The following is a 72,089-nucleotide window of genomic DNA, read 5'->3' as shown; positions in this document are numbered from 1 at the left end:
GAGACAAGCGTTCTCAAGGTGAGGACTTCTATTTGGATAGTATGTATCCAACATGTTTGTCTTCAAAATATCTCTACTTTCTGGTTCTTTCTCCGCCAAATACTCTATCTCTTGTACAGATTTCAAAACTCAATTTCGTGTTGCAGCAAGACCTAGACTCACCCAAATGATGGTTCTAGATTTGGCATAGAGACTTGCTGATGACAATCGATCAGAACATTCATATGCTCCAATTTCTCGATGCGACAACATCTTCAGACTGTAACTGTATAATTTTTTGTTAAGACTCTTTTCATGTGAAATGTCCTCCCACATTTCCTTCAGTTCTGTCTTTTCTGTTTTTTGTGATGTAAGACGTCACATATCGAGCCACAGCAATAGAGTTGTCAGCAACGAATTGAATATCCATGTTAGCATTCCACATGGACAAAATCACTGGGTTGTAGTCGTTGATGTACTTGGACTCTTCGTTTCTTTTTAAATTGTATGTATTATTTTGGTGACTTCCTCGTCACAGTATGTCGTAGAGAAGACATCAAATGATTTACTCTTCCTTTAGAAATCACTGGTCGTGGAAAGCTGAAACGACATTTTGTGTGGAACTTGTCCTTGTTTCTGAATTTTCAACGACAGTACTTTCCACAACGATGGGATTGAAAGCGTAAAACTTGTTGCCTTAAACTGTTTTCTTCTGTAGTTTTCGGAACAGCACATGTTGAATACTCTTCAATGAAGCTCATCACTGTCTCATCCGAATCTGTTCCAAATTTGGGTGCATCTTTAATCCACAACAAACTTTGTATGTGAGGAGCACCTCTCGCTTGATACTCCTTTCTCCAAAAGAAATCCAAAACCTCTCCAAGGGTTGGTAATAAAAGACATCATAGCTTCAAATCTATGATTGAAATATCTGCATACATTCACTGGATCCAAAGAACACAGTTCTCCAGGTGTTTTGAATTCTATATTTTGTATATTTGCATTTGCCTCGCGTAGAAATTCAAGTAAGTTGTCCCATGCATCCTCGGCACAGCTAAGAGTGAGGAACCATGTAGGAGTTCCTAAGTTTCTTAGCATACATTTCAATTCCCCATGACGACGGTACCAATACTCATTTGTACCACGCTGACATGCCATGAGATTGATTAAATGAGATTCCAAAATATTATCTTGCAGATTCACTTTCTCCATAAAGTCCCTCGCCGAAACATTTTGCAGATGTGCTCCACTTTTCAATATATGGTTTACTGCATAAGAAAGCCCAGACAAGTCACTTTCATACAGTAAATGAAACAAATAGGGAATGCATTGACGAAACCTTGGATCTTCAGCATATAATCTTACAGTTCGATATTCAGATGCAGGAATTTGAAGTAGTCGATCGTCATATCGTCCACCTCGACCTGTTGGAAATAGCTGTGGAAAACAACGAGCTTCCAAACTTTCTTCCCATACACTAATGGGACTTCCTTTTGCTGCTTTCATTTAAAACAATTCAATTGCATTCCCCATTACTTCTTTGGAATGCAAAGGATGAACAGTATAATGTTCATATATTTCTTCACTTCTCGACACATCAACTTTTTCAATTTGGCCGCCTGAACAATCACTGTCTTCATCTGCAGCTGTTTCCTCTGCTGCAACACATACATCTTTGTAATACTCATTGTTTTTGACTAAATACAACGTTGCCTTTTTGACTTTCCTAACATCCACTAAATCTTGCCAGATTTTCTTACTCTTAGTCGGAACCCCATTAACTAGAATAACTAAAGGTTCCTCTTCTACTTTTTCTATACCAATTGTATTAATATTTTTTTTGAAATCTAGAGGCAAATAAACAACTCTTCCCTTTAATCCTCTCTGCAAATCTGTAGGAGGCAATTTCCCTATCTTAGGCTCCATGCGAACAATTGCCTGAAAAGGATGGACACATTGAATCAAAATAGACTCATATGTATTTAAATCCATCAATTCACGGGGAATGTCTACCAACTCCAGATTATTATGAACAGCTCTGGCAGGCATTCTGTTTTGATTTAATTTATCATAACAATATTTAAAATACGCTGATCACAACTCAAATCAAAACAATTCTCCACCCACAAATAAGTTGCAAAATCCTTCCACTCATAATTATTCATCTTTTCACTTTTTACGTATAAATCAACTAATCTAGTTTGATGTTTATAATGACTTCGTTGACAACACACACAAGTAAAATTCGGCCTTTCACTTGATTTCACCTTAAACCTGGTAATTTCCTTCTCAAACTTTTCTGTACTTGAAATCTGTACATTCTCTTCCACATTACCTTGAATTACCGTGTCAATTTCTACACTGTCCTCTTTTTCACCAAAATAACAAATCTCAATTTCTTCACAAATCTTCTTCACATCTAATTCAGTTCCATGCAAAAGAGCACTGTTTAATTGTTTAAGCTTAAGTGCTGGACTTATTGCATAATACAACATTTTCACTAATTTCCACATTTTGGTATGATGCACTGCTAACATCCTAAAATGATGAAAAACATTCTGACAAACTTTTCTAGAAAGACAAGCCAGTGAATGCCCTTGCAAACCTGTGTTTTCTCTCACTCTGCAAGGATCTAAGTCTTGCAACAACTTCACTTTCTGCTTTAGACTTTTCTTACTATATGTACGTAAGAAATTACAAAACAAATCAATTGATTCCTGTCGCACACTACAAATACGACTACACTTCCAAGTGTACACTGGACCCTTAGTACGTCTCCCTAAAACTTCATCAGTTAACACCTCTTCTGGTTCTCTAGGCACAAGTTTCTCTTTTTCAATAGGACAACCGTCTTTCACTTCATACGCTTGACCACTGGTGTCAACTGCATGCACTAAATCATTCTCCTGGAAGTAACTCTCCTCATTAAAAAATGGCTCACAACTTGAACTGTGCATCCATTCTCCTGAAAAAAACTTTAAAAAAATTAGTCCGATTAATTACTCTTTTCCATCTACTGTTTGATTTGAAAACATCAATTGTCTTGTTAAGTGTCCTAATTCTATTGATTATTAAAATAAATAATTTTTTCCTAACTTCAAAAGCCTGATCAACAATCTTCTCTACACTTTTCTTTCTCTTATAAAAAGCAGCTCTCTGTTTACCTTTCCTAATGTTTTTTAACAAATTTAAAACCACCCTATTGCGAAACATTCGTTTACGAATGTCTCTAAACTGATTCTGCCTTCTATTCCTATACATATTATTCTCTCCGGCTCCAGTTGTAGGATTCTTTGAGGTTCTCTCCTTCCTTTTCAAATTCACTCTCTCATTCTCTTTTTCTACATGCTGTCCAACATTTTTACTTGATCTACATATGTTCCGTAAGAAAGACTTAGTGGTCTTACCAGGAGCTTTGTTCCTGTTTTTTGAAGTATTTGTTGTTGAAGAGTGCTGTAATTCCGTTGCTGTTTTTGTTTGGAACCGTATTTCATTCTTCCTTCTTCTTTGCCTTGAGGGCATCTTTCCTTACTCTTGAAATCTTGATTTCAATCTGTGTTAAAAAAAATAGCACATTATAGACCACTATTATCAAACAACAAAGCAATGACAAAAAGCAAACGGTCTATTCAGGGTTACGGATCAAGTGAGGATTCTCCAAGGGTGCAGAAGAGGTGAGACCTGTATTGAAGAGTGTAGTGGAAGAGAGGTATGTCCACAGGTACAAAGAAAGTGAGACCTGTGTCTAAGAGTGCAGTAGGAGATAAGCTTCATGAAGTCTAGTCCACTGCACTCTTACACACAGGCTTCACCACCTATGTTCTCCAGGAAAGGCCTCTCTCCCACTACAGTCTTGAACTCAGGCCTCACCTCGTCTGTCCCTCTGGACATGCCTCACCTCATCTACACAATCTACTTCCTAATCTAAGGTAACACACGTGACATTATTGTGAAAAGATGAAATATATGTATTTAATCATGCAGACACTATTTATTCCTTCTCAAAAAACTAAAAGTCATTTTTTTTCACCAAAATCATTTTTTAAATAACATTTTAGACACACAGTGCAGGTCCTATGTACAAGCAATCAGTGTCCATGACTACAATGGAGAGGACTAACCTCCTCTTACCCTTGGACAAGCCTTACCTCATCTCTGTCCTCTGAACAGGCCTTAATGTATTGAGTATAATTGATAGTAAGTAGGTGCATATGAGGTAACGCATGTCCAAGGGTGTAAATAAGCTGAGGCCTGTCTAAGCATGCCAATTAGTTGAAGTCTATGCAGGGTTCCAGATGAGGTAAGGATTGTCTAGGGGTGCACAAGAAGTATGGCCTCTATTGAAGAGTGTAGTAGAAGAGAGATCTGTCCACGGGTGCCAAGAACTTGAGACCTGTGTCTAAGAGTGCAGTGGGGGATAGGCTTCATGAAGCCTAGTCCACTGCACTCTTAGACACAGGTCTCACCACTTATGCTCTCCAAGAAAAGCCTCTCTCCCTCTACAGTCTTGAACACAGGCCTCACCTCTTCTGTCCCTCTGGACATGCCTCACCTCATCTGTACAATCTACTTCCTAATCTGAGGTAACACAGGTGACATGATTGTGAAAAGGTCAAACATTTTTATGTAATCATGCACACACTATATATTCTTTCTCAAAAATGTAAAAGACATTATTTTGCCCCAAAAATGTTTCAGTAGTGCAATGAAAAGCTTATACATATGACCTTTTCTCTGTTTTTCAAATGTTATTCTAAAAAAAGATTATGAGGCCTAAGCAGGAGTGCAGATGTGATGAAACCTGTCCAGGGGAGCACAAAAGGTGAGGCTTGTGTCCAAGAGTGCAGTGGACAGGACTAAACTGGAGTAGTGTGCAAAAAAAAGATGAGCCTCATTTATAAAGCCCTGCGTCAGTTTTGCGCTACTGATGCGTCACTTTTTGTGATGCATCGGCGGCATAAAACATGTGCCTTGTTGCGCCATATTTAAAAAGTGACGCATGTAGGTGGATGCGTCATTTTTTAAACCTCTGCACCACATTATACCTCTGTCAGGTTTAATGTACACAGAGGGGTCATTTCTCCGCAAAAAGCCTCATAATAGTGACACAGTGAAATCTATGAGATTTCACTGCGTCACTTTTAGGACACTGTTACATCAAAATCTTGCACCTGCCTCACAGCAGGCATAAGACTGAGGCAAACGAATTCACATGGGGCTTTCCCCATGTGAAAGGATTCTGACACCTAAACAGGAGTGCAGATGAGATGAAGCCTGTCCAGGGGAGCACAAAAGGTGAGGCTTGTGTCCAAGAGTGCATTATTTAATATTTTATGAACAGAGGACAGATCCTATTTATAAGCATTCATTTTCACTACTAAAACCCATTGTTTTGCACTAAAATCGTTTTTCAATTAACATTTTAGAAACACTGCACAGATCCTATATACAAGCATTCATTTTCACTACTCAAACACATTGATTTGCACTAAAATCGTTTTTCAATTACCATTTTAGGAACAGAACACAGGTCCTATGTACAAGCATTCATTTTCACTACTGAAAGCCATTAATTTGCCATAAAATAATTTTTTATTTAATATTTTATGAACAGATGACAGATCCTATTTATAAGCTTTCATTTTCACTACTAAAACCCATTGTTTTGCACTAAAATCGTTTTTAAATTAACATTTTAGAAACACTGCACAGATCCTATATACAAGCATTCATTTTCACTACTCAAACCCATTGATTTGCACTAAAATCGTTTTTCAATTACCATTTTAGGAACACAACACAGGTCCTATGTACAAGCATTCATTTTCACTACTGAAACCCATTCATTTACCCTAAAATTGATTTTTAAAATAACATTTTAGATACAGAGTGCAAGTCCTATGTACAACCATTCAACTTCACTACTGAAACATCACTATTTCACAAAATACAAATCCTCTATTTTACAAATACAGAAACCATGCATTTTCAAAAAGCATCACACAAACCAACAGCAAAGAAATTCAATGTGCTTCTTAATCTGAACTCTCTATCTAAATGAATCATAACTCACCTTTACAAATGCTTTGGGAGATTCAGAACAGTGTCAGATACACACATCAATATTTCTTTAGCAGAGCAAAAGGTATGTTCACCAGGCACTGCAACCATTAATGGCACAGAAAACCTCTAATTGTACACACATATTCCTCATGGTAACCAATCAAAACTCTTCCCTCTCTATTTTCAAATCAACACCCTTCCCCCCTCAGCCCTTTCTACCTGTTACCATAGCAACTCCCTCCTCACTGACCTCCCAGGGTTAAAAGTTTATTCTACAATGTTGCAAATCAAATGAGCAAGGATGTTTGACCTCTCAATACACCAGCTTATCCACTGCAATCTTTCGTTAAATGTCTTTTTTAACCATTCAAATTACTTCTTACACACAACAGAACCATGCACCCTAACTTTCAGTGTTCAACTATCTGAATCCACCAATCATTGCTTGTGATTTAAGAGCACTGAAACTCCACAGTTTTTTTTTGCAAACTCCTACTGTTCCAACTGCCATTTCATTCCTACACTTCATCTGACTGCACCAGAACCTCCTCTCACCATGTACTCTGTCTGGATTATTGGACATAGCTACATTCACTGGGCTCAAAGGTATGCAGCTACCAGAAATTTTCACAACCTTGATTTACCAAATGTGCACATAAAATGGATTGGCCAAAGAGGATTGAGATGTCATCAATTGATACCATTGGTGAAAACCTTTTACCATCTGCCGCACCCTGACCTCATAATTTTGCACTGTGGTGGAAATGACCTAGGCACTTTGACTGGGGTAGGTCTGGAGATGGTTTTAAAGGACACCTTTGGGCAATTGATGACACTTTTTCCACAAACTGCCATGGTATATTCCAATATATGCCAAAGACAGAAATGGAACTGGTCCAACCAATTTTGTCCACAATTTGAGAAAGCACGGAAACATGTGAATAAATCTGTTTCTGCTTACATGAGAGACTATGGAATGGGTTCAATATACAACAACAACTTGCGTTACAACATGCAAGATATCTACAGAGGAGATGGTGTGCACTTTTCAGATGAGGGGAATAGAATATTCCTCCTGAATTTAAGACTGTGCATTGGTACCTACTTGTAGGTACCTAAATCAGCCACAGAACCCAAAAGCCCTTTTCAGGGCTACCCTATCTCTGATCACTCCAAAAGATTATCTTTTTCTAACTTTTTTCACAATTTTTCACCAAAGTACGCTCCCCGGTACGCTCCCCGGTGAGCGTACCGGGCGCTCCCTCCGCGAAAAATATATATTTTTCTTTTTTCGCCTATATGGGCCTCCTAAGACCCCTCAGAAAACCTAGAGGGTCAGGGAGTGCCTACGATGCCCCCTTATACCCATTCCCAAAGTTGTTTGTCCTCCATTTTCTGTCTCAAATCTACCGAAAAACAAAATGGAGGACTCCCGTTGCGCTGCCGGTACGCGTACCGGGGCACGCACCGGGAAGCGATCCCAAAAAATGTTAAAAGTTAATTTACATAAAAACCACCGGAGACACTTTCACCAAATATAGAATAGGCCATAGTACATACCAGTCCCTACAATTTTCCCAAATTTGGTGGAATTCCATTGAGCCATTTGGCCTGTAGCCCTCTCTAAATATCCTGAGGTGAATTACTTGACAAAAACACATCTGAAGTGTTAGAATTTACAACCAATTAAAATGTTACTTTCATTTTCTACTATTATTTCATGACATTTGATTGGTTATGTACATTAATATATATAAAGAAAGAGAGGGAAACACAGCCATTTTGACTACTTCTTCCTCAAGTACATTTCAAAAGGATTTTCACTGAGAACTTAAACTTCTTTTTCAAAGGTAAGATGTTATTTTTAAGCCTGGGCGTAGCACTTCGCTACGCCCACGGAGTGAGCGTAGTGTTGCCTACTTCGCCATTTGCGAAGTAGGCGTAGCAGGCAACACTACACCCACTCCGTGGGCGTAGCGAAGTTGCCCGCCACCCGCCTCCCTCCCGCCCTCCCTAAATACTGAAATAATTATTTTAAAAACAATAAAACACCACTTACCTTGTCGGCTGCGTCTCCGGGGCTCCCTCTGGTAACCGGGCCGCCATCATGGATAGTAATGCGCATGCGCGGCCGCCCGTGCATGCGCATTTCTCATGAAAAATGCGCATGCGCGGGCGGCCGCGCATGCACATTACTATCCATGATGGCGGCCCGGTTACCAGAGGGAGCCCCGGAGACGCAGCCGACAAGGTAAGTGGTGTTTTATTGTTTTTAAAATAATTATTTCAGTATTTAGGGAGGGCGGTAGGGAGGCGGGTGGTATTTAGCGAGGGCGGGAGGGAGGCAGGTGGCGCTTAGTGGGGCTACGCGAAGTGCGTAGGTGGACGTAGTTTCTGGTCCACTTCGCGTAGCTTCGCGTAGCCCCACTACGCCTACTACGCCCAGGGTTAGTTATTTTGAAAACTGAAGTATGTTGTGCACTTTAAGTTAATTTGGAAAACATTTTCTGATAGTTATATACTATCCCTCTGTAATAGTTATAGATTGAGATAGGCTTCTCTGCTATAGATATGGATGGAGTTAGGCTTGTCTTGTATAATTATCAATTTACTTAGTCTTTATGATATACACTTTTTTATATTTCTACTTCCAGCCTGATACCATACACTGCCCAAAGATAACTTCACTGTTAAAAAATCAAAACTACCTGTCTGAACTTAAACCCAACAGTGCCCTATCTCTACTGATATATTTATTTTTTATGCAATTTACAGCAACATAATGGAAGGAGATCAAAATAAATGTAATATTTCATTCGAACTTGATCTTCAGGACAACCCAGAGGAAGAGAATAACGATTTAGATTTTTTGGATCAGTCTCTTGATGAAGAGTTTCTGAAATATGTGGAAGAAATGGAATCATGTCATCCAAATGAGGACATTCCCGACGACATAATGTTGGAAGTCTTATTACATTTTGGAAAATCAGAGCAATACATTTATATTTAATAATTAAAAATTGTTCCAGACATTATTCTTTTTTATATGTAATCAATGAAATAGTACCAAAATGAATATAATATAATGTGAGACTTATAGTATACTGTGCAATTTTTTTTGTGTTACATAGTAATTTTGCTCATAGTTACTTCCTTTCTCCCGCTTTATTATCTCCAATGTGTATTTGACATCTCTTTTTCATCTCCTGCCTCCATGTTGTTTCTGCTTTCCTGACAGACTATAGTATAGATTCCATATACCACAATAACTTCTGTAACAACATGCAAATTATCTACAGATGAGACAGTCTACATTGAATTTAGGACTCTGCATTGGTACCTACATGTTGGCACATAAATCACCCACACAACACAACAACTCTATTCAGAGCTACCCTACCTCTAAGCACTTTAAATTATTATTTTAGTGTTTCACTGAGTTTTCCCCATGTGTGGGGGGTGGTGGTGTGTGTGGGGGATGTGTGGGGTGTGTCTGTGAGGTGTGTGTGTGTGTGTGTGTGTGTCTGGGGGGGATGAGGTGTATAGGTGTGTGTAGGTGTGTGGGGTATGTGGGTGTGGGTGGGGATGTGGGTGTGTAAGGTGTGTGTGTGGGTGTGGGTGTGTGGGGTGTTTGGGTGTAGGTGGGTGTGTGGGTGTGTGAGGTGTGTGTGTGGGGGGTGTGGGTGTGGGGGGTATGTGTGTAGAATGTGTGTGTATGTGTGGGATGTGTGGATATGTCTGTGAGGTGTGTGTGTGTGTGTGTGTGGGGGGGGGAAGGTGTGTGTGTGGGATGTGTGGGGTGTGTCTGTGAGGTATCTGTGTGTGCGTGTGTGTGTGTGTGTTGGGGGGGTGAGGTGTGTGTGTGAGTGTGGGTGTGTGGGATGTGGGTGTGGATGTGTAAGGTGTCAGTGTGGGGGTGTGGGGTGTTTGGGTGTGGGTGGAGGTGTGCGTGTGTGAGGTGCGTGTGGGGAGTGTGTGGGTGTGGGGGTGTGGGGTTGTGTGTGTGTGGGTGTGTGTGGGACGTACTTGTTGGTACCTAAAACAGCCACAGAACCCAAAAGCTCTTTTCAGAGCTACCCTACCTGTAATCACTCAAAATGATTATTTTACACTATTATTTTCACTATTTTTCACCAAAGTACGCTCCCCTGTACGCTCCCCGGTGCGCGTACCGGGTGCTCCCCCCAGCGAAAATCGAAAAAAATTATTTTTTTTCACCCACGGGACCCTTTTATGGCCCCCACATCAAACCTACAGGGTCAGGGGGGTTTACCCTGCCCCCTTATGGTCATTTCCCCCTTTGTTCTTGCCACCTCTTGTGTCTCGATCCTACCGAGACACAAGATGGCGGCCACTGCGGACTGTTTTGAATGTTTACAGACACCCGAGAGCCAATCAGCTTTCCGTGCGCAAGTCGCGTGGTGGGCCCGGAGCGCTCCCCGGTGCGCGTACCGGGGCGCGGCTATAGATATATCATTTTTTTTTTAACCTAAATTACTCAAAATCCTCTGGAGCACATATCTTGAGACATAGCAAAGGCACATCGGGCTACCAGTCCCTACAATTTTGCCAAGTTTTGTGAAAATCCATTCAGCCGTTCGAGCTGAAAGTGAGTTCGACCGCCCTATTGAAATTAACATGGGGAAAACACGTTTTGGGACCCCCTTTTATCTCGGCCCCCGCTTGACAAATGCCCCCCAAACTTTCAGGGAAGGAGCGGAGCGCCGCGAGGCAAAGTTGAGGACAATTTCAGGCAGATTCCTCCACCGGCGCCAAAGTTATTCCAAATAGAATGCTACGATTTCCCTATGGAAATCAATCCTAACTATAACTACCTACTGGCGACCGCCAGTAGGTAATATACATATATATATATTCAAAATAGGATATCCATTCCATTCCATAACACAAGGAAATCATCCGGCACTCGAGCAAGGGTATCGTTAGTTCAGGCTTATTTATTTATTTAGAGTTACATCCATCAACGCGTTTCGGGAGTCAAGCTCCCTAGATCACGATGTTTGAGCCGCCATTACGGACTAGTAAAAATACACAAAAAAGGTAGCAAACAGTGTAAAAGGACATTCAGATCCTGGTCAAGCCATCTCCTAATGCGGTGGCCATTTTAGCACTTGCAAATAGAGAAAACTTTGTTCAGCAATAACAGAGACAATTCATGTTTAGGGCAAACGCCAATAACAAAATATAAACATCCTAATATCACATTTTTTACATCGTTTCAGAGCAAATGCATAAAAGGATATTCTTGATACAACGCAAGTGCATTTTGTAATCAATTTCATTTGTTCAAACGAGAAAGATTCCACCTGTATTTGGGCAAGTGCCCGTAAACCACAAGAACCTTTGGAAAAGTATTCATAGGATTTTTTTTAACAATTTTTTATCAAATGCTAAACAACTAATGTTTTCAATTGATCACTATCATTGGACCTTAGGCAGCTGACTCAAAAATTATATTAAATTATACCACACGTGGCTTAGTCTGTGTAACTATCTGTTCTAATCAGAATGGAAAAACATTTCCTAGTAATGCAATTTTACTCAAATTCCTTATTATTTTCATAAAGTGCAAGTGCCTATTTGTAAACAGCAATACTCTCTTACTGTAAACATCTCCTCTACATATTGCATGCACATAGTCCAAAGTAAATAATAAAGTGCTAGTGCTTGGATATGCCACAATTCTACTGTAAACTACTTACTCCTCGTGTACATCAAAGTAGAATATCCCATAGATAAAGTGCTAATGCTAAAACGGAAACAGTAGTACTCTATACTATTTATGTAAACAATCCACTCCTATTGCACATAAAGATAAAGTGTCAGTGCATGAATAGTTAAAAAAGCATTATCCATTCCATTCTTTTTCTTCAATGCCACTTCAATTTTACACATTAAAGTACCTCTCATGTATTTAAAGAAAAAAGAGATAAAAGAGTTATTTGTCAATTAAAAACATTAACAATTCATAATTTTGATATGCAGTTTCGATTTGCTCGAGACAGTTCTATTATTTCTTTGAATACATATGTGATCAGTTCAGACAAGTATGAAGATCCTAATCTACATTTAATATATATATATATATATTAATTCAGGTGCAGTTTACACAGTTGCACGAAGGCCACAGGAAGACTGTTTGAACTCACTTCTTTTTATTGATGGTTACATGCATGCACAGGGCTTCACAGCAGTCCCCTTCTTATTGATTTTCCGCCTGACGCGTTTCAGGAATTCACTCTCCCTTTCTCAAAGGCGTGTTTCTTCTGGCTTTGATGACACCATTCTGCGTTCGCACTATTTTACCTTGCACCTGCCCCAGTGGGCGTGGCCAAGAATATGGCCCTCTGGGTGCTGTAGTGCGCTGCTTGTTTTCTCCAAGTGGATGTGTACATCATGTCCAATATTGAAACCTTTCTTTCATCCCAAGTGGGTTAGAAGCGGGATGGCTGCAGTCCTGTGCTCCGCTTTGTTGCTACCATCGTGAAAGGCAAGCACCCTCCCGCAAAGATGCTGTCTAGCTTCCTTCTCCTTAGTCAAAGCTCCGATCCGGTGCTCTGAAAAGATCCGCTCTCCTGCGATGGGCCTCTGTGCACGACCGTGACCAGCCGTCGACAATTAATTCAGGTGCGGTTTACACATTTGCACGAAGGCCACAGGAAGACTGTTTGAACTCACTTCTTTTTATTGATGGTTACATGCATGCACAGGGCTTCACAGCAGTCCCCTTCTTATCGATTTTCTGCCTGACGCGTTTCAGGAATTCACTCTTTCTTTCTCAAAGGTGTGTTTCTTCTGGCTTTGATGACACCATTCTGCATTCGCTCTATTTTACCTTCCACCTGCCCCAGTGGGCGTGGCCAAGAATATGGCCCTCTGGGTGCTGTAGTGCGCTGCTTGTTTTCTCCAAGTGGATGTTTACATCATGTCCAATATTAAAACCTTTCTTTCGTCCCAAGTGGGTTAGAAGCGGGATGGCTGCAGTCCTGTGCTCCGCTTTGTTGCTACCATCGTGAAAGGCAAAGACCCTCCAGCAAAGATTCTGTCTTGCTTCCTTCTCCTTAGTCAAAGCTCCGATCCAGTGCTCTGAAAAGATCCGCTCTCCTGCGATGGGCCTCTGTGCACGACCGTGACCCGCCGTCGACAATTAATTCAGGTGCGGTTTACACATTTGCACGAAGGCCACAGGAAGACTGTTTGAACTCACTTCTTTTTATTGATGGTTACATGCATGCACAGGGCTTCACAGCAGTCCCCTTCTTATTGACTTTCCGCCTGACGCGTTGCAGGAATTCACTCTCCCTTTCTCCAAGGCGTGTTTCTTCTGGCTTTGATGACACCATTCTGCATTCGCACTATTTTACCTTGCATATATAATATTTAATTATATTCAATGAAAAAAACATAGGTTTCAGGCCTGATATAGTTAGGAATTAGCATTTAAAAAACCTTAGAAATTCACTGAAAAAACCATAGGTTTTAGGGGTGTTATAGTTAGCTGGACATTTCACTCATACAAAATCATTGAAATGCCTCCGATATATTTAGTTGTACTAACTACACCTCGCGCGCCCGCAATCCACTGGCGGCCAACTACCCCACCAGGTACCTCCAGTAGGTGCCAGGAGGCTGCGTTGCAGAGAGGTGTTCAGAGGTCACACCTCTTTTTACAACACTCTGCAACGCAGCTCTGTGGCACTTACTGGAGGTACCTGGTGGGCTAGTTGGCCCCCAGGTACCTCCCCAGAGCTGCGTTGCAGAGAGGTATAAAAAGGGGCGTGGCCTCAGAACACCTCTCTGCAACTCAGCTCCCTGGCGCATGCTGGAGGTACCTAGTGGGCTAGTTGGCTCCCAGGGACCCTCAGTATTTAAGGGGAATTTGTTCCCCCTCTGCAACAAACACGTCAGGGGGCGTGTTTGCAGAGTGGTGCAATGAGGTGGCGTGGCTTCCGTCCGCGATCCAGTTTTTTCTTTTTTTTTTTAGAAGGGGGGCTGTGTAGCTCTCCTTTTTTTCCTAAATTTTTGGCCCTGGGAACTCCATCTCTCAGGGCCTGCCCCCAATTTTTCTTTTATAAAAAAATATTGGGAAGGGGGCCGCTTGGCCCCCCCCAGGCCGTAATCTGCCCGGGGACCCCATCCCCTGGGGCGTGGGCCTTTTTTATTTATTTTTTTATTTGGAGGGGGCTGCCTTGCCCCCTTCCTGTGGCCACTTAGGGCCCCGGAGACCCCATCCCCGAGGGCTGGCCCTTTTTTATTTATTTTTCTAAAAATCATTTTGGGGAGGGGGGCCGCATGGTCCCCACCGGGCCAATAACAGCCCCGTGGACCCCATCCCCCGTGGCTGGCCCACTCCGTTGGGGACCGTGGGGGGTCCCCAATCCCCCCACTCATTCACACATTCACATAGTTTAGTTACTAATCCATGTATTAAGTGAGACACTTTTAATTACTCATTTAAACAGACAGTCAGACAGCTACTAAATCCTCCATCCAGACAGTTATATATCCACTCAATCTTCAATACAGATTGGCATATATAATACATATTTAAATTTCAAACTAAACCACATTCACTGGATGATGTCATCAGTGATGTCCTTTGAGATGTCATCAGTGATGTCACTGACAACGTTATGAATGATGTAATATGTGACATCATCAGCAGTGCATTGCGGGTGCGCGACCTATAGTTAGCAGAAACAACAACCAACTATAACAGAGGAATTTCTATGTTTTTGTACGAGTGAAATGTCCAGATTACTATTATACCCCTGAAACCTATGTTTTTTTCTGTGAATTTCTAAGGTTTTTTAAATGCTAATTTCTAACTATAACATCTCGGAAACCTATGGTTTTTTCAGTGAATTCCAAAGGTTTTTTAAATGCTTTATGAATATTTTATTAATTAAAAAACATTATATATTCAAACTGAAATATTGTTTAATTTGTTTGTTTCATTTATTTTATTTTAATATATTTATATTATTTTCTTAGTTTTCCAATTTTTTTTCAGAGTGGCCCACCCAAAGCGGACACATGATGGTGGGTACATGGATTCTACCCGCCATTTTAGAAAAGTGGTGAAGGATCCACGCATGGTATGCGATGGCTGCGTGTTTTTCAGTTACTTCATATAAATGTAATATTACGTGATGTGCGCAATTGGTATGCGACTAGTTCGCGACTCCTGCTCCCGCTCATTCACGACACATGCGCACTATGGTACATGATACTTGTGCGGTGGCGGGTCCCGCGTGACATCATATATGTGCTGGGGCGCACTGGGTGCACGACTACTGCAAAAAATAAATTATGTTCTAGAAAGATATGTATATGTCCTTAATATACATATTAGGGCAAGAGATTATCTAAGATATTCATAAAAATAATATATTTGTACTTATAATAAACTTATATTATTTTTAAATCTATTTTCGCAAAGTCGTGTCGGGTGCGTGCTTCGTGAGCATAGAGTGCGCGGAACCCATGTGACCTAAAAAAAAGATTTAATTGGTTCATAACATTTCCCACTTTAACTATTGAAGGACCCCACCCATTTTCATCATTCTTGTTGGATCATCTTTAGAGAGACATCTCTTTTCCTACAAGAACACTTTTTGCTTGTTTTTTTGGTGTTTTAAAAAAATATCAAACAAAATGGCATCTGGACAGCAGCAGGAGGAAGTATCTTCAGAAGAAGAATTCTTGCAGGAGGCACCACGTCCACAGAGGCTGGAATCTGTTGTGTGGAAATTCTTCACTTTTCCACCTGGAGAGAAGAAAGTAAACGCGAGAAAGGTGACATGCAAAATTTGTGACCGAGTCCTGTCAAGAGGCAGTGAAAAAAATACTCTTGTGGCACTGCTTCTATGTACAAGCATCTCTTGACCACACATCCTCTCAATCTTGCTCGGGAGGAAATGAGGCGAGCTGCTTTGAGGCCCTCACCTGCTGTGCAAGTACGCCTGGAGTATCCTCAGGAACACCTGCAATGGACATTAGGCCAGAATTCGCCTTTCTCGAGCAACACTGCATGAAGTCTAAGAAACTTATATGCTTCGGTGAGCAGTCGGTGGATGCAGTTTGTGCTGCGCAACGCAACCATTGTTGTTCATTTTTTTTGTTGTTTTTGGAATGATAAGTAATTACAAAAGTTTCCTGTTTTATTAATTCTTATTTTTGTTCATTTTTTGAAAAAACACCCAAAAAATACAAAATTCTTCAACAAAAAAAAATACAAAAGAAAAAAGAAGAAAAAAAAGTTCTTATCAGAACTACCTTCACTGGTTAAAGAAAGAACTATAAATGCAAGGTAATGTGTGAAAGTTTGGTTGAATATATGTATACAGCATGATTGACTGAAAGAATGCATTAGTAGTGTATGGTGAATTTATAGGTGAGGACTTATGAGTACTGCAGCGTAACACGGCAAGCTCTTTAGCTGCACTGCACAGTGGCACTTCTGAAGCATAGGGATGTGACATATGTACTTGAATATGTTGCAACTCTGTGCTTCCCTGTGCACTGCTGCACAAACTGCAGCCATGCGGTGACACAGGCACCCTTGCACCATGGTGCAAGGATGTCTTTGTCGTGCGGAGTTTGTTTTTCTGCAGGAAGGGACAATCAATAAAGGCATTTTTCTATTTCAAAGTATGCAGTGGAATTCAGCATGAATTGAAAGAGGAATACATGAGGAGAAATGAAAAGAATTCTCCTTGTTGCGCCTTGCTACACCAACTCTAGGACCGCGCAGTATTCACATACATCTCCAGATTTACGATCTCTCATAAATCTGGAGATGTGTCATATTCTATGGGTGTTGCGTGGGAACACCCACAGCAACACCTATGGAATGCCCCTTTAATCCAAAGTTCTGTGTTTGAAGGGGTCGTATTTACAAGGAGAGGAAAAATCATGCAGGGTGGCTTTTCCTCTCCTTGTAAATATGAAGGAGTGCCTGGCGCCATCACTACATTACAAAAAGTGACTTACTGGTGGCGCTGGGAGCTTGTAAATCTGCCCCATAAGTGCTTGGGTATTGGCAGACTGATACAATAGGAACATAGTGCTGGATGAGTGATTGAAGAATTGCATGAGACTGACAGGAGGTATCCTACGCTGCATGGGTACTACTTCAGTATTTAATGGAGTGGATCAATAGTATGTATCTGCTTAGAAATTTGTAGAGATTATGCACAGAATATTTTATGTGTACTTATGTTGGTGCCTAGGTCATTTTATAAGAATACCACTAATAACTGGAATGATTACAGTGCTGCAAGCAGAGTGAACACTTAATATATAAGTGCTTACGTATTGGTGGAGTGATAGGATAGGTAGATAGTGGTAGATAAGTGATTAAAGAAGTGTATGGGACAGACTGGACGATCCTACACTGCATGAGTACTGACTGGGTATTTAGAAGAGTGAATCAATAGCATGTAGCTAGTTAGAGGTCTGCTTGAATAGTGCACACAATATTATAGCTGTACTTGTGTTAGTAGCTAGGCCATTCCATAAGTTCATGACTAGTAACTAGAATAATTATAATATTACAAACAGAGTGTATAGTGAAATTATAAGTGCTTAGGTATTGGTGGAGTAATAGGATGAGTAGATAGTGCTGGATGGGTGATTGGAGAATTGCACGGGACAGACAGGAGGATTCCTACACTGCATAGGTACTAACTGGGTATTTAGAAGAGTGAATCAATAGTTTGTAGCTGTTTAGAGGTGTGCATGAATAGTGTAGAAAATATTGTACCTGAACTTGTGTTAGTGACTACACCATTCCTTAAGTATACGATTAATAACTGGAGTAATTTCAGTGTTGCAAAGAAAGTGCATGCTGAATTTATAAGTGCTTAGGTATTGGTGGAGTGATAGGATATGTAGATAGTGCTGGATGGGTGAATGGAGAAGTGCATGGGACAGACAGAAGGATTCCTTGCCGTCCTAGGTACTAACTGGGTATTTAGAGGAGCGTATCAATAGTATGTAGCTGGTTGGAGGTCTGCATGCATAGTGCACAGAATATTGTAGCTGTACTAGTATTGGTGTGTCAATGGTTTCGAGAATGGTAGTCTGTATTTTAGGGTGTGAGGAGGTGCATCAGGTGATCAGGTGGATGATGTCATCTGTGATATCATTTGAGATTTCATCAGTGATGTCATCAGTGATGTCACTGACCATGTCATGAGTGATGTAATATGTGATGTCATCAGCAGTGCATTGCGGGGGCGCGAGTTATAGTTAGCGCAACTGACTATAACAGCCGAATTTCTCTTGTTTTGTACGAGTGAAATGTCGAACTAACTATGACGTCCATGAAACCTGTGTGTTTTTTCAGTGAATTTCTGAGGTTTTTTAAATGCTAATTTCTAACTATAATGTCCCTGAAACGTGTGTTTTTTTCAGTGAATCTTTCATGTATATGTATTTAATCTCCTCTCACTCTTACAAGGAAGGAATCAGCACTCAGGTTGTAGTTTGGAAGTATTTAATCTGCAAAGGACGTGATCCACGAGTTTCGGCTTGTCCAAATGTTGATAACGATACAAGATGTCATTGTAGCAGCCTTATATAAATGTACAAATGCCTAAAGTTGCCAACATTAACAAAGGACTACGTATTACTTTAATCCAAAAAGCTGGCGGCCGTATTGGCCTGGCCACGATGTGAAAATTCAGGAATTGATACAATAAAGAAAAGAAAACAAGTTTTAATATGCACACAATGTCATTTCAGCATATCTCGCCCCATGACCGCCATACCTGTATGTTCGCCAATGTGACTTATTCATAATAAACATACTTAGGATTGCAAACACCAACATAAATAACGGACTACACATTACTTTAAAGTTAAAGGCTATCAGCCATATTAATCTGGGCACGTTGAGTATTATAATGGTTCTTACACTAAAGAAAAGAAAAAAAGGGGTGTTAATATACACACACTATCCCTAAATAAAGTTCTAGCAATTATAGTTCCATTCCATTCACAGCTCATTTGAGATGTCATGAGTGATGTAACTGACCATGTCATTAATGATGTAATGTCTGAGGCCATTAGCAGTACATTGCGGGGGCGTAAGTTATAGTTAGCTCAGGTAACTATAACTGCTCAATTTCACTGGTTGTGTATGAGTGAAATCTGAGTCTAACTATACCGTCCCTGTAATCTTTGTTTTTTTCAGCAAATTTCAATTTTTTTTAACGTTAAGTAAGATGCATATAAAAATGGATGGTGGGGGTTTGGAAGTAGGGCCTGGCATTGTTCTGTCACCACCCAAGCTTGCTGCTCCTGCCTTGCCTCCTCCTAGCCATCCATTGTCCAAGTCCATGTCCCTGCTCCCTTATTACAGCCCTGTATGGCCGTTGTTCTGCCACTGGCCTTCCCGCCTTCTCTGAACAGCTAGCTTGTTGCCCCATCCACCTCGTCCCTATCCTCTGTTGTCTGAATCCATGGACTAGCCTCCTCGCTCCTGCCATGCATGGTCTGATGTGCTGCCACTGTCCTCCATTTAGCATGATGTACCAGTCCACTCCTCCTGCCCCCCATTTCCCAATCCTATGCCCCATCTTTGACATCCTGCTTAGCCTCTGTGCATAGCTTGCTGCCCCTATTCTCCTTCTCCCTGCCCTCCAATGTCTGTGTGCATGCCCCTGCTCTATCCTTTTTGCCCACCATGTTCCATGAACCTGCCACTCCTCTCTACTCTGAGTGTTCTGTTGAACTGCCACTCCCCTCCCACCTGCCTAGCATTGTCAGATGACTGTAACCTGACTCTGCCAGCTCCACCCTTCCTATCCACATTCCATGCCAATATCCCCTTCCTCCTGTCCTCCATGGTCCATTTTTACTGTCATACCCTTCCGCCCTCCCTAGTGTGTTGTGCTGCAAATGCTCCTCCTGTCTGCCCCACTTGGTCTGTTGTGAGGCCCCATACCCTGAACTCTCTTGTCTGTGCCCAGGTACTGACCCTCCCTTCTATCCTACATGGTCCTTTGCGCATGCCCCGGCACCCTCCTTCTTGCCCATTATAGCCATTGTACTGCCACAAACCCTCCCGTTTGCAATGCATGGTCTTCTGTGCTGTCACGGTCCCTCCCACCTTCCCTGTGTGGTCAGCTAGCTGCCCCTGAACCCCCACCTTCACTCCATGGTCTGTATGTATGCCATTATAGTCTCACTGTTGCTCTCCATGGTGTGTCTTGCTTCTAGTGCCCATCTTTCCTGACCTCCATGGTTATCTTGAGCTCCTGCCCTGCCCCCTTGCCCAGCCCTCTGTTTCCATGTGCAGACCCCTATTCCCTCCCTCCTGGCTTGTCTGTTCCATTCTAATACCCCTGATCTGTCACTCCTGCCCTTTATGGTCCGTTATGCTGCAGCTTTCTCTCCTGTCTGTCCATTATGGTCAGCTAGCTACCATTGCCTCTTTCCCCTCTGTTTTCTGTTGTCCATATGCATGGTCCTGTCCCTTCCCTATTGCTTTCTATAGATTGTTGTGCTGCACTCCCGCCCCGCATGCCCTGTGTGCTGCTGCAAACCCTGATGCCTGCCCTGAAGGGGCAGTTTGGTGTACCTCCCCATGTCCCTCCTGTCCTTCGTTATCCAAGTCCATATCCCTACCCCAATTCCTCCTGCCTTCCATGATCCAATGTACCATACTTGCTAACATTTTGAACTTGGTAAGAGGGATATTTTGGAAAAACTGGGGTATTGATTTTCTCCTTTGACTTACATTGAAAAAGAGGAGATTATAGACAGGGGACAGATCAAATAAAGCCCATTGGGCTTAAAAACATTGGACGTTTCCTGGCTGAATTGAGTCTGTTGACAAGTATGCTTGTACTACCACTGCCTCATCCTTCTGCCCACAATGGTCTATTATATTGCCACAGCCTCTCTTGCCAGTCCTGTATTGTTGGTTTGTTTCCCCTGCCTCCCTTTCCACTGTCCTCCATAGTCTGTTGTGCTGCCACTGCCTGTCCTGCCTGCCCGTTATGGTCAAATTGTTGCCTATGCACCCTCCTACCTGCCGTTAATTTTCAGAGTCCGTGCCCTTGGCCTCTGCCTCTCAACAGTATCCTAATAAACAACTAGATTGCTAACATTCTATATTTATTACAAAAGTGTGGAACGCCTGACGTCATCTTGATGTAATCAAAACTGTAACACCTAGAGCATTTCCTTTAGAAATTACATATATGAGAGGGTCTTATTTGCATCAAAATTATGGTGAGTGCTCTAAAAAACTAAAATGAGGATATCTTTTTTGAGTTTTCAAATAGCGACAAAGCACTTTTAAATTATTTGTTATCTTTATGTTTTTTTATCTAGTTGACCACTTGATTAAATGTTGCACCTAGGGGAGAGGATGTGGTGTTACTTCCAGAGCTGCAAACTTTGTAACTGGGGAACCAGGTTGGAGTTTCTGCTTCAGCTCGACATTCTTTGATTCTGGTAAAATCACTTAATCTCCCCATGTCTAAAACCAAAATGAATTTGTTCTTATGAGATGTAACCAGTTCTCATGTAAAGCACTCCAATCCCTAACAAGTCTGCACTATATAAAACTGCAAAAACACAAATTCATTGGGCTACATGTGGGCTACATCTGGGTGATATTTGTGCTACATTTGGGCTCTTTTGTCTCTGGTGGCCATCTTGGGAGATTTATTTGTTATGAAGTTTCTTAATTTCCTCATTTACTGTAGTCTCCTCAGTAGGAAATGCTTTCAGTTTTTTACTTTGATTCCATCAAGAAGGTATTCAGATATGTCACACATTTGCCACAAATTCTGAATGTCTGAATGTTAGCACTCTAGTTGCTCATTAGATCACTGTAGGAAAGCTACTGCTCACAACGAAAGTCTGCTGCTGGTATTAAAAGTGCATGTTCCAGTCTGCATGTCAGAATTGTTTTATGAAATAGAAGAGGATTTGAGAAGTCACTGAAAACGTGCGCTATGTTTTCTTTCTTCAGCAGTAATCATAATTTCTATGGCAAAATGAACCCCCTCATTGTGTTCCTTTTTAAATTAAATGTTTTAAGAGTTACCACTTTATTCCAATCAAGATGGCTTCAGATGTACCATACTTTTGTCAGAAGTAGGACTGTTAGCGCTCTAGTTGTTCTTTAGAACACTCTGGGAAGCTGCAGTAGAACACAAAGGAATCAACTGACAGTCTCTGCCCTTGTTGGATGTACATGTTTTACTGAGAATGTCAGACTACATTATCACATGACTGAGAAAGATAATGTGATTTTACAGAAAATATGCTCTCAGTTTAGCTGACAGCTCACCTTCCGAACGTCTGTGGGGAAAGCATGAGAAAATAGTTTTCTCTCAAACATGATTCATGATATCCCAGCAGAAGGCTTTTTCACATTGTAAAATCACCTTAGAACACACCACAATTACTAAAATAAGTATAGTACCATCAATAAATGATTTACAATGTAACTAAAGTCCTAAAACTTTCTATTAACTGCAATGTTTTTTAATGAGGTGCTATCATGTCTATTGGTCCCACGATGGCTGCCAACACTTCTTGGATGAGGTGCTGACAGCCAATCAGATCTCACGTTGAGATGTGTGGTTAGGCTTCGCCCAGATATATATATATTTCTTTTTCCATTAATATTTAAAAAACTACTGAATGGGTTTCCACCATTTAACAAAAAGGGTCCTTTCTGAACTAAATTTGGTGTAATTCGGTTCAGCAGTTCGGCCTGTAGCTGTGCCTAAAGTTTCCTGTGGAAAATTGCATGGAGAAAACACCTTTTGGGACCCCCTTTTTTCTTGGCCCCCGCTTGCCGATTCACCCCAAAACTTTCAAGATAGAGGCGGACTGAAGCGGGCCATAACTTTTGAAAATTTCGCGAAGGTTCGTCAATCAATTTCCAAAATTATTGGAAATAGAATGTTGCAATTTTCCTATGGTAAATAGGTTCTAACTATAACTACATACTGGTGACTGTCACACAGCTCTCCGGGTTCTGCTAACTGTATACATATATATATTTATTTCCAAACTTCCTTGTTTTTTTTTAAACCACAGGAAATCTATTTCACTATGTATTTCTGGCCTGTCTCAACTCCCAGAATCTGTGGACAGTCAGAAGCGTTACTTCTAAAGGCAGCCCAAGAAAAAAAATATTAACTCTTCAACACCACTTTAACATCTGAAAACATGTGTTGTGTTTAATTTTATGTTATGCTACTAGAGCCTATTTTAACAGAACATGCCTTTTTTGGAAAGCACACATTCGGAATGGTATTTTGACGCATAAATAGCTGATATTTATTGTTCCCCAACTCAGTGGTACTCATTTTATCCATTGCAGAATGATGAAAGGCTGAGCAGACCTGGTAGCATTTGAATATGTGACCATGAAGTCAAACACAGGCTCCCAGAAACCCAACTTAAATGTGTCATGCATGTTGTGTAATACGCCGTATTTTCTAGTCTTTTGCTCCTAAGGGCTATAAGAATGTTTTTGACCTATATTTTGAAGCGTATTGTTGTGGATAGGGGATAGGTGCCTTTTAATATCCAGCCAGGAAATGTCTATTTCCTTTCTGCTGTCTAATGATCACCATCTGCCCTGATATTTACGTTGCTCCTAGTCTAGTGTTACTAAATTCCTTGTTCATGAGCCACAATTTCAGAAATCTAATTTCTATTAGCTAACTCTGTGCTCTGTAGCTGCACTTCCTGGATCGGTGCTTGAATTCAGGTCACCGCCACTGCCTGGAGGGGCGGCACTCCCTACTGCTTATGCTGTTGTTGAATTGGACGCAGGTGGGAGTACATTTTTTGGGTCTTAGTTGCTTGGTGCTGCAGCATTCTGTGCTAAGGTAAGTTTCAGTGTGAACTGTCCATCTATTTTGACCTGGCAGCCCTGCAACCACAGCTTTTATCATTTAGCGGGGGCCAGTAAGACATTGCAGTGTTTGACCTCAATTTATTATGTCATTGTTCATTGTGGGAGGGGACGGTCAAGGAACTCAATGTAATTGGCATAAGATATGGAACACTCCAGAAGCAGTTTTTAACCAGGATGTGATAATGGACTTTTTAAAACTGAATAATGCGTATCACATCCCATGGCTACGACATATTAAGGAGATGCCAGATGAAATTGGCCACCCGGAATTTTTTACAAACCCAGACTGTACGAACATTATCTCCAGAAAGGTCCTTAAAAAGGATTATTTGTCCTATCTGTAAGAAAAGTCATGGTTTCTGGAGAAAGAAAAACAATCGGTTATGGACAACCATATTATGTTGACATGTACAGGGATACAGCCATACCTGTCATATTTGACAAGACCCTTTGATCGGATGCTATTGACACGCTTTCGCCTAGGTATTGTGCACAGGCTCACCACATTCCCTGTGATGAATGATCGGTCACGTACTCTAGCACCTTACCCTTGTGATGGTATCTCGGCACAATCAACATTGCATGTAACTCTTTTCTGTAGGTTTTACACGCTGCCGAGGAGATCTTCTTTACTACCGATCTTAAAGCAGCATGGGTTAAGACAATGCAGAGCCGCATACTTAAAGTTACAATGTATGGAAGATGAATTGACAGTGGGGCTTGTAGGAAGTTACTTAAAATGTGTGATCAGACTAAGAAAGACAATTAGGATGTAAATTAAGTAAGATTGTAGCTTTTTTCCCTTGTAATTAAACTTTACTGCCTTATTTATTTCCCAGGAAACGTAATTTTATCTGTGCTTTTATGTTTTTTAAAAATGAAATACGAATAAATTAATTTGACTTGACTCAATGTACTGTATCCAGGGTTTAATCAGTTAAATAATGAATGAATGAATTAATTAAAAATGTAAATTGCACTCGAATGCCCGAGAGCGTCTAGGCGCTACAGTGGAGGAATATGTCAAAGATAGAGGATGAATGAACATTGTAGTGAGAAAACCCAAGTTTTCAGAGCCTCTCTGAACAGTGATAGTGTTGGGCAGTTTTATATAGGTAACGAAAGTGAAATCCACAATTTGACAGTGAAGAAAACTACTACCTCTCCAGCAAACTCTCTTGAATTTAGGCATCTGCAGAAGTTTGCTCTGAGCTGAACGCAACGTTCTGCCTGGGCGAAACCACAGCAAGTGCTGTTTCAGATATTCGGGTCCTGTGCCCTGTAGCGCCTTAAACGCTAAACACAAGGCTTTAAATTCCGACCTCTTCTTCACCGGTAACCAATGAAGTTGTCTTAGTCCTTGGCATACGGATTGGAATTTAGGAACATTCAACAGCATCCTGGCAGCGGAATTTTGAACCCGCTGCAGTTTGAGTAGGTGGTGTTTCCGTAGGCCAAGGTAAAGGGCATTTCCATAGTCCAGTCTGGTCAATGCCAACGTTGTCAACAGTGTTTTTACTGCTACAGGTGGAATATAAGGTTTCACCTTCCGAATTAATTTTAAAGTCAGATGTACCTTTGAGGCAACCTTATTAGTTTGATGTTGGAAGGTGAGCCTATCATTAAAAAAATGACTCCCACATTCCTAGCTTTATGAACCGGAGTGGGACCTATTCCCATGGTTCGAGGCCACCAGCTTTGGTACCAAAAGCAGATGTCTGAGCATAACAAAAGAACGTCTGTTTTACTACCATTAAGCTTTAGGCAGTTCACAAGCATCCAGTGATCCACGCGGGCTATGCACTGATTAAAATGGGCCGCAGTTTCTTCCAGATTGCTGGAGATGGATACTACAATCTGGGTATCATCGGCGTAGGACACCAGCAAGAAACCGAACTGCCTGATGACATCTGCTAGGGGGGTGACGTACAGATTGAACAAAGTAGCGCTCAAAGATGAGCCCTGTGGCACCCCACAAGGAAGTACAATTTGTTTTGAACTAGAGTCTCCAATTTGCACGCATTGAATCCTGTTGTTGAGATAGGATGTAATCAGACTTAAAGCTAGGTTTGAAATTCCCAACTTCTGGAGCCTATAAATAAGAATGGTATGGTTCACGGTGTCAAAGGCCGCTGAGAGATCCAAAAGGATCAGGGCAGCCTTTGCACCGGAATCCAGCGTGGGCGAAGCTCCTCTGCTGCCATAACCAATGCCGTCTCCATGTCCTTGCCCGAAGCCATATTATGAGGAATCCAGCAGGTTTTCCGAGGACGCGAAGGCCGTGAGTTGGAAATGTATAATTTTCTCCAGAACCTTGGCTGGAAACGGGATCCTAGCTATAGGTCTGTAGTTGTTGCAATCATCGGGGTCCAAGCTAGGTTTCTTTAGCAAAGGGGTAATAGAGACCTTCTTCCAGGCATCTGGAAAGACGCCGGACACAAGGATCTCCTTATAAAGCAGGCTGAGTTGCTCGCTAATCTCATCAACTGCCAGATGAAATATTTTCGGGGGCAGAGGTCTGATGGAGCCCCTGCCTTCACTAATCTGACAATCTGCGACACCTGGTAAACATTAGGATGGGTGAAAGCCATCAGACCGTCGGCAGACAGAGAAGTGAAGAGGAATCATTCACTTGGGTCTCAGTATCATTTCCTGTGAAGGAATCATGAATAGAAAGCACCTTGTTACTAAAGGAATCATCCAATTGATTACAGAAAGCAACATTGCTGTTCAGTATTGATGGAGTGGGAAGAGTCACTAGTTCCTTTAGAGTAGAAAAGAGTATTTTGCTTGAGTTGCCTGCCTGCTTGATTTTTTCTGTGAAATATCTACTTTTTTTCTCAAAGATCATCTTTTTGTATTTGCTCAATGATTGTGAATAAGCTGATTTTTTGGCTACCATATAGGTTTTTCTCCAACGCCTCTCTGAACACCTGCAGAGTTGCTTCTGGGTGCGTAGTTCGTCACAGAACCAAAGTTCTGATTTCTTTAACCATTTACTAGTAAAGGTTTTTTCAGGGGCTAGGATATTTAGTGCAGTTTCAAACCAATTGGTGAAACTATTGGTGGCTGTGGTTGACAGCAGCTGTTGTGGACAGATTTCCTTCCAATTCCTCCCTTTAAATGTCTTAAGGGTAGAATGAGAAAGAGTACGATAATGGGAGGAAGTAAGTACAAACCGAATGGCCATGTTATTAGACCAAGGGAATGACAAGATCTCCTGCACTTTCAAATGAGGGTTTGATGTAAATATCCCATCTAGAGTGTGCCCGGCAAGGTGAGTAGGATGCTTGACTAACTGTTCCAACGAGACACTGAACATCAGCTCCAGAAATGATGTTGTATATTGGTCATTTGTATTTTCTAGGTGATAATTAAAATCACCTAGTATGGAAAAATCTTGAAAGTCTACACTAGAGTCGATAATATGACCTATGGTCTCTGCAAACTTATTTTTTGCCCCTGGATGTCTATACAACAATGTACCGTTGAATATATAATTTTCACTCATCGTGATATTAAATGAGAGCAGTTTGTCTGTCTCACAATTGCAAAGTTGGTCCGAAGATCCCGTAGTACGTTTTCAATAGTCGGGGAATCCTGCAGTACGTTTTTCAATTCTCGGGGAATAAACTGGCTGTCGACATGCAGACTAAATCCGCATCCAAGACGCCTCACGTCCGTTAATGGCGATTCCGCGACTATTGAAAACGTACTGTGGGATCTTCGGACCAACTTTGCAATTGAGAGACAGACGCATGCTCCAATCTCTACCGGACGGCTGCCCAATATCGTCAATATATAATCTGAAAACCATCCTCCCCGAGAGCCCCCTCCTCGTCATCCGTCCTGGAGACAAGCAACCCCTGGTTGTCTGCCCCGCCCCCGTCGTGATGAAGACCCCGACGCAAGGACATAATTAATGCCTGCTAATTCTAGAGGGTCGAAACGTCGACAGCTTTTTGTATTTATTCAGCTTCACTCCCATAAATTGCTCATTTAACGTGACATGTGGAGCATGACTATCATAGAAGGATGTATTGAACCAGTGGTCTTTTGTCTTGTCTATGTTTGAACTTGGATACATAGGACACTGAGGCCCTTCGTGGCTGTCTTTTTATTGTCACTATTCCTTACCTACACCACCCTGCACTATCACTTCCCTTCCTATCAGGGGCACTGTGAATTATTGTGTGATTTTGTATTTGAAATGAAAGAAAATCAGTTCACACCTGCATTATGAATTAATAACAATGCAGGCTCATAAAGTTTTTTCTTACTGATTGCTAATTGTTTTAAAATGTTCCCTTGTGATTGCTTGGACCCCTCTTCTTAGTACTTAGAATAGCCAGGTCCCAGTGACTTTATTTGGGTGAACCCTTTCTCTTTAATGTAACTGAAAATATAGCCAAAACAACGCAGTGGGAGAAGGCAAAGAGAATGACTTTGACTTACCCCTGTGCGTGCTGTGCCTGCTCAGTCAAGAAGAGGCACCGATAAGGGCAATCTCCGTGGTCGCAGGTTGCAGATTCTGTTTCCTTGCTGGCTGTGCACATCCCTTTGTGTGGTCGCCAGATGTTAAAGGGTGTTTTTTTTTACTAGCTTAATTTGAGCAGGGGTGCAGGGGTGCTCTATCTATAACAAGGACAAATAAGTGTGAAATGCAGGAACTGAGTCAGAACTGGGTCAGAGTGGCATTTTATTAAAGAACAATTTTAAGCATTAAATTTCAAAGGCACAATGTTAATCAAAAAATAGCATTGTGTAATCTAGAAGATAACAAGTTTCAGAGACACCTTGCTAGATGAAGAAGCAAATCATGCAATTTTTTACGTTTAAAAATCACGGCAAATGCAGAAGAGAGATAAAGAGACAGTTTCAAGATATAATAAGCATTATAGCCTCAGCCATAGCCAAAGATGTTAGAGAAGATAGCTGAGGGAGACAACACACGCGTCATGACCCATGGGATCAATTGTGAGAGGTAGTCCGCCGAATGGACTGAAGAGCAGATCATTTATACTCTTTTAATAAGGAACCATCAACCACAGAATCACAACATTTTCAGGTGCCTTGACCGCAGAATGTGACACACTTTGGCCACTTCTCGGAAATATTAGGAGGAACACTTTTGGTCTCTTCCTGGAAATATTAGGAAAGCAGAAGTGACCCTACATTACAAAAGTTTACCAAAAAGTCACTTGATGTTTGACCGTAAATCATAATGAAATTGAACATTTTTCGAACATGATTTGCGTCACTTCTTGGAAATTTTTCTAAGAAAGCAGAAGAATGCAAAATGTTAGATGTTACTTGTTATTTCTAAAGCTGTGGAAAGTCCCAGTTGGCCTCCACTCCTTGGCCAATTTTGTTCTTCTAAATGGCAGACACATCCTGTTCTTCCTACATCTTGATGTTCACAGAGATGTACATGAAGAGGTCATGGGAGAGATACATCTGAGAGTACAGGAGGACAAGGGGCCTACTGCCTCCTACACGCTTAATGCAGTGTGGCCAATTTTAACACAAAACCCTGTCTGTGGGCTGGCAGGGACAACTGAGACGCTTATGCTTCAGATGTGGACAGAATGGGCCTGGGGCACTATATGATAAAACTAGACCCTGCTTCACTCACATGTTAGCCCTTGGCATATTGCCTCCCAAATGTCAAGTACATCACATTCACCAAGCATGATTTCTCTACGCTAATAGATATTTCCTCTTACTGTGCCCTATTACACCATGTGATGAGTTTGTGTAAATACTTTTCTATGTTGTAGCAGGAACGTTTATGGATTTAATACGGGGAGGAAGACTCTGATGAGTATCTTTACAAGTAGATGGCCTCTCTGTGTCGACTCTAATACCCACTCACCATGAACTCCCCAACAATAGACTTGGATGACACTTTATGGGGAAAGCATTGCTGAATGGAAGCCACTAATCCGAGGGCGTGAACATAGAAAGCCATCTCCCATGAACTGTCGGAGGCATCCTACCCCTAACAAAAGACAAAGTAACCAAATGGCCTCTGAAAACTGAGTCTTAACTCCCATTTACCTCAATTTATGGAATACCATCAAGAAGGACAGGTAATGGGGTTGTGCAGACCTTATATCAGAGTTGGTTTAACTGTGAAATACACGGTGAATCTTTCAATATTTAGGTAATTCTAGTCTAATAGCCAAAGGGCCTGCTAACTATAAGATATAAAATGTACTCACAAACCTGGGAGCGAACTTATGTTGGGAAATGTGTAAGGACAGGCACTTGGGGCCTTATTACGAGTATGTCAACCCTCAAGACCACCATTCTTGTGATGATGGTCTAACCACCCCCTCACTGCGGCTACGCCTACAATATTCCGAGTGTGGCAGTTGGACTACCACGTAACCGCCGGCTCCACCGGGATCAAGGATCCCGGTGGGTGGGTGGTCTGAAGCTGCCCTTAACATGCTGGTTGTTCCGCTCCCGACACCACTGAGCATATTGCGAGATGCATGTTCACCACCCTTTTTATAGCAGTGAGCCCACCATGAAAAAGGGGGTAGAGAAGCAACTAAGGGGACCCAAACAGGGCTCCCTGCCAGATCTGGGGATGCATGTGGAGGGGGCACATGTTGTGCTTCCCTGTAATTGCACCCTCGTTCCTGCATGGTGAGGAACATACAGTCGTCACTCTCACAGCAGTGGTCTGCATGATAGGCTCTTGTAAGAGCCTCACATACCACTGCTGTGAGGCTGCCGCAGCACCGCCTACCCAACCTGGATTATACTCTGAATCCATTGGGCAGGTGCACCACGGCCTTGCCGGTCCTCCTGCAGATGGAACAGTGCTTGTGCCACAGGAGGACCATCAAAGTCATAATAAGGCCCTTAGAACATGTCAGAAATGTGGTTGTTTATTTTTGAGGGAGTGATCTCCACAAACAAAATAAAAACAATATTGTTAGGTCTGAGATGAATCTCTGCTTGACAAATGGTAGCCATGGAATATTCAGCAGGCAATCCCAACAGAAGAGCGTGTTAAGTTCAAGCAATATCAAACATTTCAGAGTAAGGAAAACAAAACAATAAATTACCCAAATCAATTTCGAAAATTGTAGAAAAGGTATTGAGGGAAAAGACACCAAGCTCATTAAAATAAGTAAAACGGGATCTGAGGTATGATTTTGAAATGTTAGAGCTAAAAGCACCTAGAAAAAGTGAAGCACCATGGAAAATAATACTTCACAGTTGACTAGGATCTAGATCAAATTTTATGCTCACAGCAGAGGTCAAATACACCAAGTAGGTAATCTGGTCAAAGTTTTTCCCTTCAAACTTAGGGCCCGATTTAATTGTTGAAAGATTGAATAATCTCCATTGGCATGACGAAGAATTTACCGTCTGCCAGGCCAAGACTACAGCGCCCACCAGGATTAGAAGCTGGCGGTCTTTTCTAAAGCATTGGTAAGAATTGATGTCACAGTGGTACCTGTTAATGTAGTTTATAGTTTCCTTGCTTGACAAAGCCCTGCACCAAACAGTTTTTTTTTTTCAAAAAGAAAATTCTTTCACTCGCACTGGACTTACTCTCCCAATGTGAGGCACGTGTTCAGCTGTTTTCATTGCCCCTCACTGCCAGTTTTCCTGGCTGTGAGAGGCAGTCAATACTGACCTCTAAGTCTACTCTTCTCAATCCTGTCAGGTAAAATTATAGGTCTGCCTCTCATGTCCATTACTCTGCCGAGCCATTAAGGGGTTTAATCAAGATGAAGACAGAACAGACTCTGTCTTGAATAAACCTAAAGTCCATCCACATCTAAATTTGGTGGGTGGACTATTATCTTGGTGGCATAGATATCCCTCTAAGATACTTTTTTTTACGTCATAATCCATTAACTGGACAAGACTGGAAGTTGTAGCCGGGCAGATCTTCATGAGGCCAATACCTTTAATGTGAGGTGCCACTGAACCTCTTTTCAGTGCAGTAAAAAGTTCTGACAAGGATGAACCTGTTTTTTTGTATTTTTCTTAGGTGTGACCATCCTGAGGTCTGGAGGAGGAAAAATTACTATGTCCCACTTTTTTTCCAACTGTTGCAATATTTCCTTCTGGTCAGTTCTGCAGTCCATAGCTCTTCAGGGCAGCCTTATAGTGCAAGACCTCTATTGAGTAAGGTCTTCTGCAGGGTCAATTCCCCTGTAGCCAGCTAGGCCCTTTTGGTGTCAGGGGTCCTGCTTTTTATAACCCTGAATGAGGCAAAGTAGGTTAACCATCTGACACTTGGAGAGCAGTTCCAGTCTGAGGATGTGGGCAGCAGTTAGGAGTCATTTTGTCCTTTAGTTAAACTTTTTTTCCAGTCGGAGTCAGGAGTAGGGGTCTTTGTCCAACTAGGTCTTCATCTTCTGGTGTCTTTTTCCTAGATGCAGGAATGTTCTGTGGAGGAGGTGGGTGAGGTTCTAGATTTACTTGTTCACTAGCCGGTGATTAAAGATATTCTGCCACCCAGTCTTAAGTATTTTCTCACAGCCTCCACCTCCTTTTACAGGTCATCCTCTTTGACTTACTGTAAAATTACCTAGGAGCCCCTATGTCAATATAGCAGACCCCTTCTGCCACCAGACAGGCCTGTTGTCTGCTCCTTGGTGACTCCCCTATTTAGACAAACCCCAGTCATTAGGCCACATTCTCTCCCCATGCGAAAGGTGTCCGTGGCATCTCAAAGTGAAAAGAGGTAGTGCTAAGGTTGTCCTTTGTGTTACAGACTGTTCCTGTCTACTCCTAGATATATAATCCATCGTAAGTGGTCAGCTGGGAACACCCCATATCCTTCCTAGACTCAGAGCAAGGCCATTGTCTTCTGAGCCATGGTTGTGAACTCTCCACCAAGGATGCGCATTTCAGCTGAAGAGATGTGGTTATTGTCAGAACTGATTTTAAGCCAGTTCTTGCACAGCCTAAAGTATAATTTGCAATGTTCCTTTTCCACTCACTTTATCAATCATCTGAGAAAACAGAAAGACAATCATTGCAATGGTGGAGCAGAAGAACTATTCGGACCATTATTGACTCCTCCCACTCCTATTCATTCAATTGAACATTCAAATGGTCTGTAATTGCCTTATAATCCACTGCAGAGGACTGTACCAGTTGTTACACACCCCGAACCAGAGTCATAAGCATGAGATGCAGGCAAAGGCCAGTAACGAGGGAGATGAACTTAACAACCAGTGTAACAAAGGCATAAAGCCTCTAATTAGTATATTCTTCTCAGTGAGGGTAGAATTAAATAGGGAAAAACAAAAAAACAAAAGTTGGAATGTTGTAGCAGAAGGATTATATTAGGCATTATTGGTCCTGCACTATGTTCCCTAGAAGGTGCACATGTGCACGCAATCTGCTTTCTCAAAGCGCCCAGAGTCGTTCGTCGAGCACACATGTTGATACAGAAACATTAAAGAGCAATCTGTATCTGAAACTTTAAATGCACATCTATTAAAAAGGCACACATCTGAAAAGCAGTATGCTGGTTGCTGGATGGCACACCAAGGGAGATCAATCAGTCAATCAATCAGGGGTTTGTATAGCGCACTGCTGGGGGGGCGGGGAGCTTCAGATCAGTCAAAGAGCCATGAATGTGTGCAGGGATGTGCAGCATCTGATGTTCACAGGGAGCTCGTTCCAGGTCTTGGCTGTGATGTGGGAGAAGGCTCTCCTGCCTATTCTGTTTCTGTGGATGCGGGGGACCTCTGCCAGGGCGAGGTGGGCGGAGCGGAGGTCTCTCCAGGGTACGTGGAAGGATAATCTCTTGTTGAGGTATTTGGGTCCGATGTTGTTGAGGGATTTGTAGGCATGGGTAAGGCACTTGAAAGTGACCCTCTTCTTGACGGAGAGTCAATGGAGGTCTCGTAGGTGTTGGGTCATGTGATCGTGCCGTGGAGTTCCGAGGACGAATTGGGCAACAGCGTTCTGGATGGTCTGGAGTCTGTGTAGGAGAGATCTGTTCATTCTGGCATATAGGGCGTTGCCATTGCCGTAGTCCAGTCTGCTGGTTATGAGCGCGTGGGTGATGATCTTTCTACATTCGGGGGGATCTGGTGTTGATCTGGCGGTTCATGGAGAGAAAAGAGTCGAGGATGATGCCGAGGTTGCATGCGTGGTCTGTTGGAGTGGGTGGGATCCCGTGGGCGGAGGGCCTCCAGGAGTTGTCCCAGGTGGAGTTGCAGAGTCCGAGGATGAGGACCTCGATTTTCTCTGAGTTGAGCTTCAGGCAGCTGTCTTTCATCCAGGTTGCCAAGTTCTTAATTCCCTTCTGGAAGCAGAGTCTGGTGTCTTCGGGATTCTTCATGAGTGAGAGGACGAGCTGGGTGTCGTCCGCGTAGGATACAATGCTGAGCCCATGCTGTCTGACGATGGCGGCGAGGGGGGCCATGTAGATGTTGAAGAGCATGGGGCTGAGTGATGAGCCTTGGGGCACTCTGCAGTTGATGTCGGTGGGTTCATAGAAGAAAGGAGGGAGTCTGATCCTCTGGGTTCTGCCGGGGAGTGAGGATCGGATCCAGTCAACAGAGGCTCCTTGAATCCCTGTGTCGTGAAATCCGGCTGCGAGGGTGCGATGAGAGATGGTGTCGAAGGCTGCAGAGAGGTCTAGTAGGATGAGGGTCATGGTGTGTCCCTGGTCGAGTAGCATGCGGATGTCATCTGTGGCGGTGAGGAGAGCAGTCTAAGTGCTGTGGCTCCTGCTGATTCCGGACTGGGAGGAGTGTAGGATGGAGTTCACTTCAATGAAAGTGGTCATCTGAGCTTTCACAAGTCTCTCAGTGACTTTGGCTGTGAAAGGGATGAGAGAGATGGGCAAGTATTTTTTCAGGTCTGTTGGGTCAGCCGTGGGCTTCTTGAGTAGGGGTTAAACTCTGCCCGCTTCTAGTCACCTGGGAAGATGCCGGACGTGAAGGAGGCATTGATCGTCAGTCCAAGTTCGGGTGCAATGGTGGCAACGGCCTTGTGGAATATGTGCGGTGGGCGGGGTTCCTTTGAGGCTCCTGATTGGGTTTTATGCATGGTCGCTGTGATGTATTCGATGGTAACGGGCTTCCAGGTCAAGATGGTTGGCTGATCGCCCGTGAACGGGGGTGGTGCTGTCCAGGAAGATAAAGGAACCCCGCTGAGAAGGGGGGCAGACATGCTGTGTGATTGACAAACATGCAGGAGGTGGGTGGAGGCCTTCTGAAAAAAACTAAAATGCCGCACCTCCGTTTGTTTTACAATAAGAGGTGCAACAGCCAGTAAATTAAAAAGCAGAGCGAAGACAAGTTCATGGTCTCAATTGGTTGATTAGAAAATTTTAGAGATGAATGTAAAGCATGCAATAAACACCATGTAGAAATATTATAAAGCCTTTTCAAGATTCAAGAAAGTGTATTTTTTAACGTTTCACCTTACCTCAACAGGTTACATTACTGACAAACATTTATTAAAAGTGATCTTCTTTCTTGTTTTAGGAACTTGGACACATTCAGGCATCTCACTCTGACAACAAATCAAGAGGCAAGTCAGTTATTTGGGGCACCCAGTATGCAGCCTAGATTCTTATTATACCTGGAGCAACATTATTGTCTAATAAATAAACAACACAAAAAGATGATGGACAGAATGCTGAACATTGTCAAACATTCACCCCCAGTACTGAGATCTGGGCATATATATATTGTTGTGTGCTCACCATGCCATTCCAGTTTGGACACAGCCATCAGACTTTACCCTGCTCTCCCTGGGAACAAGGGGACCACTCTTTACTCTGCTATCCATGGGAACAGTACAGCTCGAGCTACCAAAACAGGTTGTCCCTGGACCAGAAACAAGCATCCTGGGACTGGCTTGGAATATCACCCCTCATCAGCTAGGCTAGCTTAAATCCAATGGCACAGTGAGCACAGGACAGTTTTGACTCATAAAATAGCATAGAGTGTTAATGTACCTGCACATCATGTAACACAGGATCACAGATTGGTATTTTATTTAGAGAGGTAAGTTGGCTATTGCTATTAATGCTGATGTCATTTTATTACATCCAGTTCATATGTTGCAAGCCTCCTAATATAACACAATGATCTGTTTACAGGCACCAAGGAACAACATACAAACTGTATGTCATGGGTTTAGACCCCTATTGTTTTATTCTCAATCTTCACATTTAATTCTTACAAGTATGGATAATATGCACTTACTACATATTATAACATGTATATTCTTCTGTATCGTTTGATGTACACTATGTACACACATGTATGATTTCTCTGCCTCTGTGTAAAGTGCTCTGAGCCCTTGCAGGGATGCTAAATGTGCATGTTGTTCTTGAATGAATTTGTATAGCAGCACATGATGATGGTCTGCAGCTTTAAGGTGCTTTGATACAGGGCAGACTGTAAAGGACAAATACAGATTGTGAAACATTAAGAACCAGCCGCAGTCCGTGCAGGTAACAGTGGTAGGGTGGCGGGGCCATTTAAGGGGGATTTCGAGGGACAATGCTGAGGCAAATGTAATAAATGATTAATTTCCCCTCAACATCGTCCCTCGAAATCTCCCCTTACCTGGCGCCACCGCCCCACTGCTGTTACCTGCAAGGACCGCGGCTGTTAAGAACATGCTCTGTTTAACGTAAAGGAACACCAGTATATAAAGGGTTGCTGTGGATTATGTTTATTAAAGTTTTTTCTGTTTAGTGTTTCACTAAATTGGGAGTATTCAATGCCTACACCAATGCCTCCAGTTTAGCAAAGGTTTTACTTTAACAGAGTAGGACATAAGTACCTTATTATATAGTACTGGATGGTAGTGTTTGTAAAACTCTCAGCTCCCTCATGTCTCCCCTAAAGTGCTATCCAGGTTGTCGAATAACTAGTTAGTGATGTACAATTGGTAGAGAGTTCGTTTATAGTGTAGCCCTATGTGTGGTGTGTTAGTGTGTAGAGATTTGAAGGTGTGCTTCAATCATGTTGCAGTTATTTACCTTGTAATATTGCTTATGCATGAAAGTGAATGTGAAAAAATATAGGATCTCAGTTTGTAAATATGTCACTTTTACTTCTTATTACCTGCACCTGACAGATCCCATGTTAGGTAGCAGCCAGGTTTTATTAATCTTGGGGTTCGAGATGTTTGTTGATTTTTTTTTTATTATGATGGAGACTAGGTGGGATTGTCAGCAGTTCTAAAATGACACTTTACACAACACAGTCCTCCTGACCTTATTGCAGCAGGTGGGCACAGCAATGATAAGCTAGAGTTTGCTCCATGGCTCGACAAACTCAATAACTACATAGAAGCAGCTTACTTGTGTCAGGAGGGTGTACCCAAGCTTTGTTTTCTAGACAGAGAAAGTTTACGCCAATGTGGGATTTACTGAAATTAGGAAATTAATGTGGTTAGAACTTTTCTACCATGGTTTTATCGGGCCGGGAGCGAGGGTCTGGACCACAGGGAATGTTTGATAAAGCCCTGATGATGTCCCGGAGGGGGAAGAAATGCGTCGGCTGTTAACTGTGTATGAAAACAAATATTGAGCTGACTGACAGCAACACATGATCTGAATAAAGAAAACGAATTATACAACAACTGCTTGGAAGATTGTTTTTGGGACTGAGTGCCTTAAATGCAAATGTGATATTTGAGCGATCATAATTCTTTTTGTATTTTCACCCTCCTCCTGTATCTTTTTATTTGAATATAAAGATGTTTGTCTTTTTATGGACATGTCAATGTGAATCAAAAAATCTCATTTCATCACTTGATAGCTTATGCGTTGCACCGCTCTCAAAGTGATTTAACGCAAGTCTTTGGTGCACAAAGCTTTGCTGTGGTGCACAGAGATCATTAATTCCTGTGAAGGAACACAATTTGAGGGAACATTTACCCTGACCCACAACATTCTCTTAAATGGAACACCCAACTGTCCAGTTTTCTATTAAGTGTGATGTGCCATGAATTAAAAGGCATCCTTAAAGCTCCCTATTAGGTGAAAACGAACTGATCTTCGACCTCATTAAAAGGACACCAGTAGATTAATTGTTTGCAAGTTTCATAGTACATGTCAATGTTTTTGAACACGAACTAGGAATGGCAAGGGCAACTCTAGCCGAGCACTAATGAGAAATGTGGAAGCTTAACTCTTAGGTTAACAGTTAGGTCTCTGTCTGGAGAAGGTAGCGAAATGGATGGAGCTCTCCTTCCTGAAACTAAACGGAGACAAGACAGATCTCATGCTCCTAGGCAATTTGGCAACTTTCAATCCTGGGCTACTGTGGCCAGATTGTTTTGGGCCTCCACCAGTACCAAAAAAACAGATCATGAATCTGGGCATATGACTGGACCAATCCCTGACTTTCGACTTTCAAGCAGCTAAACTGTCGGCCACCTGCTATGGCATGCTGAGAAAAATTCTTCCCCTTCTTCCATTCCTTGCTAGGCGGATAATGGTCCAGGCACTGATTCTATCACGCATGGACTACGGGAATGTGCTCTATCTGGGAGCCCTCTGATCCACCATGTCCAAACTTCAGGTCATTCAAAACTGTGCAGCTCGCTTGCTTCTCAAAATCCCCTATCGGCAATCCGCCAAACCCACATAGAACACTCTGCATTGGCTGCCTATTCTAGAAAGAGTCAAATTCAAAGCCCTCTGCATCACCCACAAGTCCTTTTGGGGGAAAGACCCATCCAATAACCAATCCATGGCTGTTCCATACTGCCCTAACAGAAGCCTCCGCTCGGCCAACCTCTTGCTCACGGTCTTCCCAAAAATAAAGAGAGCAAGAAGTGGCGGCCGCTCTTTCTCCGCTTTGGAACTCCCTCCCTCTCCAACTACGTAGGGAGTCTAACCATCATCCTCCTGAAAACGCCTAAAAACCTGTTTTTTCCAAATTGACAGCCAGTATAGATGCCTTCTCTGTCCGTGTCAACAGATAGCGATAGGATGCCTTAGGGTAGCTATGCGCTCTATAAATGCTTATTCATTCATTCATTGCTCTCGGAATGACTATGAAATCCCTTATAAAATGTAATATGCATCTACTCTGTAAATGGAGAATTTTAAACGTGCAATCTAAAGTTAATGCATTCTATGCTTGTAATATTGGTACGACCAAAATCCGTGATCAAACATCGATAACGTACGCTGAAATTTCCGATTATAACACTCTTTGGCTTATATCTTAATGAATTATATTTTAAAAAGTGCGCAAATGCCGGAAGGTGTTTTGGCGCAATGGAGATGCAATCAAACTCAAATAAAGCATTAACAAACTGCAACCCATGCAGGAAACTAGGGTTTTTCTAAAACAGTTTTGAAAAAAGTTTTGAGCAATTTTCTAAAATGAATTAGGCTGTTTTGATATTTTAAATAAAGTGCTATTCATCGTTATTAATTGCCTTTAATTTGTTTATGTACTCCCAGTCCTGCATTTTCTGACCTGTCTCGTGTATGCGTTTTTGTTAGAGTGGTATGTTTTTTATTTTCTTGTTTGAGAACCTATTCCTCCTGAAAATAAACTCGCGCGACCGAGGTAACGCATTACCTATTCGACATTATTTTGCTGTGCCACCCGATTTCCCTTCATGAGGTACTTTAGCCCAGCTGCGTCCCTCAGGGCTTTGTGTCCCGAGTCCTGCGTCAAGACAGGACAGTGAAAGCCGTCACATGAAATGCCTGCCTGTGCATGCTAATGATGACTGACAATTTAATCTCAGGTTATTCATGGGTTCTCCAGCTATGCATCAGGTGCCATCGGAAGATGACAACACCTGTCAGTAAAACAAAAGAATCTTCTGACAGACTTTCAATAGATTTTTTCTATAAGCTTCATCGCATTAACACTTTTATGAAACAGCGTCATTCGATTTTAAAGAAAAGTAAGTCTACATGCCTTGACAAGGTAAATGAACGTCTGAAAATTCATGTAAGTTAGTTGATCCTTATCACAGTGAAACAAGCTCGTCTCCGTAGCACCATGTGTCACCAGTCAGTTCATTTCACTTACATAGAGATGCTTCACTGCACGCTGAGATTTCTATACTTCGCCTGTGCTAGTCATTTTTAACGTGTGATCCTGCCTGCTGTCATTCATTTGGAATATTTCAGGTTATGTGATACATTATACGCTAGATGCAAAAGTTGCAAAATTAAATATCCTCCAATGTTAGTGTTTTTCCCAACCCACCACGTAATCTTGTTCGCAGTCAAGTCACGTTTTAACGTGGTACTCGTTTTTGTCTATATTGACATTTTCCTATGAATCTCATCGATTTGGCAACAATTTTCAGTGTTCAAACGAGAGGCTTTGGGATGTATAGAGGCTGAAACATTTTCTCAGAAAATTATGACAATAGTAGTGTTTAAAAAGCGCAGCTAATGTGTATCAAAAAAAGTACTCAATGATTTAAGGCAATACAAGTGCCTATCAAAAATCGATTTAAAAGTGTAACAATTCATATCTACAAAGCAACATCAAATTGTGAATCAATGAGCAATCAGAATAAGACTTTCCTGTAACAAAAATTGTTAATAAAATCATTGACTTCTGCGAGGCAAATGCCCATCCATTGCCGTGGCCAGACTGATTCACAAAGATAACTTTACACTTTTTGTAAGTTTATGTTTATTTTAATATTCACAAACTAGGAAGTTTACAACTGCGTGGAATCCACGGTCTAGGCGAGAACTTCGCCCATATAAAGACAGACCAGTCTTTTCAGTCGTGAATTTACTACTTGTTTGAAGTTTGTGAATTACCCAAAAAAACAAACCTACACAAAAGTGTAAGTTTAGCTTGGTGAATCAGGGCCGAAATAGTACATTTCTTCTTATAGGGTAGAATACAAGATTGTGTGGCAGCGAATATGTTGTTGAGAGCACATGCTGTAAGGTAAACATATCACCCTGCAACGAACAGCTGAAAATGTTGTTTTACAGTGCAGGTAAACTGGCACTTTCCTATGGAAAGGCCTAGTTTGGAATAGAAAGCTATTTTCCCATCTTAATCCAGAGACATGCTAAAAACCTGGTTCAAGGTCATTTTTTATCAAATCCATTTCAGTGCCTGGGGTAGATTTTTGATAACTAAATTAGAAAGCTATCTTTAAAAAAGCATACGTTGTGAGTTGCCGTGAATTCAACACATTGGAAACTAGTTCCATTGACCTTCCTATTATCCAGTGGCAGTATTTAGTATGCCGTTTATTTGTGAAATTTGCTCTGCCAACAAACAATAGATCAATTTGAACAGCCAGGAAGACTGAATGGAGTGAAGCAGTCACCAACCGCCTAGGTGGGATGGGCCAATTGGAATTAGACAGCAATAGGTGGTAACCCAAAGAATGAGAGCAGGAGACTGCCTTTTGGCATTACAATGCCACTAGAAGGCTCAAGTAGCAAAAGCCTTGCTAGAAATAGGATTTCAGGTGGGCTGAGGTATGCACCCAGGCCATGCAGGAGCCACCACTCTAGTCAGGGTAAGCTAGCTACACACTAAAAGATGACTTGTGCTCACCCTCTGGTAGCTTGGCACAGAGCAGTCAGGTTTATCTAAAGAGGCAATGTGAAAAGTATTTGTGCAACACCCACACACAGTAACACAATGAATACACCAGAAAAAGGCTCAACACATGCTTATAAAAATAGATTACTACAATATAAACAAACCAAGATCAAAACAAAAAAAATCCAATGAATAGAAGTTGAGACATTGAAATTGAAGGGAATAAAGACAGTAAAGCGCTTAGAAGTATGTAGCGCTAAAAAGGGTACTTTAGGTCGTACTAGACCAGGGAAAGTCAAAGTTCAAGGTTACCGCAATTGAGCGCTGGTTGGCTACAGGTTTTACACAGGCCCTGATGAACAAAGTACTTTTCCTGGTTGCAAACAGCGAGATGTGTCGAACTTCTCCATGCAATGAAGGCAATACGTCACTTTTGAAGATGAGTGACGGAGTTGAGAGGCATCGAGCGATATGATGGAATCTGTCACTCAGTTGAGGGGATGCATCTCTGAAGGCAAAGTCCGGGTTCTGATGAGATGCACCGATTTTACTCCTCCAACTCGGTCGATGCTCCGGTTCTGCTACACACTTGCCAGGAGATGCATCAAAATCAATATTGCAAGTACCTGGGTCACTTCCAATGAGCCAGGCACAGGAGCAGGGGAGGAGGTTGTGACATTCCTGAGTCTCAAGTAACAGGAGGAAAGCCAACAATCCCTTGGAGATCACTTGGAGTGAAGGTAGAGTCCAGCTCTCCCTCAGCAGAGCCAGAGAGCAGCAGGCAGAATGGCAGCAAACAGAAAAGCAGGTCTTCCTGATCAGGGGTCTAGTTGGGTCCTTTAAGCAGCACAATAGTTCTTCTGGCAGAGCTTCAGTTACAAGTCGAGTAGTGTCTGATTTTAGGGTGTCAGAGAGCTCCACTTCCTTCCAGGTAGTTTGCTCAAGGTCATTAGACAACAAACAGTTCACAGGCATGGCAGGCCTCCCTGCAACGTTTATAACACCTAACCCCCCCCACTCAAATGTAACAAGGGCCACAGGTTAGTTACCCTCTCTCTTGTCAGCCACCATGACCTGGTGGAATTCATGGGGAATTACCTGTTATGGGGAATCCAGTTGACTCCTTACAAAAGTCATACTGCCTCCTATATCCCTTAGAGCCTCAATCTCTTGATGGCGAACAATTGCCTATACTTTGTAGTATTGAGGCACATGGATCTCTGGAACCATCTCACTGTCACCTAGGAACACTAGTGTAATCCCACTAAATCACCCCCAATTAACTGGGAAAATCCCGTCTCCCAGCACTACACTAGCTACCCCTTAAATCTTTCCTCCGGTGGGAGGTGGTGCTATTTTTGCACAGTTGGGATCGCTCTTGTAGTGTCAATACTTAAAGCACTCATAATGCTCGATGGGGTGGGACTGCTGACCTTTATCACTGTAATTCTTCTACTGTTGGCCAGATTGGTAATGTGAGCCAGACCCTTTCCCCTGTGAGTTGTTTTTTGGGGCCTGAAGAGAACTCTTGCTTTATATATCCCCCCTCCTTCCTCTGCTGGGAACCATGACCACACTTTTGGGAGTCCCTTAGATACCTTTTCGGACAATCTAGTGCTGACCCGGAGGTCCGCCTCATCAGCAAGCTTCCTGGAGTCAGTAAGATTGCTATCATCCAAGTGTTGGCACAGCTCTGGAAAATAAGTATCAAAAATGTGCTCCTTTAAAACCAAGTTGTATAACCTTTAATAATCATTAACTTTGCTGCCCTTCCCCCAACCCTTCAGTGCCTTACCAGCATAGTCCAAGAATCCACCCATGTTTTGTAGAGAGTTTTTGGCTGGCTCTGAACTGTTGTCTGTACTTATCAGGGATCAGCCCAAACTCGCTGACAGGAATGGCCTTCATGGCAGTGTGCTTCGTCTGGTTCCCCACCTCTAATATAAGGAGTATGTCCCACCCCATTGTGGGCATGTACTGCCATAGACTACCCTCCCAGAACTCCTTTGGGACCCTGTGCACTTACAAAGCCACTTCATATGCTGCGAACTATTCATCTATGTCATCCCCCACACAATAACTGGGTGCCATATCCTTTGGGATATGAAACCTGGACTCATGTGAAGACACTGCAGGTATGCTGCCACCAATATTGTTCTTGCTAGACACCGCTTGGAGGGCTCTGCTGTCCAGCACTCTGATGCTAAGCTCATGAGACATCTTCCTTTCCTCCATGGCTAGCCTCTTCTCTTCTAGAGCTTGCTCCTTCTCCAGCTTAGCAAGGCCTTGCTCCCTGTCAATCTTAGCATGCTCTAGTTTGAGTTTTCTCTCCTCCCTCCTGTCCAGAAGGTCCTCTGGGTACGGGTTCCTTGAGGACATACTGCTGTCTGGTCTAGAGTGGACTTCCAGTCCTGGGAGAAGATTGCTCCACCCGTAGGCTACATGAGAAGACCCTCTGTCAGGTCCTGCTTTGATCCTTCCTCGGGCTCAGATGCCTCTTTCTCATCTACTACTCCTTCTGCATGGGCTGCTGCCCATGCTCTAAAGGCTTTCTGAAGCTCTGCCTTCTTGGCACTTCCCTTACAGAACACCCTTCTCTCCTGGCAGAACTCCATGAGCATTGGTTACTGTGTTTGCCTCCAGGTTAGCCAGCTCAAATTCCATATTGCCTGGTAGGACCACAGACATTGCAGAAAAAATGGGATTTGGGCAAAGGACTTTGGAAAAATTAAACATTGCCGCTGCAAGAACCAACGCATCTAAGAATCGCAACTAAAGAAACGGACGCAGCGGCGCTCCATGGCAATAAATTATACACTGAAGCATCCGGATTTCCATGTATCATACCTGTGCTGCAAGTTTTCCCGATGCATCACCCGTGTACCAGAACCGGCTCGGAATTGACCCATCTCTTCCCCCTACAGATCGGATTCGACGCATCACTTCTCCTGTGGGCAGCAGAACTGTTGCATTGCCTCCCCATGGTCTCTGGGACTGACACATCTCTTTGTGTTTCAACGCTTCCTATCTCTGAGGCTGTTTGGCCTTGTGAAGTTTGTCACAACTACAGGTCCTTTGAGAGAAATCACACATCCATAGTTTTCTATGGGCCGAGTTGTTTGAAACCTTCTTCAAGCCATATTCTTAGTCCATGTATGCTGGATTTTTGTCATTTTGGTCTTGTTGAGTTTAGATAAAGATACTTTATTTTTCTAATCTGATGTGGTGTCCATTTGTGGTGTTATCACTGTATTACTGTGTGTTTTGAGCACAAATACTTTACACATTGCCTTTGGGATAAGTCTGTCTGCTCGTGCCAAGCTACCCAGGGGGTGAGCAGGGGTTATCTAAAGTGTGTATCTTCCTTACCCTGAATAAAGGGTCCTGATTTGAACAAAGGTACCTACCGCTTCCAACTAGAGCCCTCATTTCAAACAGGGATTAAAGCTACCCTTAAGATCATTGTATATTATAGGGCATGCCAGCTTAAAGGCCAGCATCTTTTCTGTGCATGCATGTGTACACGGTTGAAGCATGAGCTCAGTTTAAAAGCAGCCATGTGTTGCAGGACTGCCTTTAAAATCAAATTGTGCCCAAACTCGACTTTGGTGTTTGGGCACTTAAACATTGATGAACTACAATGTTAGCGCATATTAGGTAACCTTAGGGTCTCCCCTAGGAGTTCCAGGTGTGAGGGGGGTCAGGTATTTATAAGGAGAACCTACTAGGAGAATCACAAAATACCATTCAAGGACTTCCTAGAATGGTATTCATAAATCCAACAATATGGTATTGTTGAATATTCCCCATAACTTTACAGACAAGAGGTTATAAGACTTTCTTGTCTGTAAACTAAACATCTGACTTCCATTGGTCTGTATTGATTGTTCAGAGACAAGTGGATTAGCCAGGCTCCTGTGATAAGCTGATAAATAGCCCCCGGGGCTAGACTGCTCTTCTGGAAGGGCAGGGTACTGCAACATAGGCATGCTAGAGTACGGAGAGGGGTCATAAATATTATTCTTCAATGGAAGGAGGATAGAGGCAGGAGAAGTCAGCTTCATTTACACCTCTACTCTTTGAACCAAGCCAAATGGTTGGAATATGGAAGGAAAGAGCAGATGCAAGGGGAGAGACTATGGAGATTAACCATCCTGGGGTGTGTTTAGCCAGCTCTTTGCCCCCTGCTGGAAAGTCAGCAATGATGAATTTTAGAGAAATTGTGCGATCTGGGAGAAAATACTGCCACACTTTGTAGAATGTGGTCATATCTCAGGGTGTTGCTCTGCACCTCATTGGACAGAAATACCCTCCTGCTTGACCCATGACACTTGGAATAAGTATCTGAGAGGGGAAGAGCCTCTCAGTTCTGCTTGAAACTCAAGAAATAAGAAGGGTCCTTGCTGAGAAATTTGATTTGCAAAAACCAGGCTCTGCACTCTGAAGACTATCCCTGCTGCACAATCAAGAACTAAGGACCTGTAGACTACCTTGCTTCAAAAGGACTAAAGAGTGGACTACCTGCAAGCCACAGGTTAACAGAGCTCACCTGGAACATCACCAGCAAGAATCCTCAGCCTTGAATACTACAAGTGGATTTGTAAGGGTTTTGTCCAAGTGGATTGGAGGAACTGAAGTCCCAAACTTTCAAGTACCATCTTGGAGCTTTCTACCCTTGGAGTGATTTTTGGACACTTTGGGACCCCTTTGGAAACTTTGGGAAGAAGTTCTGGAAGTTTGGAGAAGTGTGGAACAACTTTGGAAAAAAGCTCCACAAGTGGACCGACTCGACCTGGCCTGCCAAGTCAGTGACCTTCAACCATGAGCCATCCTGCTGTCCTGGTTTATCCTGCTGAAAAGCTCCAGAGGTCTTACTTCCAGAGTTTGACCGGAGGTAAGTGGAAACCCAAGTTGGCAAACCCTCACAAATGCCGACCTGGTGAAGAGCATTGAGGGACCCCTGAAGAAAAATTTCAGTAAAATTTTCTACGTCCAAACGTAGAAAAGGTGACCGGGACAAACCCTGAGAGCACAGCCCAACATCAACTGTAAGCAGACCTGGATCCCTGGTTCATCCTGCTGGAAAGCTCCTGTGGTCTGACTTCCATAAGTTTGACCGGGAGGTCGTCGAAAGGCAAGCCGGCGAATGCTCACCGAATCCAAACTGGCTGAGAGCTTCGAGGGACCCCAGGAAGAAAAGTTCCAGAAAAGTTTCTAAGCTAGAAGGTAAAAACTTTGACCTAGACCTACCACTAGGGGCAGGCGTGCAGGGCTCCATTGTAGTCAGTCTGAAACTTTGACTTTGTTCTGGTCTAGTGCAACCAGATGTCCCAATAGGCGCTTTAGGTTTCTATGTGCTATATAGGGCTAAATCTTTAAAAATTCATATCTCCAATTCCCATCATTGGATTTATTTTGGTTTGGTGTCCTTTTAAAGAAAGATACAAATATTTCCTATTTTTATAAATTGGTGATGGATTTCTATTGTGTTTCGTGTCTTATTTATTTACTTAATTGCTGTTTTCAAATGCTTTACATACCTGTCTTTGAAGTTAACCCATCCTGCTCGCAGCCAAGCTACCAAGGGTTGAGCATGGAAGTATTTTTCTAAGACCTGTACGGAGCCCTATTTTGTGTTAGTGGCATTATTGTCAGTGGCAGATACATATTTGGCACTACTAATAATCCATTTTCCAACATTTTGGTGTTTAGAGGTGTGGATGAGTGTTTAAAAAGTAAACCTATCAGTAAAGTGAATTCAAATTTAAAAAACCATCTAAAACTATTTTTAATTCATTGTTTTAATTTTTCCAAATTGTTCTAAGTCTGTGTGCCTAGTTGTTGTGACCCAAAAATAGGGTACCATAGAGCTGGACCTGGCTAAACTGTCCCAGTTCAGGATGGCTGATAGTAGGGTACAGTGTAGGCTTAGGGAGATGCCTGCTTACAACAATATTAGGAAGATAGGGTTGCTTAAGTCCCTAAAGGCCTGTGCTAGGGTAGCTGAGGGAATTCAAGGGGGGATAAAAAGTGTTCCCCCAAACTCACCCAAGTGGGGGGTGAGGATGCTGCCTCTTCCATTTTTCAAGTGTTAGCTATGTGATTCCAGATGGTTGGGTGGAGGGCACTAATCAGGAACCATTACTGTCCTTTGCAGAAAGGCATCTTGAGGCCCAACTAGCTTCCATTTTCTTGTAAATGGAGGAATTGGAATTAGCTAAAGGGCACACATAGGGAGATGCTGTCTGCACCAAGATGCTCCCCCCTAAGGGTCTCATCCAACGCTCGGAGATCAATATATTTGCAATAAACAAGGACCAATTTATTTACCCAAACAAATCTCTTTGCGCTGGGTTCAGTGTAATGCAAAGTTCATACCTAACTTACCAATCTCCAACTGCATCTGCATTTCTCATTGAAAAATAATGTGGCAATGACATATTTTTATATTTGAATAGTTATAGGCAATAATCAATAACCACACCCTAAATAAAAGTCGAACACAATGTGTATAATTATATTATTTTATCTAAATAATGTGAAATAGTACTCATCAAGTATCAATACCCAGTACAAACCATGGAGTATCATTGAGTAAATTATTAGCAAAGAAAATGACAAAAAGTCACATCACAGTGACAGTGCATTGAAAGACTGAAAAGGCGACGAGAGAAAATGTTCAGAGACAAAATACATTTGCAAATAATTATGCATATTCAGGTTTCCATCTATACTAACCCAATAGGAACAAGAACTCCACTCTTTGGCCACAAGAACAGAAAGTCCCCTCAAGAAGATTTGAAAGGGAAAAGACTAGTCAGGAATTGGGAACTGGAAACAGGTAGGCCTCTACAGCAAACTGATGACAGCGTAGATCTCCCAAGAATCTGCCTAAACGTCTTCCACAACCAACCCCTCCCTCCAGGCACCTCAATTATACCCTAAAACCCAAATGACCAACCCACATTTGTTTCAAATGAAAGAAAATGTTAGATTTGATTGGTCAGGGAAGGGGGTCACGCCACACGTGACACGTCCATCTTACTCAATGTTCTATTATTTTGTTTTTCAAACATCATGACAACATCATCCCAGGAAATACAAGTATACTAATATCAAGCTTAGGCTTCCTCCTCTCCGCTAATGTTTCCAGTTTGTTTACTTCGTGTGCCATTCATGCACTTCCAGAGGAAATATTCATCACTTGTTGATTGTTTTCGTCTCCACGTTTTAACTTTTGGCAGGCACACATAAATTCGAAGGTCACTCGCCCTTGCCTTCACTCCACATTCTCTTTTGGTTTTTAAGTTAACAAATGATTTCTCTCTTTAACCCATGCTACTATGTGAAATAAAACAAGCATTATTACTCTTTTTTGCAATGCTCTTGCTTTACGCACCCTCCAAAAGCTGTATCTAACCATATGCAACCCATGTTAGTAGTTTCCCAAGCAAATGTCAATAACATGCACAAAAGCAGCATTAATCTCTTTATTTTCATTAGTCAAGCATTTGCGGCCTACTCCAGTGCTTTAGTACGCGCTTGCGTAGTATTCTTTTCCCTCATGTTAATCTTTAAAATCACAAGTTTTTCACTGCACACTGTTGAAAAATTAGAAAATGTTACTAGGAGTTTTCAATCCGAGCAGGTTTCATTATACGAAAACCCTTCTCCCTCAGTCCCCCCTTTGATGGCTTCTTGAGCCATCACCGAATACCCACCAACACAATTTGTCACTTTAAAAAGCTGTTGTTCGCTCTCGTTTTATCATTACTCCATCTAAATCTCTCAGCATTTCATAATAATTTCCTATTCTATCTTCTAGTTCTATCTTCTCTCTGTTTCTCTTTCTTGTTCTTCGTTTGTTATCAGGTGTCTCTTTCTTACATTTGCAAAACTTATATATTAAGAAAATCCTTAGTATTACTGTAAAAACTGCAATGATAGGTGTTTATATTCTCTCTAATAAACTATTCCCAGATGTAGAAAACCAATTTCTCACAGAGGAAAAACTCTTCCCAAGTTTCTCCCAAGCACCATCAACCTTCAATTCAGATACATCTTGATGAAGATTTTTAATATTTTTCATATATCCCTCAAGACTCTTACTCTTATCAGGGATATAACTGCAACATTGTTGTATTTTCAACATTTTGCAGACCCCACTCTCTTTTTCAATTATTACATCAAGGGCAAGTCAATCTTGTAAAACCATGGACGTAATTGCAACCATTTCATTATCAACCATTAAAAACCCACCAGCAGTATCTGTTGATAATTGATCAACCACTGTGGACAATTTTCTAATTTTGTGCAAATTCACAATAACTCCAACGGAAGGTATCAATGCTCCAAAAACATCTCCTATTATTTCTGAAAACTAGCTCTCTTATTACCTATTATTCCATTCTTTACTTTATTGATTCTATGATTCTTATCCAAATGATATATCTTCGGGAATACTATTGCTAAATAACAACACCCATAGCAATGTGCAGGTAACCAATAATAGGCATTCTAACCACACACATAATAAATTCCCGGAAAGACAGGAACAGTTCCTCCTTTTAACCCCATTCTCCAGTAATTAGAAAGGTATGATCACATTCACTAGAACCAATTAAATAATTATTGTACTCGGTCTTTCGTCTAAGTAAACAAAGTTTTCCCTTATGGTACCAGTTTAGGGTCATGGCAGCTTAAGTCTCACCTTTCTTGTAATTTCTTTCTCTAAAAGCCCATGGAGGTACATGAGACTTTTGCTCAGCAGCTATCCGCAACCATGTTAATGAATTTGATTTCTTCAAATCGTAATCTACAGGTTATATTATTTCTATGTGCATATACTGTATCTATTGTTTGTGTAGAATGAAAAAATTCTCCCATGTATTTCGCATTTCTAGCGCTATTTATTTTATTCATAATTTTTCTAATAGGTATTTCTGAGAATATTAAATCTATGTTGGAATATTAGTATTGAAGACTTCCCCTCTTGTAGAATAAACTGGTTAATACACTACAAGACACACCATATGTTAGAGGTAGGTGATGGTAGGTTACCGAAAAATCATTAATTGATGTATCATGATGATAGATACTGTCATCTTTAATTTTTTCTATTTTAGTATGTGAATCTTCCTCTAAACTTTTAGTATCTACTTTTTCACTCATCAGACAATTAGTAATAGTAATATTTTTGTAATTTGCTACCATGAAAACAAGCACAAAAACGATTAGTATTATCCATTTCACCATTAGTAGTAGAATACTTAATAAGCAAGCATTAATACATCTACGTTTTCAATTACAATTTTTATTTCTGGTTTCTGCTATATTAGCCATTTCTAATAAACTTGCACCAATTAAAAAAAATATCTATCCAAAGTAGTGTATCCTCACACTTAATGGCTCTTCTTTTTTGCCCCTCTTTTTAAAAATATTTTTTTCTTTTTCTTCTTTCCTTAAAATCTTTTGGATGATTCAGAATAATTTTCTCAAAACTTGTTGTGTCTTAATTTTCACAGTTCTTTTAAGGTGATTCAAAATTGTCTCCTTCACTTTGATCAGTACCAGTGTTTTCTTTTATCTTATCTGTCTTTTCAATCTCTTCCAACACCACATATGTTCATTCTGGTGCTATGTATTTCTTATTTGGACCCTCACTCTTTTTGTTTTACAAACTTGTTATTCTTCACGCTCACTTTGCTCGGTCTCATCTGAAACTTCAATTATTGTGTCAGATGATCTTTGTTTCAGAGCGTAATTCAGTCTTTTCACTCCTTCCGGTCACACATCACCTTTTCTTGCTTTCTTAACTTGCACAGCTTCATTTGCTTCATTACCAAGTTCACAAGTTCTTTTATTCAGTCTTTTTCTCTGTTGTACTTGCTCTTGCTTCTCAATAATCACTTTGTCTTTTTCTTTCTCAACAGCAGTCTTTTGAGACCCAGTAGCTGGCGTCACTCTATTCGACTTGTTTCTCGTTCACTTTCAGAATCTGTAACTTCGGATTCTATGACTTCATTTTCTCAATTTCCTGCTTCTTTTTCTTGTGTTTCAAGTGGATTTGGGACTCTTCTTGTATGACTTGGATGTATCCAGTTTGGCAAGTCATCACACTTTACTGCTGTCGTCGTTACCAGTATAACCTGGTAAGGGCCGTGCCATCAAAGTTCAAAACACGATTTTCTCACGTGTTTCTTCACCAGGACCCACTCTCCTGGACTTAATTCATGTGCTTGTTCTTGCTGAGTTGTGGTTGCAATTTCTCCAACCTGATTAGACACAGAATGCACTGCATCAGCCAATCCTTTGCAATCATCAAGCACCAAATCATCAGTAATGTTCGTCAGTTGGTTTGCTGGTACATTCGGCTGTCTCATTGCTCTCCCCATGATAATGTTGTGTGTGGATAATCCCGTTTTTGTATCGGGAATACTACTCAGACTCATCAATACAAGGGGCAAAGCATTTGGCCACTTCAGTACCATGGATTCACAAACATTTGACTGTCTAGATTTGATAGTGCTGTTAACTTGCTCGACCACTCCTGATGCTCCTGGTCGATAGGCACAATGCAGCTTTTGTTTAATTTGTAATGCTGCGCAAATCATCCAAAGTATTTCATAATTAAAATCAGTTCCTTTATCTATTTTTAAAGAGTCTGGAAATGCAAATCTAGGAATTATCTCTCAAAAGCAATTTAGCAACTGTTAAGTTATCATTCATTCTTGTTGGATATGCCTCCACCCAACGAGACAACTGACAAACAACAACCAACATATATTTTAGTCCATTACAAGGGGGAAGTTTAATAAAGTCTGCCTGCAACCTAGTAAATGGTCCTGCTGCCTCTCCAATTTGACCCCAACTAACCACTGTTTTTCTCCCTGGATTTTGCTGCTGGCACACTGTGCTTCTCTGGTATAGACTCTCGACAATTACCCTAAACATTGGATTGTACCATGACTGTTTAAAAAGTCTAATCATTGCTTCTCTCCATGATACAACCTCGTATCCTTTGTGAAAGTAAACAGTCTGGCATTACTGATCTTTCATCTACATACACCTATACATCATAATCAGATCCCTTTTGTCATCCTGGTTTGATCCAATTCTCTCTTTCCTCTTCGCTAGCTTCCTACTGCAACTGTTTGATTTCATCCCATTTTTCAATTGCAGAGAACATCAAGTGACAATTTGTACATCATTTTTTTGCAAATGTTGCAGTGATATTATCAATGATGTCATAGAAGATGTCATGACTAGTATAATATGTGGGGTAATTGACAATACATGACAAGGACGCAAGTTATAGTTACCTTGGGGCATGAGTTATAGTTTCTTGATATAAATATAACTGCTGAGTTTGGATGGTTTTCTGTGTGTAACATCTGCACCTAACTATAATGTCCCTGTAACCTTTGGCTTTTTAGTGAATTTCTAAGGTGTTTTTAAATATTTTTTTTTAACTCTAACGTCAATGTAAGCTTTGTTTTTTTAGTGAACTTTCACATTTCTTTATGCTATTTCCTCACTTTAAATTCACTGTAACCTTTGTTTTAATCATTGAGTTTCTAATTTTTTTACGTAAAGTAATATTGATGTATGGATATGTGAGTGGGTGTGTTAATGGTTGAGTTGGTGTGTGAGAGTGTGAATGAGTGGATGTATGTGTTTTTTTAATTGCGGTCTGGATCTGTGGATCATCCGTGGATTCTCATGAGTGCCGCAGTGGATCTGTGATCCTTGAGCGTGTAAATAAATGTTTCCAGAATTTGGAAAAATGTAGCTTTCTGCCACATCTTGTGTAATTACCTTCATCGGTTCAGGCTGTAGTCGTGCCTAAAATCCCTTTTGGACATTACAAAGTGAAAACACATTTTCGGACCCCCTTTTTTTCGGCCAACCCCATGAACAATCTCCCTGAAACTTTCCGGGCAGTAGCTGAATTGAGTAGCAAAGTAGTTTTGAACATTTTGTGAAGAGTCACCAAATGGCGCCAACGTTATTAGCAAAACATAAAAATTTTTTCCTAAGCAAACTAGGTCCTAACTATTAGTGAGCTAGTCAGATGCATTTACAACCACTAAAAATATCTGTTTAATAGAACTGGGTATCATAGGACAGAGGGATCAAGCTTTTAACTCATCCCCTTCATCTAAAGCATATGCATTGATATTCCACTCTGCTCCCCTGCATTGCTTCAACGTTGTTATTAATTCAAGTAGCCAGTCAACTTAGGTCCTCGAAATGATAAGGATGCGCTTTTCTATAAGCATGTCTATGTAATTTGATTTGGCGGAAAGAACTGCAAATACTATTACAAAAAATTACCATTTGCATTTAATACCATAAATACTAAATTTTGTCACAAATGATGCTAGAACTGAACTTAATTCCAAACGATCACTTCTAAAATATGACAATACAAGTTCCGAAAAGAGGAAACTGTCAAACAATCCACAAAGAATATGATTTTGATGGCAATTTTTGCTGGGAGATTTCCTCATATCAAACACACTGAGTATATGAGAGTACACCTATTAAAAGGAGTGTGAATTTCAAACCTTTATAATGAAAACGCACGAGCTCTTCTTTGCTTTATAGCTAAAAATGTCTGACCTTCTCAAACCCAATTTACGGCGTCCTGATTAGATGAAATTCCGAGCAACTGATACAGCATGGATTGCCACCGTCTGTCAAGCTGACAGGTTCTTCATTATCTAAATATATTTTAAATAATTCATTGCTAAAAACGTGCAGGATACTGCTAAAGGAGAATGTGTTGGCTTGGTGAACAGCTAGAGTGCTGAATCATTTATTTTACCAGGGAATATTTTTGACGGACAAAATACCATACATTTAGATTAACAGACATAGCTGTCAAGTCGCCGTGCTCAACAGAGACAGGGACATTTCTTGGCAATTTAGATCATCGGATCGGCTAACATGGAAAAGAAAGGAGATATCACAGCAGACCAGTCATATCAGTCACCGAAATCTATGCGGCACCAGGTTATTTTTTACAGCTGCATGAGGACGTTGTTCCTCATTGGCTGGTGAACACGAGACATAAATAATGCACCGGAGGATGGTCAAGTGTTATCAGCTCTATTTGCTAACAACGATGCAATGTCACATGAGTAGATTGAAGACATCTCAAGTACGTGCTCTGCATCAAGCTAGTGGTACTCATTTTAGCAACTTTCGCTATTCACCCTAAAGGCTACTCCAACTTATAGTTTATGATAACATTCCTTGTTTCTATTTAAGCAGTGTTCATGGGAAGCCAAGCCAGAAAAAAATCTGCTTTTTAAAGTTTCCGCTTTTAAACTACTGTCTTGTACTAATGTCCAAGGATGTGTGTCGGGTGTTCTTAGAGTGCATATGTAAACTGTCTGCTGGGTTAGCATGATGATGCACATGCATGATACAATTCTGTCCTTAGCATAATGGTCACCATTCCTGACATATTGTGAGCACCCTTAACAAGATGGTATTTACTCCTGTCCTCACTCTGGCCGTAGTGTAGTGGATGTCATTTTTGGTGTCTTTGCACATTGGCGAAATCCGGTGAGTTATGCTGCCCGTCCCTTGAAAAGTTTTGGCCTGGAATAATAACACTACTTTCCTTACAGTACTTCAAATCCAATTCTGCCATTATTACACAGTTGAATGATACTCAGTTTTACCAACATTAGTAGGATGGAAAGCTGAATCTGCCTTGCCAGATCTAATCTTGTGAAAAGAATAACCTCAGATGTAGAAACAGTACGATGCTGTGAATGGGGCCAAACATTCATGACAAAGCCCCAAGGGATAACAAATGTACAGAAAAGATTTGTATCAAATTGCATTTGTATTCTTGTAGATCAAAATAAATATTCACAGGTAATTTTGCAATATTGATGCAGTGCAAGTGATCGATGAGGAAAAAGTAAATGGGCACTGCTAGATAATTGGAAGAAAAACACAATGACTATATACAACAAGCATTTGCAATGCAATAAGTCTCGCAATAATTAAGTTTGAGCTATTGGCATTGCGAAATATTGCAACACCAATTGCACCAAAAGTCTATAAATTATAAGCCAAAAAAATGTGTATTTTTTTGTAGCAATGGTGGCATTCTGCGCTTTAGATGAATATGTTTAAAATAAAAGTGCGCCATACTGCGATTGCTACAATAGTTAATTGTGGAATGTGTTAACAATTGATGTGTGCACTGATGGCTGGTGGTGTGTGTGCCTGTAGAAATTGTGCACTGATGGCTGTGGTGTGTGTTCACGGTGGAAGTGTGCACTGCTGGCTGGTGGTGTGTGTGCCTGGTGAAAGCACGCATTGATGTCTGGTGGTGTGTGCCTGGTGAAAGTGTGCACTGATGGCTGGTGGTGGTATGTGTGCCTGGTGAAAGCGTGCACTGGTGCCTGGTGGTGTGTGTGTGCCTGGTGAAAGTGTGCACTGATGTCTGGTGGTGTGTGCCTGGTGGAAGTGTGCACTGACGGCTGGTGGTGTTTGTGCCCGGTGAAAGTGTGCACTGAAGACTGATGGTGTCTGTGCCTGGTGAAAGTGTGCACTGAGGGCCGGTGGTGTGTATGCCTGGTGAAAGCGTGCACTGATGGCTGGTGGTGTGTGTGTCTGTTGAAAGCGTGCAATGATGGCTGGTGGTGTGTGTGTCTGGAAGCATGCACTGAAGGCTGGTGGTGAGTGTGCCTGGTGGAAGTGTGCACTGATGGCTGGTAGTATGTGTGCCTGGTGAAAGCGTGCACTGACAGCTGGTGTTGTGTGTGTGCCTGTTCAAAGCGTGCACTGACGGCTGGTGGTGTGTGTGCCTGGTGGCAAAGCGTGCACTGACGGCTGGTGGTGTGTGTGTCTGGAAGTGTGCACTGAAGGCTGGTGGTGTGTGTGCCTGGTGGAAAAGCGTGCACTGACATTTTTACAAGTAAAGTGCACCATACTGCGATTGCTACAATAGGTAATTGTGGATGCGTTACCAATTGATGCGTGCACTGATGGCTGGTGGTGTGTGTGCCTGTAGAAATTATGCACCGATGGCTGGTGGTGTGTGTGCCTGGTGAAAGTGTGCACTGCCAGCTGGTGGTGTGTGTCCCTGGTGGAAGCATGCACTGATGGCTGGTGGGGTGTGTGCCTGGTGAAAGTGTGCACTGACGGCTTGTGGTGTGTGCCTGGTAAAAGCATGCACTGATGGCTGGTGGTGTGTGTGTGTGCCTGGTGAAAGCGTGCACTGACGTCTGGTGGTGTGTGTGTGGTGGAAGCTTGCACTGATGGCTGGTGGTGTTTGTGCCTAGTGAAAGCGTGCACTGACGGCTGGTGGTGTTTGTGCCCAGTGAAAGCGTGCACTGACGACTGATGGTGTCTGTGCCTGGTGAGTTTGCACTGATGGCCAGTGGTGTGTATGCCTGGTGAAAGCGTGCACTGACAGCTGGTGCTGTTTGTGGGCCTGTGGAAACCGTGCACTGACGGTTGGTGGTGTGGGTGCCTGGTGGCAAAGCGTGCACTGACGGCTGGTGGTGTGTGTGTCTGGAAGAGTGCACTGAAGGCTGGTGGTGTGTTTGCCTGGTGGAAAAGTGTGCACTGACATTTGTTGGTAGGCGGATATGTAGACTTAAACAATGGCCAATTGAATCTCGAGGTAGGTGCATTTTATGAAGGAAACTGAGCCGAGGCTCCAATTAACGTTAGTTGCGATGGTGCTTCCAGTGATGTGAACTTTGGTGTGCTGGTAACTGAGCTGAGACCAGTAGCTTATTCAGCACAGGACATTGCACAGCGGTCTGCTTGGCAGTGGCTTCGGGTTATGAACAATCCGAGTTTTGCTCCTTTTTCTTTAGCGACCTTTATAAAAAGTTGCAACTAAGCCATGATTTGGAACACTCTGCCTCAGAAGTCATGTGCCAAAATTCACACATGCAAAACATCTTGTGATGTGGAGTAAAATGAGAAGCAGTTGCATAGAAATATTTTGCTGACACAAATTAAAAAGAGCATTTCCTTGATCACAGAATGTTTTACCTTACGCCAATAGGTCTCGCTTTTGTGACCTTCTAAGTATTTAGTTATGCAGCACAATATCCTTGGTGCAACAACATCAACTGTTGAATGGCTAAACAGTTATAAGGTGTCAAAGGCGAAACCTTTTGGCTATGCCAATTATTGGTGTGGTTGTGTGTGTGTGTGTGGTTGTGTGTGTGGTTGTGTGGGTGGTTGTGTGTGTGGTTGTGTGTGTGTGTGTGGTTGTGTGTGTGATTGTGTGTGTGGTTGTGTGCGTGGTTGTGTGTGGTTGTGTGGTTGTGTGTGTAAGTGTGGTTGTATATGTGGTTGTGTGTGTGGATGTGGTTGTGTGTGGTTGTGGATGTGTGTTTGGGTGTGCTTGGGTGTGATTGTGTGTGTGGTTGTGTGTGTTTTGGGTGTGGTTGTGTGTGGTTCTGTATGTGGGTCTGTGTGTTGTTGTGTGTGTGGTTGTATGTCTGGGTGTGTGTGTGTGTGTGTGGTTGTGTGGTGTTGTGTGTGTGTGGTTGTGTTTGTGTGGTTGTGTGTGTGTGGTTGTGTGTGTGTGGTTTTTTGGTTGTGTGTGTGGTCTCGCCTTTGGTACCTTTTAAGTGCTTAGCTAAGCAGTTCATATGTATATGGCATGACCAATCACAGACCAAAGAAAGGCCAGGCTTCCACGCTAATGGATGGTGAATTGTACGTTTATATTGTAAAGTTATGAAAAGTGTGGGAATCACAGAGGTGCTGAAGACAAACGATTATTGTTTAACTGTAAAGGTTGCAAAAAATACTCTGACAGCACAGATAGGTTTCCTGTTTTTCCTACCTCTGTGACTCATTTGTAAATCTACCTGTCGTAAGAGGACTTCACAAAGTAAATTATTTGTTGCGGCAAATAGTAGGGACCCTCCCTGCCCCCTGCACTAGCTAAACAAGAGGTGGTGGGCAGTACATCGACCTAAGAAGGATCAATTGCTCGTTAGCCCCCACAGCATTGCAAACAGGCGCGCAACACCCATTGGGGATCACAGGGCTTCAGCACCCCCCCCGTCGTGTGTGTCAGCCCAGCCGGAGACAGCTTCGCGGGCTGGCGAGCATTTAATTGCAGCCGCACCCGAGTACTTAACAGGTCTTTAAAAGAACATTTACGTGTAAATGAGGCTTTTGTTGTGTGTTCGCCCCTTCTTACAGCCACTCTGTCTATGTTTGGAAGAATTAGCCCCCCCCGATATATTTTTCAGCCCCCCCCCCCGAAATTTGTCGCTAGTTACCCGCCTGATTGCAAACCCTGAGCATTACGTTGCATGCTGAGCTCTGCAGTATGTGCATTAACCTAGTGGTCTGCATTATTGGATTCAGAAGGACTGAAGTCAGAGTGAGACGGTCTTTCAGTCTTTATGAGACCGCATCTGTCATGCAAACTCTTTCCCTGATCTCAGCAGCAGGCACTGAAAAATAGTATTTCCCGTTCCTTGATTTATCTCCAAAGTGCCCCCAATACCCCACATTCTCCCTGCAAACAATTTAGTTAATTTATGGCGCTGCTCCCTTTCGACTTCAGAGACAAAAACAAGCACTAGCAATGGTCACATTTGTTGAGAAAGATGGGCCAGGCTTCAGCCACTTTGCAGCAGTGAAAAACAGGCCACCATTGTGAAGGCACTCGATCTTATGGCAGCACAAAACACAAACCCAAGAAAGGCGTGATCTGTATAATTTCTTCACTTCTTTTGAATGTACAGTTCTGAAGCAGCACTGGTGGCATGAATTCTTGTTTCACTGATAGGACACTGCCGCCTTCCACTGCTATTAACTAGTCACAACTGCTGCAGGGGGGCAATGCAAGGCCAGTAGCCTAAGGGATATGACAAAAAAACATTTCCAGAAAACACAGTACTAAGAATTTACATCTTTCCAAAGTGGGAAAAGGAAAAAACTCGTAAAAGAAAACATTCAAAACATGAAAAATCCGCTGGTAAACAAGCCCGTGTTTTTTCCATAGTAAGGGTTGGGAGGTAAGCATAGCCGGTAGGAGTGGGAAAGGAAAAGAGATGGGGAAAACGAGCAAATCAGCCAGTGACTGGTGTATGCTTAATCGCACAAACGTCTAATCAATATGTAATATTACATAATGGGATGGAGCCGGACACAGAAAAACATATCTGCCCTTCTGAATCTGCTATTGGAGCCCGGAGTGCAGCAGGGTTTAAATGAATATCTAAAAAAAACAGTTTTCTGTGCATTGCTTACGCCAAAGACACCAGTGATAAAACAAGCACTGATGACCGGCAGCCACGGCGCAAAGTAAACATTAAAAACAAGTCAGCATGAACTTTGTAAAGACCCCAGGCCAAAAACTGCGCTCATTAGGGCCAAAAGCAAAGGGACCACTGTGTGGTGCAGGGACTGGCAACAGAAGATTTTTACTGCAATAAACTGCAGATGGAACATACTTCAAATAATTTATATTCTTCGCTGAAAATAACTACGCTGGGTGAAAACACTGTGCATCTGCGGGTAATCAGAAGATCAAAGGTTCGAATCCCTGCAGGGAAGGCTCAGCCTTTTATCCTTCCAATTCGGACGGAATATGCATACACCGTAAAACACAGACCAATTTGTGGTGAGCGCTCTAAACACAGTCCTTTTACTGGTGTTTATTTCGGGATTTCAAATGGGTGCTTTTAAATGTAGTAATTGAGCAAAAACGTACAGTGCAGTCAGTTTGCGGCGCTTAACAAATGCTTCACGCCACTTCCTCAACAGGTGCTGGGCTATTGCGGACCCCGGAGTGCAGCAGGGTTAAAAAAAATCTAAAAAAACCCCTGTTTTCTGTTCAATGCTCACACCAAAGACACCAGTGATAACTCAAGCCCTGACGACCGCCAGCCATGGTAATTGAGCAAACACTTACAGTGCGGTCAGTTTGCGGCACTTAACAAGTGCTTCACGGCACTTCCTAAATGGGTGATGGCATGCGCTGTACCCCCAAGCTTGGTTGTCATGAGATCCCTTTCTCTCTACAGTTAAAGCGCGCGGACAACAAACACTTCCTGCAGAAGTTAAGGGCAAAAAATCGCCCTGAGTGTCTTCATGTTGCAGAGTGACGCGGGCATTGAAGAGAGGCGTGCGTGGTAAGGAAGGTCCTTCACACACGCAATAAAAGAAGCCAAATGGCAACTGTGCATGATGGCGGCTGTGCACGTCACGCGCGCTCTTGTGTGCATGATAGTAAGCTGGTCGCCGGGAAAGTAGCATTTTCAAAGCAGCTACTAAATGTCTCGGCCAACTTGCGCATGTGCTGGATCAGGCCGAGACCTAAAAAGGGTTTGAAAGGACCTAACACTAATATTTATCTAAGCCCTGTCATTCCATACAGTCAATGTCATGTCAGGACAGTAGGTGCGTCAACAAGGCATTGATTGTATAGAGTCTAGATGTATTTTAAATGTATATTATTATACAAATATATTAATATTATAATCAGGGGGACCTTGAGTATGTCATAAGTGTGGCAGGGTATGCTCAGACATGAGTCCTTTGCTCACTTTGCCACTGAATTCAAGCAAGCCGGGCTGAAGACGTCTGGAATGCCAGAAACCGGTGCTCGGAAGCTTGTTTCCGGTCCAGGGAAGACATGGCTTGGCAGTTCGGGCTGGACTGTTCCCATGAGGCACAGGGTCAGACTGATTTGCATATAGCCATGTCTGAACTGGGGTGGCAGAGTGGGCTAAAGAACGCTCGTTTCAATAAAAAGGGAATATTGAACAGTCTTATTTTTCATGCAAGAGTTATGAACTGCTACAATCATAAGACAGAATGCGAAGTATAAAATGTACAGCGTTAGCAGTAAGATAAAATAATACTGTAATAGCACGTCTTGTAGCTATGCCATGTATTCATTAAAATACATACATAAATAACACAGGCTAAAATACTCATCTGGTGCTTCTAAAATAATCCTACCCCAGTGTACCTAACCCAATTGCAGTACGAGGGAAGTAGTAGGTGCTGTCTTCGTCTGGTTTAGCTATCACAAGAGTTTTGCCAAAAGTTTCTCTAGGTTCTAATCAGCTCCATTCCTTAGAATGAGAGAGGTTGGTATCTCTTTCCCGGGACTCGATCTCTAACACCCCACAAGGGGAGTGAGAAACACTGGAGCTGGATTCTCTGCGAGGAGAATGACAGCGTCTGGTCAGTGCATCATTTGGGGACTTGACTTCCTTCGGGACTTGCTGTGGTAAGCCGTGTCGTGCAAGTAGGTAGTCGAACAGCACCATGCCTTGCCATAGCAAGTGAATGAATATTTATACCTTGAAGGTGTTTAGGAATGCCAGAATTGACGTAAAAGTCAAGCATAAGAACGTCATGAATGAACCCATAAGGAATAGATGTTCATGCATAATAAATGAGTTCTTTGAGAAATCAATATCCACGCAAGAGGAAGTCCTACAGGCTTAAGTGTCTGGTTTTCCAAGAACTCGTTGTAACAAAGAGGATCAGATGTAGTTGACCATGCATGTATTTGGTTAGCATGAGCAATGCCTAAATAAGGACTGGCTTTCTATGCCTAAATAGGGGCAATGTGAATTATACCTATATGAGGGCATGAATCAGGAAATCTAGATACAATATCTAAATCGACACACAACAGGCTTGGGTGACCCGCCTGCTGGTTTTGGTGGGGGTCCATCTGTATATCTTGTGGAGCATGAAGAGGGTGTTGAAGCAGGAGGAGCAGACAGCGTTGACTTGCTGGGTCATGGAGAGCGTAAAGTCCAAGATGAACCCCAGGTTGGGAGCGTGGTTGGTGGATATCGGTGCAGCTCCCAACATGGCCGGCCACCAGGAGTGGTCCCATGCGGAGGGGGTGGAGCTGAGGATGAGGACTTCCGTCTTGTCAGAGTTTAGTTTCAGATGGCTGGTATTCAACCAGTCTGCGACGGCCTTCATTCCCTCGTGGAGGTTGGAATTGGTGGTGGCCGGGTCCTTGCTGAGGGAGAGGATCAGCTGGGTGTTGTTGGCGTACGAGATGATGTTGAGGTGGTGTGCTCGGACAATGTTGCTGAGAGGTGCCAAGGAGGCTGTTGAAAAGGGATGGGCTGAGGGATGATCTTTGGGGTACGCCACAGGTGATCGTGGTGGAATGGGGGAGGCAGACTCTCTTGGTTCTGCCAGCGAGGAAGGAGGTGATCCAGTTAAGGGTTTTGTCGCAGATCCCTGCACCGTGGAGGCGTGTGTTGCAGGGTGTGGTGGCAGACGGTGTTGAATGCGGCTGAGAGGTCCAGGAGGATGAGGGCCGCAGTTTCGCCATTGTCCATCAGGGTCCTGATGTCGTCGGTGACATTGATGAGGGCTGTTTTGGTGCTGTGATTGCTGCCTAAGCCGGATTGGGAGGAGTCCAGGATGTTGTTCTACTCCAGGAACTGGGTCAGTTGTTTGTTGGTGGTCTTCTCAATTACTTTCACCGGGAGCTGGGAGATGGGTTGAAAGTTCTTGAGGTCCTTTGGGTCCGCCTTGGGTTTCTTGAGTAGGGTGTTGATCTCGGCGTGTTTCCAGCTCTCCGTGAAGGTGGCGGTGTCGAAGGAACTGTTGATGATCTTTCGGAGTCAGAGGAGAAAAGGACTTCCATGCCGACACACTGCCACGAGATGCTGAGGTTCCTGCACGCAGACACTCCAGCTCGTAGTGGTCTGTCATCCCTGACAGGGTGTCCATCTCGAGACCAAGACAGGGTCCCACAGTCTCTCACTTCAGGTAACGGGTTGACTTTATCCTAGAGGGATTATTGGCTTTGCCCCCACATACATGCTAGGTACATTCAGGTACATCTAGATAGGGATGCATCGTAGGAGTACGCATTTTACTGTCATGTGTTTTATATACTTGCCTGTATTCATTGTTTTAGCACGATGGTAGAAATATACCATCCTTTTACTCTGTTAGTGATTATAATCATTTACATCTGTTACTGTCTAATGGTTGTTTCATCACACCCATTTTACACTAGAATGACGCTGGTTGAATAAAAGCTTAATGAGAAACGTCTCCACTGTTTATTCTGTGTATCTCTCTGAGACAAAGTATGCACGAGTGACTGAGCGAAAAGTACGCTGTTTCAATGATCCCTGATGGGACAGAGTTGTCATGTTCGATAGTTGCCAAGAACTATTCTCTACTTTGTAAGAGGGGTTTCTAGTGGCACTGTGAGCTAGCTGGTATACAAACTAACATATTCGGTAGGGGTGTCCAGAATCAGTCTTACTCCAATCCTACAGTATATGTTGTCTAAATGAGCAGAACCTATATAGGTTTGTAGGAACTACACAATAAGAGGGTTCTGCTCAATTAGAACACAAATGGTCCTGTGGCTCTGTTCCAGAGTACTGATATAAAAAACTCAGTATTAAGAAATATCTCTATGTATATTTGCAAATCTATTTATATTTATGACTTAGGGTTTGAACATTTTTCTTATTAATCTTTTTGTTTTAAACTTCTGTCACCTCCAATTAGAACCGACTTTGGAAGCTTGTTTTTGAAAAATTTAAAACAGGGTAAAAGTTTGATGGGCATCCATCTTATTTGATGGAGCCAAATGGTTTGTCAAATGTTTACACCATTAACACGAACCACAGTGGTGAAAGTTATGACAAAAAGAGTTGTCTGGTGGTCTGATATACAACTTCACATTCCCTCAGCCAAAGCATATATCAATCCCTTAATTTCAGATGTAAAAAAGAAGTCACAGTTATTGTGAGGCACTTTTAACCTAGCTAGTTTCTTTAATTCGTTAAAAAGATTTGTGCCCACAGTTTTCATGGTGGTGAGATCATCTTCCTTAATCACTATCTTCTCTCGACCATGTTGCAGTAGAAATCAGAGCAAACTTGTAGGTAAACCCCATGCAGTGAAATTGGCAAGTTGGTAGAGTCATATTCACATATTACTCCACTTAGGGTATGCTCTATGGCATTATTTATGACATCACTGATGACATCCCAAATTACATCATTAATGAGCTTACTAATGACATCACCCAATGAATCTGTTAATTTGTTTTATAGTTTACATAATGGCAGGTAACCACCATATTAATTCTCTACCTAATTTTGAACAGCCTGTTTTTGACTAATGAGTGTAAGTGTTTACAAAACGAATGTGCTCCTTGTGCATCATAGGTGGATAGAGGTACTAAATATGTTTAAAATGTTGTATGTTGTATTAAAGAGTAACTGTGTGTGCAGATGACAACTTGTGTTTACTGTGTGCCACACAAGTTTTTGGGCTCTGCATAAAAGGTTTCCAGCAGGCCACAGAAATTGATATAATAGATACTAAGGGCCCTATTACGAGTCTGGTGGTCTGAGGACCACCAGATTCATGGTGATGCAGTGGTGGTGGATCCAGCCACTGCTGCATTGGTGGTCCGACTGCCCTATTATGACCCCGGCAGTTGGACCCCCCTGGAACCTCTGTTCCCTGGCATAGGAGAAGTGGTCAGAGGCCGGCACAATATGAGTTTCCTCATATGCCCCCATACCCTTAATTATTTTACCTGGCCTTAGCTAATAGGGTCCACAGGGCTCACAATGGCCTTGGGTAGGGGGCCCTACCCACCCCCATATATTTAATAAAGAAAATGCCAGCCACCATTTTCTTTGTTTTTGCTGTGATCCTGCTGGAGTCCTGGTCCCTCTCGGTCACCTCTGCAGTACTTAGGGGGCAGGGCATCCCTAACCTGTACTCTCATATTAATATTTTTTTAATTAAATGACATGGGACTAAGGGCCCGATGTAGGTGGCTCATTAACGGTCGGTAAACCCGAAATTCGGTAAATTTCAGGCTTACCGACTGGTATTGAGCCATTTCCAATGTAGGTGATGATTCAGTAAATACAGAATCGGTATTTACCGATTCTGTATTTACCGAATCATTATTTACCCAATTGGGTATGTAGGAAGCACATTTAAGAATGCTTATGTGCTTTAAGGATTCGTTATTTACCGCATGTATGTGTGCCACATGTGCACACATGCACGATTCCGGGGTGAACCCGGGTGTCAATGTGACACCCTGCCACCCTTGAATGTGATCCCCCTATTACTGATTCGGTGTTTACCGAATCAGTAATAGTGAATGGATTCCCATTCATTCCTATGGGCCTCCAGTTCCATAGGAATGAATGGGAATTACCGAATCGGTAAATACCAATTCGGTAATACCGAATATTACCGAATCGGTAATATTTACCAAATTTAACAACCTCTTAAAACGTGCCGCAGGATGCGTTTGCACACTGGTGAAGGGGGGGCTGAGTTGACGTGTGCAAATAGGTGTAAAAAGTGGCACGGCCGGGACCACCTCTCTGCAAAAGTGCGCAGTGGCACTTACTGGAAGCACCTGGTGGACTAGTTGACCCCCAGGGGCCCTCAGGATTGAAGGCGAATTATATCCCCATCTTAAAACGCGCCACTGGGCATGTTTGTACACGTCACCTCAGGCCCCATCCCCTCAATTTACCACTGTGTAAATGCACCCTGTGGCCATTTTAATTAGGGAGATTAAGTCCCCTTGAATCCTGAGGGTCACTAGGGTCCAAGTAGCCCACTAGGTACCTCCAGTAAGCGTCACAGAGCTGCATTGCAGAGAGGTGTAAAAAAGCGCACGGTCTGAACCACCTCTGTGCAATGCAGCACAGTGGCGCTTACTGGAAGCACCTGGTGGACTAGTTGGCCCCCAGGGTCCCTCAGGATTGAAGGGGAATTATTTCCCCATCTTCAACCCACCACAGGGCATGTTTGCACACGTCACCTCAGACCCCATCCCCACCCTTCACCACTGTGTAAACGCGCAATGTGTCTGTTTTAATTTGGGAGATTAAGTCCCCTTGAATCCTAAGTGTTCCTAGGGTCCAAGTAGCCCACTAGGTACCTCCAGTCATTCCACAGAGCTGCGTTGCAGAGAGGTGTAAAAAGGGGCACGGCCTGGGCCACCTCTCTGAAACACAGCGCAGTGGCGCTTACTGGACGCACCTGGTGGACTCGTTGGCCGCCAGGGTCCCTCAGGATTGAAGGGGAATTATTTCCCCATTTTAAAACCCGCCACAGGGCTTGTTTGCACACGTCACCTCATGCTCCATCTGTGAGAAAGTGCCATATTTACTGCTTGGTGTGCCCCCACTTTTTGCTGAATTGCTGATGTGCTTTGACTGAGTGTGCCTTGGGCTCCTGCCAATCAGGTGCCCAGGGCCTGTGTTCCTTCCCTAAAATGTTATAGAAGCTGAAACCCAAATGGCATCTCTGGCCACATGTCTGCCCCTGGTAAAGTGTACCCTAGGTACCCAAGGCATTGTGACCAGAAAAGACCCCTAAGGGCTGCAGCACTTATTGTGCCACCCTTAGGGGCCCTGCACCCTGACACCCACACACTGCCTTTGCAGACTGAGTGTCCTGGTGCCAAACTAAATAGTCGACATGGCACACATCCCTGTGTGCCATGCCCAAAAACCCACTGCCCTGCCATACATCAGTCACCCCTCTAGCTGGGTGCCCTATGCCAGTGGTGTGGGCACAGGTGCATGAGCCCTGTGCCCCTTCAGTACCCAGGGCCATTCCTGGGCACTGTAAGTGCAGTGATACCATTAAGAGTATATGGTGCTGGGAGGTTGTCATTACGAACTCCACAGCACCATAATGGCTACACTGAACACTGACAAGTTTCATATCAAACTTCTCAGCACATTAAACCCACACTGTGCCAGTGTGGGATTTAATGTAAAATGCACTACAGAGGGCATCTTAGAGATGCCCTCTGAAAACTAACCTACAATCCACGTCTTGGCTGAGAGGCTGTCTAGGCTGCCACACAGCAGACATGTTGCTGGACCCCTGGGTGGAGATCCCCCCACTCTCCTTGGCCTAAAACAATGCAAATCCTGCGTGCGGTGCTAGGTCTCCTCCCCCAGGATGGGCAGGGGGAAGCTACAAAGGCATACTGCCTTTGTGAGCATCTCCAGACCACTTGGTGTACTCGGCAACTGGCCCCCACCAGTTCAGACCCCCACTCTGGCAGGAAGACTGGCAGGAAACCCTACGTGAGGAAAGGAGGTGTGCCAGCCTGTGCCAACTCCACCCCTTAGATGGGAGAGGCGAGGTGAAGCACAACTCTGGGCCCCAGCAATCTTGAGGATGGGTACTCTGCCCAATTAGAGATAAGTTCCTGCCCCACTCCCACCGGTGAGGAGCAAGATAGGGCGTGTACTTACCCAAGGATAGTGACCTATTGGTCCTTGCCATTCCCCTACCTGTAACGCCCCTAAATTTAGTATTTAGGGGCACCCTGAACCTTCCTTCCTGAGATCCCTATTTCAAAACAAGAAAGAAGCCCAAGAAGAAGTAGAACTGACGTGCAGCTGCTAACAAGAGGACAATACCAACTGACTTGGCCCCAGCCCTACAAGCCTGTTGATCCTTGAACCTGCTCCTGCTAAATCCCGGTGTCTCCTGCAGACAGCAACCTCAAGAACCCCGGAGGACCTGCCTGCCTTGACCCTCTTAGAGACTGGGACTCCCACAAGCAGTTGCTTTGCTCAAACAGCCTTACCTCTGGTGCCTGCCAGAAACTGCTACTCCAGCCCACTCTGCACCCGCCAAGCCCGGCCTGTGCCCGAGTGGACAAAGACCCTAAGGACCTTCTCCCGGCGATTCTGACCTGGAATCCAGTGCCCAAGGACCCACCTCGATGACCCAGATGACTCCTGCAGACTCAAAACCAGGGACCCCTCCAACCGCGACCAGCAGAGGGTAAGATTTCCAGACGTCCAGAGACACCCCAGCTCCCAGCGCCCCCCCAGCCTCCTGTGCCCAACTCCAGGGTGCCTCCCTACCCTCCAAGATCCCAACTTACCCCTCGAAGTGTTGGTCACTACAGAAGATCCACCGCCCGAGCCTGCAGCCTTTGATCCCTTTTAAAGATCTCCATTGAATAACATTGAGCGCCCGACGGCTCAAAAGCACCCTGCACCCAGCTGCCTGAGTGCCCCTGGCAGTGCAACATTTGTCCTATCCTACTCCCCCATTTGCCCTGAGCAAGTGACCAGGAGCCCAGCTCCCACAGCCGCGTGGCCTGCTAGCCAGCAGCCACCAATCGAAGGCCCCTGCCTCTCATTGGATAACATTGGGCCTAACTACATCTGCACCTGGCTGCCCCTGTGCCGCTGAGGGTGTACGAACTGTACTTACCTGACCCTGGAAGACCCCTGTGTCTATGCTCAGAACCTTAACTCTGCCAGTCAGTTTAATTTGGAAGATTAAGTCCCCTTGAAACCTGAGTGTCCCTAGGGTCCAAGTAGCCTACTAGGTACCTCCAGTAAGCGCCACAGAGCTGAGTTGCAGAGAGGTGTAAAAAGGGGCATGGCCTGGGCCACCTCTCTAAAGCACAGCCCAGTGGCGCTTACTGGAAGCACCTGGTGGGCTAGTTAGCCCCCAGGGCCCCTCAGGATTGAAGGGAAATTATTTCCCCAACTTAAAACGCGCCACAGGGTGTGTTTTCACATGTCACTTCGGGCCCCTTCCCCTTCCTTCACCACCGTGTAAACGCGCCCTGTGGCAGTTTTAATTTGGGGGATTAAGTTCCCTTGAAACCTGAGGGTCCCTAGGGTCAAACTAGCCCACTAGGTACCTCCAGTAAGCGCCACAGAGTTGCGTTGCAGAGAGGAGTAAAAAGGGGCACGACCTGGGCCACCTCTCTGAAACACAGCGCAGTGGCGCTTACTGGAAGCACCTGGTGGGCTAGTTGCCCCCCTGGGGCTCTCAGGATTGAAGGGTAATTATTTCCCCAACTTAAAACGCGCCACAGGGCGCGTTTTCACACATCACCTTAGGCCCCATCCCTTCCTTTTACCACTGTGTAAACGCGTCTGTGGCCATTTTAATTTGGGAGATTAAGTCCCCTTTAGTCCTGAGGGTCCCTAGGGTCAAACTAGCCCACTAGGTACCTCCAGTAAGCGCCACAGAGCTGCGTTGCAGAGAGGTGTAAAAAGGGGCACAGCCTGGGCGACCTCTCTGAAACACAGCGCAGTGGCGCTTACTGGAAGCACCTGGTGGGCTAATTAGCCCCCAGGGGCCCTCAGGATTGAAGGGAAATTATTTCCCAAACTTAAAACGCGCCACAGGCGTGTTTTCACACGTCACCTCAGGCCACATTCCATCCCTTCACCACTGTGTAAGCGCACCCTGTGGCCGTTTTAAGTTGGGAGATAAAGTCCCCTTGAATCCTGAGTGTCCCTTTGGTCCAACTAGCAAACTAGCCCACTAGGTACCTCCAGTAACCACCACAGAGCTGTGTTGCAGAGAGGTGTAAAAAGGGGCACGGCCTGGGCCACCTCCCTGAAACACAGAGCAGTGGCGCTTTCTGGAAGCACCTGGTGGGCTAGGTGGCCCAATGGGACTCTCAGGATTGAAGGGGAATTATTTCCCCAACTTAAAATGCACCACAGGATGTGTTTTCACATGTCACCTCAAGCCCCATCCCCTCCCATCACCACTGTGTAAACGCGCCCTGTGAAGTTTTAAGTTGGTAGATTAAGTCCCCTTGAATCCTGAGGGTCCCTAGGGTCAAAATAGCCCACTAGGTACCTCCAGTAAGCACCGTTGCAGAGAGGTGTAAAAAGAGCACGGCCTGCACCACCTCTCTGCAGCGCAGTGTCACTTATTGGAAGCACCTGGTGGGCTAGTTGGCCCCCAGGTGCCCGCAGGATTGAAGGAGAATTAATTCCCAACTTAAAACACACCACAGGGCGTGTTTGCACAAGTCACCATACAATGCACAATGGTGAAGGAAGGGGCCATCTCCTGAGGTGACATGTCTGCAAACGCAACCTGTGGTGCGTTTTAAGTTGGAGAATTAATTCCTCCTCAAACCTGAGGGTCCCTGGGGGTCAACTAGCCCACCAGGTACCTCCAGTATGCACCAAAGAGCTGCATTGCAGAGAGGTGTTCAGAGGCAGGCCTAGGGAGTCAGGGTGTTTCTAACCTGCCCCTTTTTCGTGTTTTTTTGTGTTTCTTTTTGCTGATTTCTTGTGCCTCAGTTCTAACGAGGCACAAGATGGCTGCCAACACTTCCTGGTTTGAAGTGTTGACAGCCATTTAGCATAAAGCTCGTGCTCGGGAGTATCCGCGGCCCTAGATATATATATGTTTTTACTTTTGAATTTCTCAGCAACTACTGAACGGATTTACACCATTTAACAAAAAGGCATGACTCTGAACCAAGGGCTACCCTTTTGCCACATTTGGTGTAATTCAGTTAAGCAATTTGTTCTGTAGCTGTGACTAAAGGTTCCTGTGGGAAATTGCACGGGGAAAACACGTTTTAGGACCCCCCTTTTTTCTCGGCCCCTGCTTGACGAATCACCATGAAACTTTCAGGATAGCAGCGGAACGGAGCTGGCCAAAAGTTTTGAAAATTTCTCGAAGATTCGTCAATCAGTGCCAAAATTATTGGAATAGAATGTTGCGAGTTTCCTATGGAAAATAAGTCCTAATTATAACTACCTACTGGCGAACGCCAGTAGGTAATATATAGATATATTTGTATATATATATGTATATTTTTAATTACTGGACTGTTTTTAGCACAATATATCTGCACCTTAAAATTAACCAACTGTTTGTGTCTAAATTTATGCAAACAAAGTTTTTTTGAAAAAATGAAAAAACGGAAAAAAAGTAAAGTGAGTGTGTATATAAAGGAATGCTATAGGTAGTATGGCATATTTGTAACAAGAGGGGAGAGAGAGAGAGACTATAGTGGATTCATTCTCCCTGGGCAACGTAAATAAACAAAGTGGAATCCACTAGTGGATTCCACTTTGTTTATATAGGTAGTATGGCGTCATGTGATCAAGTCACCATGGCAGGGACGAAACGCGTCATGGCTGCCTTCGTTTGCTTGTAAGCTGAACCTCAAATAAATTAAGGCATTTCAAGCTTTGTGGTCTGTTGCTCTGTTTCCTTATCCTGCGTGGGAGAAGCGGTGTTAGGAGTTTGCTGGTGATGTATATATATATCTATATATTACCTACTGGTGTTCGCCAGTAGGTAGTCATAGTTAGGACCTATTATCGATAGGAAATCCGCAACATTCTATTTGGAATAACCTTGGCGCTGGTTGACGAATCTTCGTGAATTTTTCAAATCTGATGGGGCGCTCTGGTTCGCTCCTATCCTGAAAGTCTCGGGGTGATTCGTCAAGCGGGGGCCAAGAAATAAAGGGGGTCCCAAAATGTGTTTTCCCCATGCAATTTTCCATAGCAACTTTAATCACAGCTACAGCCCGAACTGCTAAATGGAAGTACACCAAATTTGGCAAAGAGGTAGCCCTTTGACGTGCCTTTTGCTTAAATTGTGTAAATCCGTTCAGTAGTTCCTGAGAAAATCAAAAGTAAAATCACATATATATCTAGAGGAGCGCGGAGGATCCGCACACCCTGCCTAGCACGAGCTGTATGCTAATTGGCTGTCAACACTCCAAACCAGGAAGTGTTGGCAGCCATCTTGTGCCTCAGTAGAACCGAGGCACAAGAAAG

Source organism: Lissotriton helveticus, chromosome 1_2, assembly GCF_964261635.1.
Source record: "Lissotriton helveticus chromosome 1_2, aLisHel1.1, whole genome shotgun sequence".
Classification (NCBI taxonomy): domain Eukaryota; kingdom Metazoa; phylum Chordata; class Amphibia; order Caudata; family Salamandridae; genus Lissotriton; species Lissotriton helveticus.
This window is presented reverse-complemented; position numbering follows the sequence as displayed.